The sequence below is a fragment of the Lygodium microphyllum genome, chromosome 30 (assembly GCF_053477565.2).
Source record: "Lygodium microphyllum isolate KBCC chromosome 30, Lygodium_microphyllum_v1.1.10, whole genome shotgun sequence".
NCBI classification, from domain to species: Eukaryota; Viridiplantae; Streptophyta; class Polypodiopsida; order Schizaeales; family Lygodiaceae; genus Lygodium; species Lygodium microphyllum.
Window position 1 is genome coordinate 37,988,597 of NC_141164.1, and position 72,089 is coordinate 38,060,685.

A 72,089-nucleotide genomic window follows, 5' to 3' on the forward strand; every position below is an offset into this window, starting at 1 on the left:
TTGCAATTGTATTAGTTGCAAAACGTTTCAAATCCTATTTGTTTGGTTGCAAGGTAAGCATTCATTATCTATAATTTGTAGCAATCACTAACATTATTTCAAAAATGGAGAGTTGTCAAACATTGTTGTAGGTTGCATGACGATCTATCATGGCTTTACAAAGCGTCACTTGTAAAGACATGTAGCAAACCAAAATATCACAAGAGCATGTACAAAGTGTTGAGAATTGTGACCATATATCTTGGAAAATTCAATCCATAGAGTTGTCATGTTGATTTAACTGTTTGAAGTGAAGTCTCTGTCAAAACAGGCATTGACTTCATGTTGCACGATGCATGTTGTATTTGTAGTCTTAGTTTATTTCTCTCATATTTTTTAGGAATTTCATGTAGCAATGCAAATAAATAGTACGCAATATATGCAATCCTTTCACATTTGCATAAGACAACATGAACAGTGATATTCTGGTATTTCATTTTGCATTGTTCATAGTGCAAATGTCCCCCAATGCATCTATACAGTTTATTTGCAGTTGTCAATGGACCTTTTGCCGAAGGGTGGAAATGTTTTTTAATTTTTGTTATCATTTTTTGGGAATTTGCGTTATATTTGCTCATCACACAATACAATGGCTCATGATTGCTGTATAATATGATTGCATAATGAATGTTTTGAAGAGCGCCAATTGCTACAACTATGTTTTTCATGTGTTTGCACAGACAAAGGGCTGACCCGTGGCACTATTTATTTGTAATCATGTATTGACCTGTGCATGTAGGTTTTCTTGAACTTCTTTTTATTTGTGTTCTCATGTTCCTAGGATTCGCAACCACAAAGCACATTTGCTTCATCATTGCTGTCCAACATCATAGTAGGCAGCGTACGTTCCAAAGATAGGTATCACAACTACAACAGTGTTTCAAATGTGTCTACATAAAGAAAGAGTTGACCTAAGCCACTGTTTATTCCTAAACACTTCTGAGTGCTACCAGCAGGTAGGGTATGTTGAATTGTTGTAGGCAGCTAGAGCGCATTGAATGTGGTGTTGGAAGGGGCATGATGGTAGACTAGTGCTAACAAAGGCTCACTGTTGGAGGCTTAAGAGGAGGTAGGAGTACTCCATAGATAGCCTTGTTGCTGTTAAGTTGAGAAATGCCAATCTTGGAAGGTGTGTCTCAAATCCATGTCTAAATTATTTATAAATGTTTAATTAAGAGATAGTAAAAAAACCCCACGTGAGCGTAAAATTTTTTAGGGAACCATTTTTATATTGAAGACGATTTTCCCATAGGATACCCTTGTGGGAATAGCTACAAAGAAGAATAAAATATTGGACAGAAGAAAATTAAAAGGAGAGAGAAGAAGAAGAGGAGAGATCGCACAACTTCTCTTCCCTTGGGTAGATCGCTTTGCACGATAGTCCATACTACATAGTTGCTGTGAAACAGTCCCGCGAGCTTTTATGGAGGTGTCATGTGGCGGCCCGTGAATTATCATCTCCACACTCCCACCCGTGAATTGTTCCCGTTCGCCCGATCTTTCGCAAAATGCTACCCGCTCACCACTCACCCACCCGCCCATGTCAAAGGTGGCCTGCGCCCACCACCATCTCTCTCTCTCTCTCTCTCTCTCTCTCTCTCTCTCTGTGATCTGTGCAGGCTGCGGCGCTGCAGCGATAGCTACCACCTCCTCCGCAGCCCCTTCACCTCTGCTGAGCATGGCCTCATCACCAATGCCCACGCCAACGGCCAGCCATCATGGCACGTAAGGCTCAGATTATCATCATCTGGCAATTGGCCATCATCATCGCCCACCCCGTCTACCGCCATTGAAGATTGAATTCAAAGAGGAATAAATGAAGGCAAGTGCGAGGGGGGATCATGAGGATATGAAGAGTGTCGTTTTTCACTCGGCCCTGGCACCCCTTGCAATTTGCAAAGACTCTCTCTCTCTCTCTCTCTCTCTCTCTCTCTCTCTCTCATGTGTTAGCTAATTGTCAAATGTGATACTCTAAATCACCGTGCTGTGGGTTCCAAATGCTCCTAAAACTTTTAATTCGTGTAAGTTTATAGGTGGATACGATCACAACCAAGACGCTCTCATATATTAGGATACCTAAGTTGTGAAAAGATACTATCTTCATCCATACTTGTTTATATATAGTAGCCAAACTGCAAAACAATGTGAGAGAGAGCACCATTAGAAGCAAATCAGGCTATTCTACCTTCTTATATTCAAAGGCTAGAGATTCAAGACGATATGGGCTCAGTACGTCGTGTAGTGAAAGAGAAATTAGCTTTAAAAATTAAATAAGTAGAACAATTTGAGAAATTGTAGCCAATGAGAATTAATACCTAGGCATAGTTCTAGCTTAACCTTGTTACTAAATGTTATATGTATTAATGCTCCTTTAACAATTGGTTGTTATTTTCTATATAAAATAGTCACTACACATGCTGTGTAGATCAATAATATGAGCATCGAACTTATTTTCTAGTAATTGCTAATGTTGATGCTAGTTGGATGAGCAAGCAATAGTTGGTGATCCCTAATTAGCATGATTATTAACTTTTATTGAGGGATCACATGTTATAAACCCTAATATCATAAAATCATAATATTGAGCATTTTTCCACTACACATATGATAAGATTATGCTAAAATAATAATTATATTAAGCTTAATATAAAATCATAATATTGCATTTATGCCTAAAAATGCATAATGATTTTGAGCTAGTTATTAATACTTCAAATGAATCAAAATTCATTCAGATGCCATTTATGGTACTTTTCCTCCATTCTTCACGAGAACTTGCTTCCAAATAGCTTGAAGTAGATGTATAGATATCTATAGATGACCTCTAGCCATAGAATTGGTTTCCTTTTTTGCAAAAGTTAGCATTTGAGGTGAAAATGGAAGGATAGGATTTTTCCTATGACTATTAAAAAGGTTGTGATGCTTGTTAATGAATGGGAAAGCTTACTAAATCCAACACCATGTTACTGCAACCCATCCTTCCCCTAAAACCGTTCGAGAAGTGGGGAATCGACTTCGTGGGGCCCTATTGATATGCCAACCACAAGGAAACAAAACATATACATCTTGGTCTGTATGGACTATGTGACAAAGTGGTGTGACCCAAAGCTCTCAAGCGGGATGATGGTAACATCGTGGCCCTGTTCCTGTATGAGAACATCATCACCTGTTTTGGCAGTCCCCTAGAGCTCGTAAGCGACAGAGGTACTCACTTCCTTAACAAGATTATGAAAGAATTGATAGAGTTGTACAAGATACACTATCATAAGTCCACACCCTATTACCTAAGAGCCAACAACCAAGTCAAAGTTACCAATTGTATCCTTTGCTCGATCCTAACAAGGACGATTGCTGCACATCATCGTGATTGGGTCGATCAACTTACAAAGTCCCTTTGGGCATATAGAACCTCCCATAAGGCTGCTACGTGACATACCCCTTTCTAGTTAGTGTATGGTACATAAGTTGTCTTCCTTGATGAACTCGAGCTACCCTCTTTGTGCATGGCTATCAAAGAACGCTTGGGAGGACGAGTCCCTGCAATGCCGTCTCTTGCATCTAGAATGTCTAGATGAGACTTGTAGGCCCTATAGTGCATGGAAGCCACACAAGCTTGTAGAAAGGCCTATCATAATAGCTTCATCAAGCTAGAAGGAGTTCAAGGAAGGAGACTTCGTTCTTACTTATGATTCCTAATTTGGCAAGTTTCCAGGCAAGCTTCAACATTGATGGATGGGCCTTTGTAAGGTACTTGCTATCAACCCTAATGGCTTTGTCTAAGTCTAGACAGTCGATGCTTCTGATGATCCCTTCTTGATTAATGGCTATTCCCTAAAGACGTATTATCCTCCTTGGGGATCCTAACAATCACCACCAATAGCTCCCTCATTCCTTGCACGACGATCAGTACGGCTTTACCTATTGCTCCTGATAAACCTTTTGTTGATCCTGATGAGGTGGTCTCGTTCTCCTAACCCCTCACAGCCACCTTTCACTCCTCTTTGGATCCCTTTCCATTTGATCTAGTAGAGGTGGTGAGGATGGTTTTGATACATGGTGTTCCTGCCATTCTCCTCTTTCATAAGAAGACAAAAATAAATAAATAAATAAATAAATAATAGTCATGGAAGAAAATGACATCGGTCCCTATCATGCCTACCTATTCTTTGAGAAAAGGTGGAAATACCCTCAGGAGTAGGGCAAAAGAAAAGAGAAAAAAAGAAAATAATTAAAATCCAAAATGTTATGAGAGAAAATGAATAAATTCCTTGTCATAATAGGCCTCGTTCTAAGAAAAGATAGCTGTGGGAGTTTTCACTCAACCGCCAAGACCCATGGGATCGCTTATTGTTTCAAGCATTCCAAGCCGAGCACTAATGGCTACCTCTCACATAGCCGACACGCCATTTATATCTACGGGTGTAGTGAGCTTTGATCGAGTTACCTCCTCTCCCGTGCACTTCAAAAGCTCCATGATCCAAGTGTAAGCTTCAAGCAAGCTTCATCCTCAAGCTCCAAGCTCCAAGCTCCATTGCCGCGAGTAAGACAAGAGAGGAGAAGAGAAGAGAAGAAGAGAGGAGAAGATGGAGAGCTTCTCCTCCCCGGTCCCTCACCCTCACGCACTCACGTACTCACTCCCTCACATTCTCATTCTCCCTCTCTCAAGCACAAGCTCAAGCAAGCAAGAAGAAGAAGAAGAAGAAGAAGAAGAGAGCCACTTTTGGCCACACACAAGAATGAGCTTCTCATTCACTTTTCAACTTTATATACAAAACCCTAAATCCCTTTTAAGCAGTTATCCCCTTATCCTTTTTTTAACATGGCCGGTTGTGGCCTAGGCCCTTTTTCCCATTGTCCTTCTATCTTCCTAGCTTTCTTTCCACCGCTGTCTACATTTACAAATTGCACAGGTGAGAGCCCGACGCTCCTTAAATTAAATCATGATGCGCTTGCGCTCTTTTACAAAAGTATTGACTTGTGCTTTTCCTTGTGCACCTTTTTCCCTTATTTAGGACTTTTCTGCGCTTCTTGTGTTTCCAGATTTTTTCTTGACATGCCTTCGTCTTTCGTTTCACTTTGCCTTGGCCTTTGTCTTCTGCTTTAGTATTTCCAGATTTTTTTCCTTGTTCGTTTGACGATTAACATTACCCCCTCCTAGACGAGTGCCAGTCCCATGGCACTCACCGTCGTAGAGCTTTGGCATGCATTAAAGACATGGGTGGAAGGGACATCTGTGGTTCCCATGGCAAAGTGTTGGTGGTGGTGTGGAGGAAGGTCATTGGGGGCACATTGGTGGCCTAGGTGGCTAGTGGTAGGGTTGTTGGAGTTGATGGTAGGGCTGTTCTTTGTTGTGGATTGCACTGATGGCCAGCATAAGTGTTGGTTTGTTTGGGATTCTACACATGACGATTCTTGGTGGGCTTGCAGGATGATAAAGGATAAGCATTCAGAGTTGGGTGTCGATGAAGAGTGAACGACACTTTCGTTGGAGTCTTTAATACTACTTGCAATTGAAAACCTCTCATATGTGGGCTCTCCCTAGGGGTAGTGCTAGTCTTCTTGATCATGCACAAGACGTAGTTCAATTAGGTTAGGAGATAGGTCAAACTCTAAGCAAGCTGAGAGTATTGTCCTGCACTTGAGGACCCAACCTATGTATATATTTCGGTGTAGATATTATGTGAGTGCTCGTGCATACTTAGATATTACTTAGTTAGAAAACCGTGGGCTAGTTTCTCGTAAAAACGTGTGGATGAAGCAAAGTTGTCCATGTTGAGAAGTACACGTGAAGGTGTATGAGACATCCTTTGCACTGTGACTGCATGACGTAACATAATTGAACACCGAGACACCGCACTTGCGGTAGCTAGTAGCTACTTGTATTGCTTGACGAGTACGGTGTACTTTTCATGGCCATTCGTGCAGTGCTTACCACGATTGATTACAATGGTATTAAGGCAGAGTGCAAGAGGAAATTATGCGAATGGGTTAGGGTGACAGGTCTAACCATAGGCGAGACAAGCTCCCCAGATATGTCCTACACTTGATGTGCCATGAACGACTGTGGGTAATGCTAAAGGGCTAGGGGACTAGGGACGGAGCCAGCTGACCAAGGTCGCTGGACATACCTAATTTGAGGACCCCTAGGTGATGTGCTGTGATCGTGGGTGCTTCTTTTTCTTTCTTTCTTTTTTTTTCTTGTGTTTTTTTTTAAGACTTGCCTGAGTACAACCATTGCAATATGTTGAGGCTATCAGCCTTTCAATGGGTTGGGAGATGTCAAGCTTCGAAGGCTCAGGAAATGGATATTATAGTGACGATTGTGCCCTAGCCTTGTTGTTAGAGAAGCACTTGTTGAGATGGGGAGATACACTTGAGATATTGCAACCCTCTTTGGAACGTGCAATGTTGGTACAATTGGGATAACAACTGCCATGAGTGCCCGGCGTAGAGTGTAACCCAGAAAGAGAAAGTGGTTAAGATCATGCTTTGGGCTATGCGGCATGGGCACTCACAAGGGTGACTTTTGCTTTCGGCAGCGTGGCTTTGTCGCGACTCTTTGTGAGTTTGGTGGTATTACGGTGACTTGGGCATTGAACATGTTCGCACGAAGACCTACGTCGTCCTACATCCACTTGTCACTTCATGAGAGTATATGCAAGTCGCATGCATCAAGTACAACAAATAGATGCAATCATGTCAAGATATTACTTTATCAAAATCCTATGATGCTGATTTCAATGCATATTCCGGTGCTTGTTAAAGACGTGTCATATATTAGCAACAGGTAAGGAAAGTGTATATAGGTGGGGAGCCTGCCTCTTTAACCATTTAAAGACAAAAAGTTGTGGCAGGATGGCCTTTGTTAAGCTGCTTATATATCATAGGGGCTACTCTATTTGCATTAGGCGGGGCGAGTCCGGGTGGTTGGGCGAGTGAGACTGTGCCGATGAGGGGCTCCTGTGAGATTGGGCAGGGAAGATCTTGGTCGGGACTCGGATGGTGTAGTCCTTGGCCGTAGCTGTTTCTAGAATGCTTTTAAACAATGCATCAAATTCGTGCTTGTCTCTAGCTGCCCTCTCCTCTTTCGAGCACCTAGTGCCCGAGCATTTGGTGGGAGCTTGCATGACTGGTGTTGCCACACCTCGTGTGCTCCATTTAGCCCTCGTCCTCTTGGCTTGGGGGGTTTTTGGCCTACGTCCTGCTTGTCTCTAGCTGCCCTCTCCTCTTTCAAGCACCTGGTGCCCGAGCGTTTGGTGGGAGCCTGCACAGTTGGTGTTGCCACACCTCGTGTGCTCCCTTTAGCCCTCGTCCTCTTGGCTTGGGGGGTTTTTGGCCTGCATCCTGGGCGGTGTCATTTGGGGCCTCTTTTCGGAAAGTACCTCTTTAGAGTAGGCATGTAGCGTTCTGGTGGGGATGCTAGTGCCTTATGCTCTTTCTGACAGTAGAGAGCTTCCTTGCATGCCAGCTGCACTACATGGTCCATGATTGCTACTGTAGGGGGACTTGCAAAATGTGAACCAAGGATTAGGCCTTGAGATAGGATAAAACTATTCGTATGGAAGGGATTATACAGTGGGTTATCAAGCGCATATGACAAGGAGGGGAGAGGTGAGGCATGTAGTGTTTGTCGTAGAGGGATGGCCCCCATGATGATGTTCATTTTGCCTCTAGCCATTAGCAAAACTTGGCTTATGCTAAGTTGCATGGACTGGTTGTCATGGAGTGGGGCAAGGCTCATCGTCGGAAGGATAGACCGGATAGGGGGAAAGGTGTATAAAGGGACAGTACCCCATCTACACCATCAGAGATGTTGCTCAAGGCTTCCTATGGCAGCAATGAGGGTTGCATGCCCTCCACCTAGAGGCGGGAATGGTCACATGACTTCTAAATGTGTGGTGAGAAGAGGACCTGAGGAGCTTAGCCTGTCAAACCCAACTCTTCTCCCTGTGCTTGACTATCATTGCTTATGTGTGTTGATATTGTCTATACATGGTCACAAAATTCATTGTTTATTTATATACATATTTACAAATCCATGTCACTTCATGAGGATAAAAGCCAATTATAGAACTCTAGATTGTGCTGGAGTGTGGCACACGCATCCAGTACTCGTGGCAGCTTACTCAATAACGATAGATATTTTGCAACATGGAGTAGCATGGAACCTTGTCCGAGTCTACTGGCAACATGTAACTCCTCCTCAGTAAGAACCTTATCAGCTAGAGAGTTCTCTTGGCTAGTTCCAGCTACATCCGTACCCCGAATGGCAGTCAGCACTCAAAAGGAAGTTGGTGCCACATAGGTTGGGTCTCTTTGAGACCTCCATTTGGCCAATTGCTCCTTTGAGACTCTGTCATAATCTGGGCTTCTAGTTTGACCATTGAAATGTAGCTTTCAAACCAACATTTTTCAAATTGACTTTGACCCTCTGATTGTCGCTTTAGTTGCTCTATCTCTAAGAGATTTGGTTGGCAAAGCACATCATTGAATGTTACAGTTAAGCGTAGTTCATCGGCTTCCTCGTCAGAGATGAGTCACATGCGTTCATGTAGGAGCTTGTCATAGTGCTTGTCAAGATGTTCTTGCTCTTCCCAGGATAGGGGAAACTGTAGGTATTCTTCAAGCTGCTCCTTAGGGAATGCGCCCATGTCTTCCAAGACATAGACATGTGCGAACACCTTGAGCTTAGCATCCAACTCAGTTAAGAATTCTACGACAATTCTATGTTCAACGAGGGCTTGCTTGGTTGCTATCTCATGCAAGGTTCTAGGAGTTTCCCTAGGCTTTAGCATAGCTGGGGGCTCAGGCCTAGATGAGCAAGGTTGGTCAATGCTAGGGTTGCTTATGCTCTCGGGGTTTCCATGCTTCCCCTGAGGCTTTGTTGTTGCATCATGGTTCTTCTTAGATGTGATTGGTATAAATTTGTCTCGCTGTTGTGATAGTGTTATATCCACTCTTGATTGGTCAATGCGAGTTCTGTTGTCGGTGGATTGAGTGTTGCAAGCAACCATTGATGGTAACGACTACATTGATTTTTTAGAACACACGGATGTGTATGAGGTTTCATCGCTATTAGGAGAGACATCAATGGTTTCATTGGTGGATGGTCTCAGTGCTTTATTCCTCAGCTCTTCGGCACTCTTGGTTTCAATCTTCTTGGGGTCTACAACTACTTGTAACTGCCGTTGTTATTTTCGTTCTTTTCTCTTCTTTTTCTTAGGCAATTGAGGTGTATCCCTTGAAGACTCGAGACCTTGAACTAGGTCAGTCTCGTCGATGTGCTTGGCTGGGCCTCAGCATTCTCTTTCTCTAGTGTGTCCTCATGGGACGTAGCTGCAACTTGCTGGACAACCTTGCTAGGTTGATTGGTCAGATGTGCCATCTCCTTGGCCACATCTTTGAGAGATTTCTCCTCAGGCCTAGGATTTAGGTGCTTTGGAAGTGTTGGAGTTGTCAAGGATGCTAGTTGTGGCACCTCCTTCATAGGTGAACTGCTAAGGACACATTCTGCAAGGGTCATTGTCAACGCCAAGGGCTGTGACTGCTGTGATCCCTAATTGGAAGTAGTAGCAGCTATTTCAGTGGACTGGCTACTGCTAGTAGATTGCACTGTCAAGTCCCTAGGGCGATCGGAAGTGGTCATGTCTTTTGTTGCACTTTGAGCATTCACTTGTATAGATCGAGCATTAGTTGATCTAGTCACATTAGGTTGCACAGGCATATCCTTGGGTTGAGAGCTACAAATGGTGTCATGTCCCACTTCTTGGACATTTGGAAGCTTCCTGTGTCCGTTTAGGGAAAGAGGGTGTAGGAGACTTGGGACTCCTAAGTGGCTCCGACACTAACTGGAAGATTTGCTCGTGGCTATTAGATGATTTTACCATTTGGTTTGTTGAGCATTTAACCTTGACATGAGCAATGTTGTGCATATGATGCCTGTTATCCTCTTGGGGAATCAAAGGCTTCTTGGGCACTAGTGGCTTTTGCGTATCCTCAATTATTATATTTGATATCTACTTGTCAAGCATGCTAGGCTGAGGATCTACCCTCCGATTAGTCCCGTTTGGTTTCTTGATTTCGACCGTGAGGGGCTTGGTCACTCCAATGTTTTTGACTCGAGACTTAGTTTTTTGTTTAGGTCTCCTCCTACGCTTCTTTGCTCTTGATATGATTTGGCCTCAGTCGACAGAGGGCGTTTAGCAGGGGGTTTTGGCACCCAAATCCATAGGTTACCTACGTAACACCCTTGAGTACATAGCAACGCTTTGGATATCCATTGCGGCATTGTGCTGACCCTCCATCGATGCCTTCGTCTATAAGGCTTGGGCTTCTTTTGGGGTCTTTTATGATATTTGTAAGTCCAAAGGCCGTCCTTGGCATTGTCTCCTGACCTTCTTGTTTTAGGCGTGGCCTCACTCACTGGTTCTCGCTGTTTGACCTGTGCTTGTATCAACTCTTCCAACAAGTCCTTGCTCTTGTTAGCAGGCTTGACTGTACCTTCCATTCCTTTCCCTCGAGGTTTGATGAGGTCACCCTTGCTAAAGGTTGTGACTATCCTCACACTCGGTAGTGTCAGGTGTATCCTCTGTGGTACATAGTCAGCCTCACACTTGGTCGCCCTTTTGAAGGGTCTTCCTAGGAGGGTTTCCTTCCCGCAATTAGTACTATTTGGAGGAACATGAAATAGGATAGACAAACTTTTAGTTTCAATTGTCGCAAGGATTTTGCACTTCCCTATGAGTGCTTGTGGGTGTCCCCCATAAGAGCTAAGAGTTGCATTAGTCGGTGTGAGATCTGGTTGGCCTAGTAGGGTCCATGCTTCATAGGTCAAGATATTAAAATGTGCTCCTTCATCAATCAGAGCATCGATAGTGTGCTCTCTTTTTGCGGTGAGTTTGACCCTAAGATAAGCAGGCAGTACCATGTCTTCATCTTCTGGGGTCTTGGCTTATAAATTTTAGCCTTCTAACAAATGCCCTTGATTCCCCAACTAAACGACCAGATGTGGATGCTCCACTGATGTCTTGCATCGCGTGTGCAGTGCTATTCAAGGTGTATCTATCATTAGGACTGTCATATCTAGTCATCCTCGTTGTTGTAGCTTGATGTTGTCGCTTTCCACTTTGACCAAATGCAATCCAAATGCAACACACACGTGTTTTTGTAGTGTGGCCTTTTTGCCCTTGTTGGCTAGATTGGCCCATTGAGGTTCTAGGGTCTTTGTTTGTCTCTATTCAGGTATGGGCTTTTGGTTGCTCTTTTTCAAGTGAGAATCCATGCTCGTGTAGAGCCATTACTATACTAGGATCCAATTTGGAGGATCTGTCATGGCACGCGTTTTCTCTCCAACCTACTTGGGGGAGGTACAGAGGGGGCAAAGTCCCCCTCTGTGGGGGTTCGAGGGGGGCAGTGCCCCCCGGCCCATAGGGCCGTTACGGTAAACACAATGCATGATTTGAAGGACCGTTTATAGCCAAATTTTAAACTACTTACTCTAATTTTCAGCCCCGTGATCGATTTATAATATGGTTTCGGCTCTATATGGTCTCTCGATTAGTTTCAGGGTCTACAGGTTAAATTTTGAAAAAATCAAAATTCGGCCCAATAGGTCCGAATTGCAAGGGCCGAATGCCCGATTCGGCCCATCCGAGGGCTGAGGGCTGAATGAGAAAGGGCCGAATGTAATTGGTCCAAATGTCAAATTCAACCAGTCTGAGTGCGGTTGTCCAAGGGCCGAGTGTCCGAGTGGGCCGAGGGCCGAGTGGTGAGTTCGGTCAGGCCGAATGACAACTTGTCCGAGTGGGGTTGGGCCGAGTCGGCAAGGTCGAGGGTCGAATTTCAAAGTTGGTCCGAATGGTCAATTCAGACGGGCCGAGCGGTGGGTATCCAAGTTGAGTGGGCCAAGGGCCGATTCTAGGACTCGGCCCAGAATCATCGTCACTCGGACGGGCGGAGCGTGACACGATTTTTACCGGCGCAACGATAAATCACTCGAATCCCATGGTTCAGGTCATGGCCTATTATACACACCTCCAGATCAAAGCTATGGATGGAGGGGAAGAGTTGTATATACCTGGAATAGCCAATAAACTCCAAAATGCAAATCGGTAACCGAATCAAACCCTCATGCCCTGTTATGATAGCAAAAACCCTGATGGTTGTTTTTCTTCTCTTTCTTTTTTTTTTCCTACCCTAATGCATCCAAATCACAAGGCAAATACCTACAGTACTCCAACATGCTTTTCCAAATCCAAAAAATCAAAAACCTACTTGCTAAGGAGATCGAATACCTCTTCAAACTCCTCGCTTCCTACCTATCTATCTCAAGCACTGGTTCGGGGAAAAACCCCACTTCCATGCTTGATTCGAAGTGCGCAAGCACTCAAGGCTTGAATCCGTTGGTCCCGACAACGGAACCAAAATGTGGGAGCTTTCACTCAACCGCCAAGACCCACGGACCGCTTATTGTTTCAAACGTTCCAAGCTGAGCACTAACGGCTACCTCTCACATAGCCGACACTCCATTCATATCTACGAGTGTCACAGTGAGCTTACCTCCATGCCGATCAAGTTACCTCCTCTCCCACACACTCTGGTATAGCTCCACGATCCAAGTGTAAGCTTCAAGCAAGATCCATCCTCAAGCTCCAAGCTCCAAGCTCCAAGCTCCATTGCCACACGAGTAAGACAAGAGAAGACAAGAGAAGAGAAGAAGAGAGGAGAAGATGAAGAGCTTCTTCTCCCCGGTCCCTCACCCTCACGCACTCACGTACTCACTCCCTCACACTCTCACTCTCCCTCTCTCAAGCACAAGCTCAAGCAAGCAAGAAGAAGAAGAAGAAGAGAGCCACTTTTGGCCGCACACAAGAATGAGCTTCTCATTCACTTTTCAACTTTATATACAAAACCCTAAATCTCTTTTGGGCGATCATCCCTTTATCCCCTTTTTTACATGGCCGACCATGGCCTAGGCCCTTTTTCCCATTGTCCTTCTATCTTCAAAGCTTCCTTTCCACCACTCGTCTACATTTACAAATCGCATAGGCGAGAGCCCAGCGCTCCTCAAATTAAATCATGATGATGCACTTGCACTCTTTTACAAAAGTATTGACTTGCACTTTTCCTTGTGTGCCTTTTCCCCTTATTTAGGACTTTTCTGCACTTCTTGTGTTTCTAGAGTTTTCTTGGTGCGCCTTCGTCTTCCATTTCACTTTGCCTTGGCCTTTGTCTTTTGCTTTAGCTTTTCCACCTTGCTCGTTTGATGGTTAACAATAGCACACACCCTTGGACGGTAGAAAGTTGGCTGTGGAAAGGGTGGTAACACTCTGCAGTCTCTAGGATAGTTGAATTACTAGCAAAACTCTTGCAATAGAAGTTCCAAAGCCACCTCCCTTGGTATGCTGAATCTTGTAACCCCATCAGTTCTTATGCTTCCTCCAACAAACGATATTTTCAATATACAATCCAAGTACCAGACTTGTTGGCTACCTCCCTAGGTACGCCTCTTCATCAACCAATACAAGTTGACATATCAACCAAATAAAGTTGATCTCCATTGACAAACCTAGAGCAATCTACTGAGCTTTCATCCTAACCAAATGGGGATGTGAGTATGGGTTGTCCTCTGTAATCATCAACAGAGCGTGAGACAGAGGGTGGGGTGAGTGACCAACCCTTGCCTTTTATATCCAACAAAGAGGTCAGATGTGTGAATGGAGTGTTGCATATATGAGATGGGCCTCTCAATACACAAAGCACAAAGTTTTTTCTATGAGGATTCAATCAACGGGATGCGAGGAACTCGGTTACCCTCTTGTAATCATCAACAGAGCATGAGATAGAGGGGGGGCTGAGCATGATTGATTTCCCTTTCTAAGGGAGAGGTGAGGATTCATGGACATTCCAATACTTGGAGACATGTACGTTCTTGTTTCCCTATGTACACGCAGGATAGGTCTCCTCCACCATCACTCTACACCTCATTCTGTTTGGTGCACTACACGATAAGGCTCCTTGGCCTTCCTTCTTATACCTTTGCCAAATGGATTGGGACACACTGATGCACCATCAACTGTGTACATTGTCATACTCCCTTTTAACCATTCCCTTTGTCGATTTCTAAACTGGATGTGAGATATGGGTTTCAATCATTATTATTCGAGTGATGTCCACCATGGAGTGAGCCACTGGTCTATCATTTCAACATAAGTGATTGTCGAGATTGAGTGTTGTATACCTTGCCATCGATAGCCTAACCAACGCTTCATCAACAAAGCTACCTCCCTAGGTAGTTCTATTGTCCATTCAGCTCAAATGAATTTAGTTGATGGCCTGAAGACTTATCATCAAGCAAACACATTGTGGTGTAAAGGCTATGCTTGGCATCCTCCTTTGGAGGATAATGTCCTAGAGACTCGCCATCAATGGAGTGTATTTCACAAGTCAGATGTTTAGCCCTTGAGATCCTAACTATTAAACCATATTGCTAACAACCCTTTATTCAATGAAGATTTCTTCTCAGCCGTTGATTTTCATTGTTCCATCTATCCTTATGATCCTCATGATATCCTATCGTATTTCTTAATCTCCTATCGATCACCATTGTATATTTCCATTCTCCAATCTAATCTAGATAGTATCCCTCTTTTATCTTTTACCCCTGTTGTTTCTCCTCACATTCCCATTTTTACTACATGCTGTCCTATATCCTTGCCTACTCCTATCTACTTCTGTTGTTCAACCTATTTCTTTTGTTTTTCTAGTAGAATTTCTTCAAAAAATCCTACTTTCTTTCCCTTCTCTTCCACCCTCATTATCCCTTCAGATATCTTCATTCTATGATTTATCTTAGCCATCTCTTTACTATTCTCCTATTATCCCTCTACCATCTCCTTCAAATTATATTAATCTTCCTCCCCAATCAGCTATGCATACTCTTGGGTATAACACTGATATCCTTCGTTGATGGAAATGGACATTCACTACAAGGATATGGAGGTATAGTGACAATGGTTTTCGACGCAAAATAGCGGCCTTGCTATTTGCGTCGCTATTAGCGTTGCAAATACGACACTAATAACGACACAAATAACAACGGTACTCAGACAAAAAACGCGGGCTAAAATCTAAGTGCGTTATTTTGCGCACATAAACGAAAGAGAGAGTGAAAGGGAGAGAGAAAGGGAGAGTGAACATCTTGCATTTGAGAGGGAGAGGAGAGAAAGAGAGAAAGAGGGAGAAAGAAAGCTTCTCACCGCTGCTGCCACCGTTCGCAAAGAAGAGGAGGAAGTGTACAAGGGCGAAGAGGAGCCGCCGTCGTGAAGAGGAGCTGCCAAACCCTTCTTCGAATCTTTACGGTGAGTGCTTTGTTCCTTCTTGCTTTGTTTTTTTGTTTTCTCTTTCTATTTTACTTGTTTTTGTTAAAATTCATGTGTATTGAGAGAGGGAGAGGAAATGAGAGAGAAAGAGAGGGACAGGGACAGGGAGGGAGAGGAAATGAGAGAGGGAGAGGGAGAGGGAGAGGGAGAGGGAGGGAGAGGAAGAGAGGGAAACATTAAACATAATAGGGAAAGAGAGAAAGAGAGGGAGAGGGAGAGGGAGGGAGAGGAAATGAGAGAGGGAGGAAGAGGAAGAGGGAGAGAAAAGAGAGGGAAACAATAAACATAATAGGGAAAGAGAGAAAAAGAGAGAGAGGGAGAGGAAGAGAGAAAAGGAAATGAGAGAGGGAGAGGAAGAGAGAAAAACATTAAACATAATAGGGAAAGGGAGAAAGAGAGGGAGAGGGAGGGAGAGGAAATGAGAGAGGGAGATGAAGAGAGAAAAAACATTAAACATAATAGGGAAAGAGAGAAAGAGAGTGAGAGGAAGAGGGAGAGGGAGGGAGAGGAAAGAGAGGGAAACATTAAACATAATAGGGAAAGAGAGAAAGAGAGGGTGAGGGTGAGGGGGGAGGGAGAAGAAATGAGAGAGGGAGAGGAGAGAGAAAAAACATTAAACATAATAGGAAAAGAGAGAAAGAAAGGGAGAGGGTGAGAGAGGGAGAGGAAATGAGAGAGGGAGGGAGATGAAAGAGAGGGAAACATTAAACATAATAGGGAAAGAGAGAAGGAGAGGAAGAGAGAAAAAACATTAAACATAATAGGGAAAGAGAGAAAGAGAGGGAGAGGAAATGAGAGAGGGAGAGGAGAGAGAAAAAACATTAAACATAATAGGGAAAGAGAGAAAGAGAGGGAGAGGGTGAAGGAGGGAGAGGGAATGAGAGAGGGAGAGGAAGAGAGAAAAGGAAAGAAAGAACGAGAGAGAGAGGGAGAAAACATTAAACATAATAGGGAAAGAGAGAAAGAGAGGGAGAGGGAGAGGGAGGGAGGGAGAGGAGGGAGAGGTTGTTTTCTTGTTTGTTGTAGTAGTAGTTTTTTTTTTCTTTTCTTGTTTATTGTTGTTTAGTTTTCTTGTTTTTTGTAGTAGTAGTAGCAATGGTTTTTTCCTATTTTCTTGTTTTTTTTGTAGTAGTAGTAGTTTTTTTTTTTCTTCTTCTTCTTCTTTTCTTGTTTATTATAGTGGTAGTGGTAGTGGTAGTGGTAGTGGTAGTGGTAGTTGTGGTCGTGGTCGTGGTCGTGGTAGTGGTAGTAGTAGTAGTTGTTGTTGTTGTTTTTTTTTTTTTTTCCCTTCTTTTCTTGTTTACTATAGTGATAGTAGTAGTGGTAGTGGTAGTGGTAGTGGTAGTGGTAGTGGTCGTCGTCGTCGTCGTCATCGTCATCATCATAGTCGTGGTCGTGGTCATGGTTGTGGTGGTGGTCATGGTCATGGTCATGGTCGTAGTCGTAGTCGTAGTCGTAGTCGTAGTCGTGGTTGTGGTCGTGGTCATAGTCATAGTCGTAGTCGTGGTCATAGTTGTAGTCCTAGTCGTGGTCGTGGTCGTGGTCGTGGTTGTGGTCGTGGTTGTGGTCGTGGTCGTAGTCATAGTCGTAGTCATAGTCGTAGTCATAGTCGTAGTTGTAGTAGTAGTAGTGGTTTTCTTGTTTGTTGCTATTGTAGTAGTAGTAGTAGTAGTAGTAGTAGTAGTAGTAGTAGTAGTAGTAGTAGTAATGGTTTTTTTTGTTTTCTTGTTTATTGTTGTCTAGTTTTCTTATTTGTTATTGTTGTTTTAGTAATGGTAGTAATAGTAGTTTTTTTTTCTTTTCTTGTTTGTTGTTGTTGTAGTAGTAGTAGTAGTAGTAGTGGTAGTAGTGGTAGTAGTGGTAGTAGTAGTAGTAGTTGTTGTTGTTGTTGTTGTTGTTGTTGTTGTTGTAGTAGTAGAGAGAGATATATGTTTTGTAGTAGTAGTAGTTGTTGTTGTTGTTGTAGTAGAGAGAGATATATGTTTTGTTAAAGAAAATGAGAGAGGGGGAGGAAGAGAAAAAAGAAGAAGGAATGAGAGAGAGGGAATAAACATACAACATAATAAAAAAAGAGAAAAAAAGAGAGACATGGAAGGAGAGGAGATAATGAATGGATAAAAAACAAAGAGAGAGTGGTGGTGAGGTCCGGTGCAACACCACGGGACGGGAAACACTCTAATATACGTTAATTTGTGGGTGGGTCGGTGGAGACTTTACATACGTTAATTTTTGCTGAGTTACAAGAGAAGAAATCCCTTCTCAAACAATTTAAGAAAGAAAAAAGAATGATAACAAAAACAAATTGTTTGTCATAATGTAGACAAAATGGAAAACGATGAAGGTCCTAATGTTCAAGATCATGAGGCATATCTTAATCAGTGTGTCCCATGTCCTTGATCTCAATGCAAGCTAGAAATTCGACGAAAACATCGATTGTCTATAGAACACATACGATGCTTCGGCGAGTTTCAATTTGAGATCATTGATCATACGATCTTGGATTTTCAGCAAACAGTAAGAAAAGTTAATAGCAATCATGCTTTGTACTCGCAAGCTAATTGAATACCATATACAAAAAGATTGGGTGTGGCTGGCAAATTTTCTATCGAGGGAGGTGACGTCTCATCCCAAGGAGGAGTACACCCTTTGTGGCCAATTAGAAGAGTTCGTGGGCATGCGATGGATGGAGTGCCTGAGCCAATCTACCACTTGAAAGGTACTACTCAATCTATACTATCAATACCAAAGGAGACAGACAGCCTTCCAGACTTACCTATAAACTTGGAGCCTGAGATGGAGGCAATGATTGATGCATTGATTCCCATGGATGTCGAGACTTCTGATCCACTTAGAGAGAAAGCATTCATACCATTATGTAATGGGTGCCGAGTATCTCGCCTGAAGACACTGCTTGCACTCCTAAGTGTGCAAGCAAAATACGGGTGGAGCGATGTGAGTGTGACAGAGTTGTTCAGGTACCTTGTACGTACGCTTCATTGATTTCTTTTCAGCACTATCATTAAAAACATTTGTGCTTTTTCAAGGTGTTTTATGGTTTTTTGTAGGTTACTAAAGTATCATATATTACCACCTGCAAATACCATGCCGGAGTCTTGTGATGATGCACGATATGTTTTACGAAAGCTTGGCATGGACTACAACAGCATCCATGCATATATCAACGATTGCATACTATTTCGAGGAGAATATGAGACTATGGAGACATGTCCAAAGTGTGGTTCTCATAGTTATCGATAGGACTTGCAAGGGTAAACCATCCCTCAAAAAGTTCTTAGACACTTTTCCCTTATCCCTCACATAAACCACATGTTTCGTATGTCCAGCATGGCGAGCTTGACAACGTGACATGCACAAAATAGGTCCACAAATGGAGCTCAAAGAATATTAGCGGATTCACACGTATGGAGCCACATTGACTCTACCTTCCTAGGCTTTTCTTGAGAGCCAAGGAATCTTCGACTCGGTCTTGCAATGGATGGAGTGAACCTATTCGGTCTGTGCTCAACTTCTTACAGTGTGTGGCTTATAGTCCTTGTCAACTGCAATATCCTCCATGGATTTCTACGAAACAAAGTAAAAAATATGGGCGTGTATCTCCATCCATTAGTCGATGAGCTTAAGATTTTGTGGGAGGAGGGGGTCACCGTGCAAGATATGAGCAAGCACGATGGTCGACGGTCCACAAATATTCAAGCCATTCTCATGTGGACGATGCATGACTTTCTGGGATTCGGAGAGTGCTCACGTAAATAGGCTTCCATTCTCGTTGGTAATATCTATCATAGCTCGTTCAAGTTTGTATTCACTAGATAGAGGTGTTGGGACAGGTCTGGTTACTTCAGGTTATCATGCATGTCCATTGTGCGGGCCGTAGTTAGACTCCTGAAGCTCATGGACCATGAGGAAGATGGTATATCAAGGACACGCCGCTTTCTTGCCCCAGAGGGTCATGAACTCAGGGAAGGTTTTCTTGGACGACCTCCAACACATATGAATGCTCAAAGATGGTACGAGATGAAAATGGTCCACGTAGAGTCACATCCAAACGGAATGCGACGGTTCTCAGTTTTCTACGAGTTGCCATATTGGAGCCACTTATAGATTAACCACTTGTTGGATCCCATGCATATTTTCAAGAACGTGGGTAGCTTGCTATGGGACCACATCACAGGAAAGAGAGACACTATAAGGGCAGGAATGGATTTGAAGGAGGTAGGCAAGATGGAGGCGCTTTGGCTGCAATCGAGTATTGATGGTCGCGTGCAACTACCTCACGCTCCTTGGGTTTTTTCCACTAAAGAAGAGCGCATTGTGAACCAAATAGTCAAGTCTATCCGTACTCTGACGGGTATGATGCATTCTCTCACGTCTGCGTTTTCTAAAGACAAACAATTATTAGGGCTAAAATCCCATGATTGGCATAAGATATGCCAGGTTTGTACTACGAATGGATTGTAAGTGCCCTTTTCATTTTGCTATTTGGAGTGTAGTCATTGTTCATAATGCATTCTCATTTGTGGCAGTTTGTACTACCGATCATGATCGCAGGATGTCTTACTCTAGAAATACGTGGGGCCATTTATAGGTTGTCAACTTTAGTGCAATGGATCTCACAGAAGGAGATTAAGACATCCTCTATTGAATCCACGAGGCGGGGAGCAGTGGAGATGGTCTGTCTCTTTGAGAAATACCTACCTACCAGCATGCTCAAGATACAAATCCACCTTCTTATGCATCTTGTAGATGAAGTGGAGATTGCCGGACCTGCCCATACGCAATGAATGTTCTTCTTGGAGCGCTTCATGAAAACCCTGAAAGGCTTTGTACGACAATGAGCTTGGCCATAAGGTAGCATGGCTAAAGGTTGGTTGGTGTCTGAGGCGCTAGTGCATATTTCACAATGGCTACCGACGGTGGATCCAGACAATAATATGCTATGGTTGCTGAAGGACGATGATAGACTGATAGGAGATATGGTGGTTGAAAATGGGATAGAAAAAATAATGGATGCTCTAATGGAGGAGAAAGTGAATCGCTTTTGTATGTTGCACCATGCCTCTATGGAGACGTGACTCGACAGGTACCAGCAAGCTAGGCAAGATTGAGAGGAAGCGCAATCTGAATTTAGACGTAGTATGTGCCATCGACCGATTCGATATTCTGAGGGCATGGAGGAGATGCCACGGTTTGTGTCAACGCGATGGTTGGATGGAGCTTTGACCGTTGCAGCTTCTTGCGAAGGGGCGGAGGTCTCAACCAAGGAGTGGAAATTCTCGAGGGGATGTAGTCCAAAGGTGATGACATGTTTAGGATTTGTCGTATCTATATTTTATATGCGACAAATAATTGAGTGTTTCAATTTACAGTAAAAAATATAAGGCCATATCGTATCAAGAGCAAAGAAGTGTAGGAGGAGATCTAAACAAAAAACCAATGAGTCAAAAACACTGGAGTGACGGAGCCCCTCACGATTGAAATCAAGAAACCAAATGGAACTAATCGGAGGGTAGATCCTTAGCCTAGCGTGCTTGACAAGCAGATATCAGATGTAATCGTTGAGGATATGCAAAGGCCACTAGTGCCCAAGAAGCCTTTGATTCCCCACCAAGAGGATAACATGCATCATAGGCACAACATTGCTCATGATAAGGTTAAATGCTCAACAAATTAAATGGTAAAATCATCTAACAACCACGAGCAAATATTCCAACTAGTGTCGGAGCCACTTAGGAGTCCCAAGTCTCCTACACCCTCTTTTCCTAAATGGACATATGAAAGCACAACAATAGTCATCAAGTGCAACTTCTCAATCCCAATCTCTATCTCCATCTAAGCTTCCAAATGTCCAAGAGGTGGGACATGACATCATCCGTAGCTCTCGGACCAAGGATATGCATGTGCAACCTAATGTGACTAGATCAACTTATGCTCTCGATCTACACAAGTGAATGCTCAAAGGGCAACAAAAGACACGACCACTTCTGATCGCCCTAAGGACTTGACACTGCAATCCGTGAAGAGTAGCCAGCCCCTTGGACTAGCCGCTACTACTTCCAATCAGGGATCACAGCAGTCACAACCCTTGGCCATGACAACAACCCTTGCGAAACGTGTCCTCGGTAGTTCACCTGTGGAGGAGGTGCTGCAACCAGAATCCTTGACAACTCCAACACTTCCAAAGCACCTTAAGCCTAGGATTAAGGAGAAACCTCTCAAAGATGTGACCAAGGAGATGGCGCATTTGACCAATCAACCTAGCAAGGCTGTCCAGCAGGTCGCAGCTATGTCCCATGAGAACACACCAGAGAAGGGAAAAGTTGAAGCCCAACCAAGCACATCAACGACTGACCTAGTTCAGGGTCCTGAGTCGTTAAGTTATGCACCTTTAGTGACTAAGAAAAAGAGGAGAAAACAATAGCAGTTACAGGTGGTTGTGAACCCCAAGAACATTGAGACCAAGAGCGTTGAAGAGCTGAGGAATAAAGCATCAAGTCCATCCACCAAGGAACCCATTGATGTCTCTCCTAATAGCAGTGAAACCTTAGACACATTCGTGTGTCCTAAAAAATCAAAGCAACCATTACCATCAACGGTTGCTTGCAATACTCAATCCATCGACAATAGAACTCACATTGACCAATCAAGAGTGGATACAGCACTGTCACAATAGGGTGACAAATCTGTACCAGTCACATCTGAGGAGAACCATGACAAAATAGCATTAAAACCTCAGGAAAAAAGCACAAACTTCGAGAGCATAAGCAATCCTAGTGTTGACCAATCTTGCTCATCTAGGTCTGAGCCCCCAGCTATGCTAAAGCCTAGGGAAACTCCTAGAACCTTGCATGAGATAGCAATCGAGCAAGCCCTCGTTGAACATAGAAGTGTCATTGAATGCTTAATTGATTTGGATGCTAAACTCAAAGTATTCGCACATGTCTACGTCCTTGTGGACATGGGTGCATTCCCTAAGGAGCAGCTTGAAGAATACTTGCCATTTTCCCTATCGTGGGAAGAGCAAGAACATCTTGACAAGCACTATGACAGGCTCTTGCATGAATGCATGTGACTCACCTCTAACGAGGAAGCCAACAAACTATGCTTAACTGTAACATTCAATGATGTGATCTGCCAACCAAATCTCTTAGAGATAGAGAAACTAAAGTGACAATCAGAGGGTTGAAGTCAATTCAAAAAACATGTTACAATGGCCAAACTAGGAGCCCAAATTATGACAGTCTCAGAGGAGCGATTGGCCAAATGGCGGTCTCAAAGAGACCCAACCTATGTGGCACCAACTTCCTTTTGAGTGCTGACTGCCATTCGAGGCATGGACTTAGCTATAACTAGCCAAGAGAACTCTTTGGCTGATAAGGTTCTCACTGAGGAAGAGTTACATGTTGCCAGTAGAATCGGACAAGGTACCATGCTACTCCATGTTGCAAAATATCTATTGTTATTGAGTATGCTACCACGAGTACTGGATGCATGTGCCACACTCCAGTGCAATTCGGATTTCTACAATTGGTTTTTATCCTCATGAAGTGACATGGATTCATAAATATGTAGATAAATAAACAATGAATTTTGCGACCCTGTATAGATGACATTAACACACATAGGCAATGATAGTCAAGCGCAGGGAGAAGAGTTGGGTTTGACACGCTGAGCTCCTCAGGTTCTCCTCTCACCACACATTTAGAAGTTTCGTGACCATTCCCACCTCCAGGGGGAGGACATGCAACCCTCATTACCGCCATAGGAAGCCCTGGCCAACATCTCTAATGGTGTAGATGGGGCATGGTCCCTTTCTATACACCTTTTCCCTTTTCGGTCTATCCTTCCTGGGATGAGCCCTGCCCCACTCCATGACAACCAGTCCACGCAACTTAGCATAAGCCAAGATCTGCTAATGGTTGGAGGCAAAACGAACATCATCATGGGGGCTATCCCTCTATAACAAACACTACATGCCTCACCTCTCCCCTCATCGTTATATGCACTTGATAACCCACTGTATAATTCCTTCCATGTGAATAGTTTTATCCTGCTCAGGGCCTAATCCTTGGTTCGAATTTTGTAGGTCCCCCTACAGTAGCAGTCATGGACCACATAATGTAGCTAACATGCAAGGAAGCTCTTTGCCGTCGGAAAGAGCATAAGGCATTAGCGCCCCCACCAGAATACTATATGCCTACTCTAAAGAGGTACGTGTCGAAAAGAGGCCCCAAATGACACCGCCCAGGACGCAGGCCGAAAACCCCCAATCCAAGAGGACGAGGGCTCAAGGGAGCACACGGGGTGGCAACACCACCCGTGTAGGCTCCCACCAGACGCTCGGGCACCAGGTGCTCGAAAGAGGAGAGGGCAGCTCAAGACAAGTAGGAATTTGATGCATTGTTTAAAAGCATTCTAGAAACAGTTGCAGCCAGGGACTACACCATCCGAGTCCCAGTCGGCATCTTCCCTGCCCAACCTCACAGGAGCCCCTCACCGGCACAGCCTCAATCGCCCGACCACCCGAACTCACCCTGCCTTGTACAAATAGAGTAGCCCCTATGATATATAAGCTAATTAACAAAGGCCATCTTACCATAACTTTTTGTCTTTAAATGGTTAAAGGGGCAGGCTCCCCACATGTATACACTTTCCTTACCCTGCTAATATATGCCACATCTTTAACAAGCATCGGAATATACATCGCTGTCAGCATCATAGGATTTTGATAAAGTAATATCTTGACATGATTGCATCTGTTCGTTATACTTGATGCATGCAACTTGCATATACTCTCATGAAGTGACAAGTGGATGCAGGACGACATAGGTCTTCATGCGAACGTGTTCAATGTCCAAGTCACTGCAAGTCCACCAACCTTACAAAGAGCTGTGAAAAAGCCACGTTGCCAAAAGGGAAAATCACCCTTACCAATTTCCCATGTCGCATGGCCCAAAGCATGATCTTAACCACTTTCTCTTTCTGGGTTACATTCTACACCAGGCATTCATGGCAGGTGTTACCTCAATTGTACCAACATTGCACGTTCCAAGGAGGGTTACAAAATCTCAAGTGTATCTCCTCATCTCAAACAATTGCTTCTCTAACAACAAGGCTAGGGTACAATCATCACTTTAATATCCATTTCTTGAGCCTTCGAAGCTCGATATCTCCCAACCCATTGAAAAGCTAATAGCCTCAACATATTGCAATGGTTGTACTCACGCTAGTCCCAAAAAAAAAAGAGAGAGAGAGAAGAAAAAAAAAAGAAAAAGAGAAAGAAAAAGGAAAAAAAAGAAAAGACAAGAAACGAAAAGCTAAAGTAGCACCCATGATCACAGCACATCACCTAGGGGTCCTCAAATTAGGTACATCCAGTAACCTTGGTCGGCTTTTTCCATCCCTAGTCCCCTAGCTCTCTAGCATCACCCACAATTGCTCAAGGCACATCAAGGGCAAGACATACCTAGGGAGCTTGTCTCACCTATGAACCTGTCACCCTGACCCATTCGCATGATTCCCTCTTGCACTCTACCTTAATACCATTGCAATGAATCATGGTAAGCACCACACGAATGGCCATGAAAAGTACACCGTCCTTATCATGCAAGTCTAATAGCTGTCAGCTACTACCGAAAGTGTGGTATCCTTGTGTTCAATTATGCTACATCGTGTAGTCACAACGCAAAGAATGTCTCATACACCTTCACGTGTACTTCTTCTCAACATGGACAACTTTGCTTCATCCACACGTGGTTTTGAGAAGCTAGCCCGTGGTCTTCTAACTATGTAATATCTAAGTATACATGAGCACTCACATAATATCTGCACTGAAACATATACACAGTTTGGGTCCTCAAGTGCAGGACAATACTCTCAGCTTGCTTAGAGTTTGACCTGTCTCCCAAAATAATTGAACTACATCTTGTGCACGATAAACAAGACTAGCACTACCCCTAGGGAGAGACCACATATGAGAGCTTTTCAATTGCAGGTATTGAATACTCCAATGAAAGTGTCGTTTGCTCTTCCTCGACACTCAACTCTGGATTCTTATCCTTTATCATCTTGCAAGCCTGCCAATTGTCATGTGCAAAATCCCCAACCAACCAACACTTGTGCTGGCCATCAATGCGATCCCCAACAAAGAACAACCCTAGTACCAGCCGCCTAGGCCACCAACGTGCACCCAATTACCTTCCTCCACACCACCACCAATACTCCTCCATGGCAACCACAGATGTTCCTTCCACCCATGTCTTCAGTGTGCATGCCAAAGCATACTACCTACGACGGTGAGTGCCATGGAACTAGCACTCGTCTAGGAGGGGGTAATGTTAACCGTCAGATGAACAAGGTGAAAAATCTAAAGAAGAAGACAAAGGCCAAGGAAAAAGTGAAATGGAAGACGAAGGCACGCCAAGAAAAATAGGGAAGCACAAGAAGTGCAGAAAAGTCATAAATAAAGGAAAAATGTGCACAAGAAAAAGCACAAATCAATACTTTTGTAAAAGAGCGCAAGCGCATCATGATTTAATTTAAAGAGTGTCGGGCTCTCACCCGTGCAATTTGTAAAGGTAGATGGGCGGTAGGAAGGAAGCTAGGAAGATAGGAGGACAATGGGAAAAAGGGCCTAGACCACGGCCGGCCATGTAAAAAAGGGGATAATGGGATGACCGCCCAAAAGATATTTAGGGTTTTGTATATAAAGTTGAAAAGTGAATGAGAAGCTCATTCTTGTGTGTGGCCAAAAGTGGCTCTCTTCTTCTTCTTCTTCTTCTTCTTCTTCTTCTTCTTCTTCTTCTTCTTCTTGAGCTTGTGCTTGAGAGAGGGAGTGTGAGAGTGTGAGGGAGTGAGTGTGTGAGTGTGAGGGACCGGGGAGGAGAAGCTCTCCATCTTCTCCTCTCTTCTTCTCTTCTCTTGCCTTGCCTTGCTCGCGGCAATGGAACTTGGAGCATGGAGCTTGAGGATGGAGCTTGCTTGAAGCTTGCACTTGGATCGTGGAGCTACCAGATTGTGCGGGAGAGGAGGTAACTCGATCGGCATGGAGGGAAGCTCACTACACCCGTAGATATGGATGGCGCATAGGCTATGTGAGAGGTAGCCATTAGTGCTTGGCTTGGAACGCTTGAAACAATAAGCAGTCCGTGGGTCTTGGCGGTTGAGCGAAAGCTCCCATACTCTCAAACAAAGGAATTCTGATTCTCATCTTGTTATAGAGACATTTGTACAACATTTATTCATGCAAAAACAAATATATATTATGCCCAATGTGCCCTTTTAATGAAACATTGCAAAGAGTAAGTATTTGCAACTCATTGAGAATGAGAAATTTCATGATACCTATGTAACAACTTGTCCCATATTTACAGAAGTATACCCTTTGGATTGTTGTGAGTGGCAAAAAGTTGAGAGTTTCACTGGTTCTTTTAAGTGTTACCACCTCGAAATTGGTAGAGTGCTCTTTGAGGGGCGTACAACTAAGCAACTTGCAGAAGACCTTGTTTTTTTCTATGACTCCAAGTACATATTGCCCAAGGGGAGTCGAGAATATGGAACCCTTGAGTCTATGCACATATCAAATCTCAATAGCATAGAATGGCCATTGTGTAATAGTGACATTTTACACATGTATAGCACAAAAATTTTAGTAGACATTGAATTCTATGAAGCCAAGCACAGGCTCAAAGAATGTACATTTAAGCTTGTTCATACCAATTGTAAATTTTTCACACATATTCAAGGAATGTAAGGGTTTGAGATGTACCAAAAGCACGTACGTCATAAAAAATACATCAGAGGATGATGTAACAAAGATTCTAGGAAAAAATTGGACATAAAAAATAACTCACAATCCTGACACAGTGGGGTGTCGAGTCACAACAAGGGACATGGCTTTCAGGTAAGATTTTTCTCTCTTAGTTGACTCTTATCTTACGGCTAACTTTCCTTTCCAACTACATGTACTTTGTCGCATGACAGACTTTATGCATAGTGTTCAAGTATCATAGATGGAGGATGCTCAAGGGTAAATGGTTGTGCCTTGATCAAGACATGGGTGAAAGTGCAGCTCTGGATGTTACTGTCATTTGTGAGGGCCGCGAGCCCCAAGTGTTGCAAATGGAGGACGATTGGCCCTTGAGTATAATGCGCCAGGAAATTACAATGTTAATGCAAAATCCACCTATTAGCTTCTATTTTAAACTAGATGGTAGGTAAATTCAAAGCCAAGCTGAGGATACTATTACCAGCGGAAAGTATGTGGCTCCACATTGTAGAGTCTCCCTAAAAATTCCAACACCACAAGTTGTAATATCCAACACCTATAAATTTTTGAATTTTTTTGGCCAGTAGAATATTGTTGCTTACAAACTTACAATATTTAAAAATTATGGTATTTATGCAAAATCATACACTTGTTATACACTTTTTATATATCAATACATTTACATATGCATGTAAACTTTACAAAGACTTAAGTAAAGCTATTACTAAATATCGTATGTGAACAACCCTTAATGGTTTAAAACTTAAGGTTTCTAAGGTAGAACTACTTTAGTTCTTGTTTCATTTCACACTTTCTCTCTTCATCTCTTTATATCCACCACATCCCTCCTACTTGCTACGATGGATGCTCGCACACACTTTGATGAGTGGATCCACAAGACTATCTTTGCCAACTAGGGTGATGAGATATTCCAAGTTTTCTCTAAGAACTTCAACCTTGAAAGTGTGGTCTCATTGCTGGATCCCTCCCTTTAGGTTTTGGAAGACTTTGTGAGTACCATTGCTACATGCACATACTCCATCGAGGGATCTGACATGACTTGGGTGCCTCTGGAACAACTCATGGTATTTCAGGCAGGGAAGAATCACCAAAAAGTGGTGAATAGGTGACTCGCCCATGTGGATCCTTCACATAGAGTATGCAATGTTCCCATGGAAAGTGCACCAGGTACATTACCTTTGGATCTCCTAGAGTGTGATTGCACATTGAAAATTTACCTCCTTGCATTGGATACACCCCTAGAGGAGGAGAGCGATGAAGATACAACTCCACAGGTTGTTTCTATCACATACATGGGAGAAGAACCGATTGAAGAGCTCATAAATGTTTAAGAGGAACATTGAGTGGTGGTAGAGTGAGGGTTGGCTCTCATGGTGCCATCTTCTTCAGAACAGCCACAAGTCGACAAACCCAACCTTGCCTCCTTGACACCCATTGAAGTAGCTCTGGTGTACAATACTTGCTTCTATTAGATGTACCGCAATACTTGGAAATGAAGGAAGCAGAGTTGTTTTCTATCCTAGTCAGGGATTCAATGGAAGACTTGATCGATTATGATTACATGGATGTGCATCCGACAATGGAAGAGATTGGAAGATATGATGGCACAAGCTTAGATACTGTGAGTGCCATCATAGCACCACATGAGCATATTACCTCAGTTGAAGAAGATTACCTTGTGCCAGATGCTGAATTTGAAGCACTACATCATGATTTGTTCGGACCAAGGGCCCAACTTCCTACCAAGGAGTTTGTAGATCCCTTTGTCCAAAGAGGTGCCTCCCTGACACACGAGGAAAATGATGCCTGTAGTTGCCCTATCCGAAGTCTGGCATCTGTTGGAGCCTCTGTCCAAAGAGTTTGATAGTAGGGTGCGTCAGGTCCCCAAAGTCCACCAATGAAATCTTGGCAAAAAATGATGCCTGCAGTTTCCCTGTCCGAAGGTTGGCATCTGGGGCCACTTTTTGGCAAGAAAGTAGCCCCAAATGCCAGACGTCCACTAGTGAAACCTTGGCAAAAAATGATGCATGTAGCTGCCTTGTTCGAAGTTTGGCGTCTGCCAAAAAGTGGCCCCAGATGCCAGACTTTGGACAAGGCAGCTGTATGCATCATTTTTTGCCAAGATTTCACCGGTGGACTCTAGGGGACCGATGCACCCTATCATCAAGTTTCATCGCTTTTTGATAACTCTAGGTTAGTTGCTAAATATATTGTTTGATTTGACTTTGTCATTCGGGACATATTGTATATAGATGAGTTTGCGTCAAGGCAAGGAGGAGCTTGACATGCAGATCGACGAAAGGATTCAGCTCTGAAGGAGTATATTGGTAACCTTGTTGCAAATTTGGTGGTCTTCCATAAGAACTGCTCACTAGGAGGGCAATAAATAATCATGAAAATTTGAGATTTGACCAAGTTTGAACCTTTTTTAGCAATATCTGTGACATCTAGCTTGGAGAAGGTGGTGCTAATCAAGCGGTCAAAGCTTCTTTACCAAATGCGTGGTGGAGCAATGTGTGTGCTTGCTACATTAGGTGACCTCACTAAAGTGTCAGATCTGCTTCTCCTGGAGAAAGAGTTGAAGGGAGAGTGCATCATTTTTGAAGCAAAGAAGGAACTTATATTTTTATCGGAAGCTGGCCCCTCCTCTCCACTAATGAAAAAGCCAAGGAACAATTGAGAGTTCTTTTTGTATCTACCATCACTAACAGCCATCACATGTATTTTTCTTGATGAATATAAGACACTTTACTTTGTCCCTACAAATAAATATTTATTAAATAAATGTGTGATTCGTATAAGTGTGACGATAATGTGTGGTACATGAATGATGCATTTGCATACGTTAATATAACTCAACGTGTAGTATTACACTTGCGAATGTGTAAGTGTGACGATAATGTGTGGTACGTGAATGATGCATCCGCATACATTAACATAATTCAACACGTAGTACTGCACTTGCGATTGTGCATAAGTAATAACGTAACTTGTATCTGTACGTATTATTACTTTTGATGCGTTCGTGCGTTAAACAAAAATTAAGAGTCATGCATTTCAAGAAACAAAAAAAAAACTTTACTCAATTATTTGAATTTAGTACACATCGCATGAGATATTATGTATATATAAATAAATATTCCAATGTGGCAGAGTATACAAAATTTTTGGCCTTCCAAGATGTTATGGCGCTATAACACTCATTACAAACCTTGCATCATTAATCTAGTAAACTATGGCAGAGTCCCCTTGTTGTGTCGAAGCCGAATGATAAAGTTCATGTCTTTATATGTGATTGTGACATGCTTTGCATGGATGGCGGCAAGATGTGTATCATCGAACAAGTCGATGAGAAAACCCTCTGTAGCTATTTGTAGGGCCTCCATAGTTGCATCATTCCACTTTCTTGTTGCTGGTGGGCCATCCCGCACTCATGCCAAAATCTTCCCATCCCTTTCAGCTCCAAGTCTTGCATGGCTTCTCGAACAACCTTATGAAAAGAACTTTTCGGGATGAGAAGCTCGTATCCACGTTGGATTCTCCTTATCTCTCGAAGGGTGACAATGCACGGTTTCCATCTCCTCTTCTTCTCTGGTGGTCCCTTTGCTCAATGGGGAGCACCTGTTGCTGCACTAGAGGAGGCTCCACCTTGTGCTCCGGGTGGTGGGCCTTGGCGTGATGTCTTTCCAGGGCCAAAACGACTACATCTTGCTTGGTGCGTGCCATGCAAGCTCGAGGAGGGCAAGTCAGAGAAGAGATAGAGATTGGGGATGTGAAAATGGAGGAAGCAAGGAAAGAAAGATGTGAAAATGAGAAGAAGAATGAACTTTTAACCCATTTAAACCCAAAACCGGGTTAATGTACCTTCATATACGCACTATCTATCCTGTGATCGTAAAGCCATAACCTTTTATCATAATGCAACCAAAATTTACAGCGCACTCGTTAGGTGGCCAAGAGTCCTTTTCTTTTTTGAAAAAAAAGTGCATGTAGATCCCTGGTCCGAAGTCAAGCGTTTGAAGCCACTTTCTTTTTTTTTTTTGAAAAAAAAAAGCTTGCGGACCCCTGGTTTGAAGTCTGGCATCTGGAGCCACTTTCTTGTTCGAAGTTTGGCGTCTGGAGCCACTTCCTACCAAGAAAGTGGCTCAAGACACCAAACTTCGAACTAGGGTCTGCAGGTTTTAAAAATAAGTACTCTTGGCCAACTTAATAAGTGCATGTGTGAAGTTTGATCACATTCCAATACAGTTTAGTATTTTAAAAATTATCCCGCACCAAAATTATGGATGGATTGATAATTGAGAAATCAACATCGCGACTACTGGCCCTTAGAAACTTTGCACCACATAGACTATACAAAGGCATCATGAGTAAAGTCTGCAACAAGAAATGGAAAATTTTTACATGTTATTCCTATTGAAATTGACAGTGCTAACAAAACTGTAAGTAAGAATTGAAAATAAGTGAAGATACACAATCAAAGTTGAGAGCAAATGACAAGTGTAACATTTTAATTCATATTTTAAGGGCACATACAATAGTTTTGCACTGGGACATAGTCATATGTCCAATGCATGAGGATAACACTATGCCAAAAAGATAACATTACAAACTGTGTTCATTCCATTGGAATGAATGTATCATTCACTACTTGAAGATTTCTTACAAGTTGGAAGTCCTTGGGAGTTACAGTGATGCGCTTCGTATGTATTGCACAATGTTGAGCATCAGTCAAGTCAACTTAAAAGGCCTCTACAGCACACTGTAGAGCATGAAGACATTCTTTTGTGAAGCGATCAAGTCTATCCTGACCTTGTGCCAAAAACCACCTCCCGCTTTCTATGCGGTAGAGGTCTTGCACAATCTCATGAACAAGTCTCGAGAAGCTCACCTTCGGAATGATGAGATCAAAAGAGCGTTGATACCTCCTAATTTTTCTCAAGGCCACTGTACCTGGCTTCCACTTGCGTTTCTTGTGGGGATGCTGAGGAGGATCCTTGTGAGGGCAGCTTGGGGAAGGTGGATTAGGTTGAGAAGGGGGTGCATCTGAGCTAGTAGATGCTCCAAGGGGTTGCACACGATATGGGGCTTTGAGCAGAAGCTTATTTGCAACTAACTTAGACCTAGCCATATTTCTTGCACAAGAGATGTGAGAACTCAATGAATAAGATAGAAAGTGAAACCCTTTTTTATATAACCCTAAACTGAGACTCATTCACATAGATGCACACTCTCTCTTTCTCTCTTAAATTATGAATTGCATTCACACTGACTCACATTGTTCATGTTACTATCTTAGCTCTCTTCAAACCCATTTGTTGCTGCCTTGTTGAAGCCTTGTTTCTAGCCACTTGGCATGGTTTTCTTTGGCACTTGAGGCTTCATAACGTACTCTTTTAGTGACACGACGTGATTCCATCATGTCTGCAACCGATTCGTCAACACTTTCATGTGCTCTCTTTTGCGACAGCTTAGCTTCATCCGCTACTATAATCCTATACCACCAAGATAGCAATTGGATCATTGGATTGCTACCATTCACCCCTCCACCATGATCAGTTTTTCTTTGGTATGCACCACGTGCTATCTAATGTGAATTTTCCATCCCTTGTGTGGACCCAATTCCGATGCTTCCCTTTTTTGCAAGGTATGTCCCATGTGCCTCAAGGATATGCTACAAAGACACATATCGCACATGAGTAAAACTATACTCAATAGTTTATACACAATGCATACAATTTTAAAATATTAACTTAGTACGCACCATGTAACGTGTGATAGAGCTTTTGCCCCATGCTTCCACCATGTTTTCATAGAAGCTATGTACATCATTGATAAACTCTTGCTTATCTTCATTGTTAAACACCATCTTGCGAAGTAAGAGAGCCAATTTGTGAAGACTTATCCAAACCTTAGCTTTGACCAATCTTGTTTTTCCTCCATTACTTCGATCAGGAACTACAAAATGTAACTTTTTCCACCCATCGTAGTCCTACAGCCTACGAACCATGACATTCCCTTCCTCATTGATGGGTGCTGAGAGAAACTTCCTAGCCTTTGCTCCTCCAAAGCAAGGCTTTTTTGGCAAGTTACCAGATTTTCTTGATCTCTTATCATCTTTTTCAATCGTCACTTGATGCTTGTGTAGCCCAATTTCTTATAGCGCTCGCTCCACATCCCTACACGTTGCAATGGCTTCTTTTTCTGGTTGCATCCTATAAGCAAAGTAGCAAATGTATTCATATATAAGTTTCTCCATGATTCTGAAAAAAGCATACAATGAACAAATGTGAATACGATTCAAGGGAATGTTGAAGATGGGCTTCCAAGTGTGATCTTCTCTATTGAGCATCGGTGCAGCACTTGTCACCCTTCGCTAGTTCTTCTTTCCATCCTTTCCTTCCACCATCTCTGTCAAGCAATATAGGTATGGATTCTTTGTATTTGCACCATTGGAGATTCCACACATACATTTTAAAGTTTTCAAGTCTCCTGCAAGATGTCATTCAACCAAGTATTGACCATACCCTTCAACTGAAAGCATCTCACCATGTTCCTAACGATCGATGATGCTTGGAATACATGTGTACATAAAGAACACCTGCAACACCTCAAATGTTTCCTTAGGAACTTCAAATGCAGTGAGCCACCACAGATGGCACTCAGATTGAACACTAAAGTTCCCTGGGTTGTTCTTGTCGAATTGTAAAGTTCCATTCATTAGAGTTACACTAACTCTTTCAAGCTTTACTCCTTTGACGACCTCACTTTCATCTAATTTTATAACACACTGCAATTTACCATTACACTCCTCAACATACATATTGTAGTACATTACCATTGCCGACTGCACCTTGTTCAAATCTAAATAGTAATTGTTGAGTTCGATGAACTTCACCTCATATGCATTTTTGGTCCTAACCTTTAGTGTTTCCACACATTGAACATGTATGGGATTTCCTATCAACTCCAAAACATTTGTATTAAGTTTTCATCAGGCCTCTATTAACTTTGAAGATTGACAAAGAGGCACGATTCTATTTCTCTTCAGCACATGACCAAACCCAGCCTTCACACCTTTGAATATCTTTGAGTAAGTCGTTGTGCTAATACCGGCCTTGTCACAAATAGATTGTGCATCCATAGCTGAGAACTCATTTGACACATCTTTTAATGTGCACTCAATCACCTTTTCCTTCACAACCTTAAACTTAGGATTTCTCAAAGCGTTTTCCAATGTACTTGCCTTCAATAATCTACTAATACACAACCCAACCTCACCCTCACCTAGATTCACTTTCTGAGCTACCTTACATGCTTTGATACGTCGCTTCCACTGGCTGCTATTCACAATTAACTCATTGATTGGCTTCTTCTTTCATTTGCGCTCTTATGTTAGCTTGTTGTTGATCTTTCTCAAGTCGTCCAATTGTGCCTTTACCTCCTCATATGATATACCAATGTCATGGATAGTGTCATGCATTGAAATAATTTGATTGTTTTGTTGAATTATAGTGTCATTTAGTTGTACCACTTGTCCTATGAGCTGTTGTATATGAAGTTGATGTGCAGCGATCACATCATGGCAATTTTTTATGGTTGCTTGGCAAGTTGTAAATACTTTGAATGCCTGATCATTGAGCCGCCTAATATAATCAAGTAACCCATTTTCACCCTCGCACACATACTTCAACAAATTTGTGATTCCTGAGAAAGTTGGAAGTCTACTATTTAAGGTGTCAATTAGGTAGATTTCCCCATCAACCCACAAATCCACATGTTTCGATTCCATTTGTCTGTAACTCTACAAAACCTGAGGGTTGACACTGGTACGCTGGGTTCTTTTGAATAATGGGGCATATTCAATCTCTACCTCAATATGCAGATCCTTCTTTCCTGTATTCATTTTACTATTAATAAAAATGGGGAGCCTACTTGGTTGTCACAAGAGGTAGAGTGGAGATGCATAGAGAGGCACACAAAGATGCCAAGGGAAAGGAGGGTGTAAGTAATTCACTCTGTTAATGAAGGTTGAATAAACAAAGAGAAGAGGTCATAATAGAGCCATGAGAGAGTATAGATATGGGGGAAAATAGCTCAAGGGGTACGAATGTCCAAGAATTTTTGTATTTTAGATATTTCTATTTTGCCTAAAAAAACATCTCCAAAAAATCGAAATTGGATCAGTTGTTTTGTTTTTTGATCAAAAGCTAGAATATAGAAAATCCCCAAAATATCTTAAAAGGAACTTTCAAATTTTTATTTTCCTTGTTCTCGATTAAAACATCAATTACCTCGTATCTACTAATCATTTTGCATTGAAAACGAAGCACCACACTCCCGTAACTAACTCCTTTTTTAATATAAAATTTGATTGAAAAAGATTTCTTGAATGAGGAAAGAGAAGGAATCTGAGCATATCTTTGTAGATAATATAAAAAAGGAAAAATGAGATTGCAAAAGTGGAGAGAGAGGAGGATTATTTTACTATTCTTCTCTCCTCTTTTCCTTGTTTTAAGGAGGAGAGAGGGGGGGCTAAAAGGCCCATTTGTGAGTTTATTTTTTTCCTAATGAGAATCCCTATTTTCTTGGTATTCCTCTTGGGGCTCCAATGAGAAATCGCCAATGAAAAAAAGTCTTCAAAAAATGCAATTGTCTCAAAAAAGAGTATTACTTAGCTCTTTAAGTGCACATTTTATCTTTAAAAATATTCATGTATTTTATCATTTTCATGACTACTTAATTTTGTTAGATGTGTGGACTTAAAACAAATGACTACTCCTTATAATGATGACAAAATACGTAAGAAAATTATCCAATGCACAGCCAACTCTCTTATAGAAGAAACTGTAGGAAAAGTGAGGCAAAGTCCTTGGTTTGGGGTTATGATATATGAATTTACTGATATTTCCAGTCATTACTACATGCTCATTTATTTCCTTTACTAAAAAAAAATGGATATATGCCTTGTATAACATTTTATATGATGGTCTCAAATCTATTGATAGTATAGCCATTGGGGTTTTTAATACTATAATGTAAGAGTTAAATAGAGCAAAGTAGGATATATCTAGACTAATTACTTTTGGTTTAGATGTATGTGCTACAATGGTGCATAAGAAAAGGGGTTAGCTCCTCTTCCTAAATGTGAATCTAATATTAATATAGATTTTTTCAAATAACTCTCATTGAGGCAAATAACATGTGTGTATTTTTAAATGTATTAAAAAGTGTGCCGGATTATATGGCTGCAATGTTATAGTTCTAATATTCTTGCCACAACACTTCATATCAAGAAACAAATTCATGCTTGAGATATTTTTTAAAATTACTCGTCGAGATGTCACATAAGTGACCGCATGTAATTTTCTTGATATCGAGTCTCACATTAAATCAATTTCACAATCTGACACAAGAAGACGCCTCAATGTTCCCAACCAACAAAAAGCAAAGATGCTCGTAAATAATATTACGATGGCTTGATCATATAAATTTTTTCGCATTATATGTGATTTTTCATTCTCAATTCCATTTAATGCATCAAGGATCACATTGATTTTTTAACTGCAAGACAATTTGCAAAAGCCTCAATCGGTAGATGAAGAACGCACAAGAATGAGCATGATATTGAGTAAGTTAAGTATCAAGAGTATAACATGAATTTATATATTAGATAAGTCATGAATTAAGGAGGCCAAAAACCACGAGAATAAGACGCTTTTGAAAAAATATGCTAAAATACATGACGTTTTTATGCCTCGAGGGAGAGAAAGCATTAAGAAATCATCCCCATGCCACCATCCAACAGGTAAGAAATCAAAATGAATATTTAATAAAGCTCAATTTGCTCTTGACAAGTAGCCAAATGAATCAGCCGACTGCATATTCCCCCTCATCCCTATAAATACACCCCCTCTCCTTCACAAAAAAAGTAAGAAGGAAGATCTTTGATGATGGAAAAATTTCTCTACTTCTCTTATCCATTGAAGCTTGAGCGTTAAAAGAGAAAAATACCCCTCCTTCTACCTCATTGTCATTTTCTCTACCCCTTGCTACGCCTTCGCTCCATATGACCATACCACTAAGAAAATTTTTTCTAGACGACTATCAGCTCTCCTTGAACTACCATGTTGATTTTTTCTGACATCCGATGGCTGTGTGAGGTCGTAGAAATTCAAAAAACACATTTGAAGTAAGGGAAGCAAGGAACGCGATCAATGGAGAAAATGATGCAAGGGGAATTGGTGAGACCCCTATCATAGCAAACCTAAGAGAGGTAACATCTCGTAGGTTTGGAAAAAATTAATATTCTATAAGCTTATCACTTTATATGGCTTTAAACGATTACAAACACATTGTAATAAAAATACATATGAGCTACTTCGTAGGAAAATAACCTAAGTAATATAATAATTAAATATTCAATAAAAATACTCTTTCACTTCAAAAAGGATTATATATCTGTCATTAAGAAAATATTTTAATTATGGTTTATTTTGTGATATTTATTTTTATTTAATTAAAGACACATATAATCATAACAATAGAAAAATGGTAGATGTTATTAAGAGAATGAATATTTTATAATTTTTTCTTGAAAGTGATTATCTCTATTTCATTTTTATAATGATAAACATACACATATGAATTTTATAATAATTTATGGAAAATCACTTAGATAATATCATGAAATAATCAATGTATTAAATCGACAAAAAATTGTATAGGAAAATATATACTAGATGCACATAAATTAGGTGCGTGAAAATATAATTTGATGTCTGAAAGATAAAAGAAAAATTGCACTTATGATTTTTGCATTGTCTAGAATAAAATTTTTAGAAAAATAATCAGCATTGCACTTCAGACATAACTAAAAGAAATTTGATCTTTCTAACATTGAAAGTTTAACAGACATCATTGATTAAACCATAGAATATGAGTATAATTAAAATTTTTATTTTCTTACTCAAAACACATATAATGTAAATATTAATGATTATATTAGCAAGAGCGTCAATACCATGAGTTGACCCACGTATGAATCAGCGAGAAAACCTAACCTAAAATATCAAGAATGTTGAAGCGAAAACAACTATGAAATACTCAACAACCCTGAAACTATTAGTATCAAGAAATTAACTAAATATCAGAAGTCTATAGGACTTGTTGGACATTGATAAGAATTTTTCAATACAAATTCTGAAGTCTAAATAGACTTGGAAAAGCATTTGAAATCCTGCTAAGCGTGGGTTAGGGCAGGAGCGCATGAATTGCCTGCCATAGGCATAAATACCCATATTATCTTTTAGCGAAGAAATACCAAATTTTTCATAAGGATAAAATAGACTTCTCATAATTAATTAGATTCACGAAATAATTTGCAGATCGCGAAAAAGAGTTGCAAGTAGGAAGCGAAACCCTAAGAATAAGGTGGGACCTTAAAAGAGAAACCCTAGATTTGGGTGGGGTTGCTTTCTATGCTAAAAACACTTGTTGCTATTTCTTTTTTATTTGTGCACGCATTGATGGTTGCACATGAAAGATTGATTGTGCTTGTTGTAGTTAGATCTAATTGTAAATATATAATCTGGATAATAAGAGAAAAGATTGCACTATGCTTTATGCACATGAAAGATTGATTGTGCTTGCTGTAGTTAGATCTAATTGTAAATATATAATCTGGATAATAAGGGAAAAGATTGCACTATGCTTTCTGCATGGCTAGTAAATGCAAAACCCTACTCCAAGGGGGATTGTTTTGTACCACTGTGAGGAGCTTTGGATCAGCCCCGATGGCAGCAAGAGGTTGCTCGGTGAGGAATCCATTAGTCATGAGGAGGCAAGAGTGCTAGGGGGGCTTTAGCCGTAAACCTCTCAATCGCTCCTAGGAGGAACTGCCTAATTGTCACATGAATCAAGATAGGATCCTAGAGTCCTCAATACTAGTGAACAGATGGAAATCTTGGAGGGTTTCTTTTCTTCTGCACACACAAAAGGGATTTTCTGGTGAATGAAGGTTTATCTTCTGTGTAAGAAGAATGAAAAAATTATTGTAAATAACTTTGCAAAATAATAAATAAATATATTTTGCCAAAAGACTATTTTCTCTATCTTTGTGTTGTGTCGTAAAATTACGCAAAGGAACCTATGATAACCGATTAATTAATGTAGCTGCTTTTATATGAAATAACTTAATGTTATAGGTAATTAGAAAACTAAAGAAAACCATTTATGGGAAGTGGGTGGGTGAGATCCATGACAGATCTGTTCTACGGATGGGTGGTCCTGGTAAGCTGGGAGCTTCTCTCAAGAGATTGAACGAAATGTTGATTAGAAAAAATTAGGCAAAGTTGAGCGTTGACTTACCTATGGTTGGGTCTTAAAACCATGATAAAAAATTATCTTAGGAAAAAGATGCAGTAGTTGTGCCAAAACTTTGTTAGGATTCCCTGAATCCTAACTAGTTACTAGAAAAAAGCATTGCACTCCATGAACCAAGGGTAACTACGATCACTCCAATCAGACAAGAAGCCTTGTGGGACACCTTTGATGGAGCTAGCTGATGTATTGAGACCTCAGTTTGTAAATTAGGACCCCAAGCTTGCAGGTTGATCCTCGTGGGGACAACCAGTACCTTCCACTACAAGGTGGACTCTGGAAAACCTAGATGATCGACCCTATGCATTTTTGCGAGTACTGGGTAAAGCCATCTAAGATAGTTCCCTGATGAACCACTAAAACATGTTGCCATGGAATTTTTAGGTAGGCTCATGACATGTGGTATCATAGCATAATTGAAATTAAAAATATATATGGTTTTTAAGACAAATTTTTTTAAATAATAATTAGCCTATTAATTGTTAAGGGATAAACTTTTGCAGAATAATGAACGTTGGAACCATTTCCTTGTTTTTCGAGCAATGTACACATCTGCGTTGAACTCCACGAATGATGAGTGGAGAAGAGAAATGATGAGGATACTCGATCACATATAGGATCCATCCCCTATGAATTGAGAAAGAAGATGGTTTTGGGATGAGTGTTACTATTACATCGAGGTCGATCGATTCTTCAACATGGAGACTAATCTGAAACGCCTTGAATGGGTGGAAAAGTTAAAAGTAGTTGAGGCCTTTATTTTTTGTCTATCCAAAAGAAATCCACTTATGATTACCAATGGTCGGTAGATATGTCTAGACCATTATGTATATGACAAGGTACTAAAGGTAATCCCAGTCGATAGGATTATAATCCAAGGATGTCACAAGAATCGAGATTACCGTATCCATGGTTTTCCACATCTGCCATTTCCACAGTATAGGTTTTTGGACATAGGCCTACCTTCTTCTACATCAATGTAACGGATATCCATCCCTAAAAAAGAAAGATATAATGATATCCTATTTTGAAAATTGTACATAGTATCCAGCCTAACCTATCAATGTTGATGTATCTCTACTTGTAAATATCTACCATTGTGAATATCCCTTGTAAAAATCATAGCTTATGGCTACTGATAATAAAAGATAACAGTAGCTAGATTTTGTAAAAATATTGTGCTCTTTGGCCCATCATTAATTTACAAAACTAGTAAGATATGTTAATGTGGAAACAAAGTTGAAAAGTTTAAGCGTTAAACTAATTTGTGAAACTTATGATAACCCAGGGTAATACATCTATCACTAGTCCGATTGAAATTCAAGAGAAAAAGTATCTCCTTAAGCAGGTTAAGCCACTAGAATTAGATGGCAAGGGCAAAGACATTGAATTTGAGGCAAAGATTTGAATTGAGACCATGGAGAATTGCTTTACTGCCGTGGGAAATACCCCTGCTAATTAGTCTATGATCTCCAAGTTGAAATTGATTGGTGAGGCATCCCTATGGTGGAAAGAGTGGTGTAAAGACCAGGGACTTGCTAAGACAGCTATTACTTGGGAAAAGTTGAAATAAGCTGTGCATGGTCGATATTTACCACTAGCTTATCGCATGCTAAAAATGAATGATTTCTTTAACTTAAGACAACTGGGAATGAGCCTGGATGCATATTACTTAAAGTTCATCTCATTGCTTAAATATGTGCCTTCCATGACTATTTCTCAACGTGTGTCTAACTTTGGTCACGGATTGAATACTCCTCTAAATACATGTCTTGAATCTATGCACCCAACTGATCTGCAAGATGCTTTGATTCATGCATTACCTCTTGTTTAGGAGATTCAGTCAAAGCCTCAATCAAAGCCAAGGAATAATAGGCTTTGGAATCAAAACAAAGGGACTTCACGAGGTTGTGTTAAGCAAGCCCAAGGTTCGCGTCTACCTAGACAAGGAAAGAGGGCCAAAATAGATGTAGTCAGAAACTTTATATGTACAAGAAGTAATTCAGGAGTACCTAGATGTTTCCACTGTAATGAACTAGGACACTTTAAAAGATAGTGCCCAAAGCTTGGCCAAATTCCTCGCCAAGGACAGTATAGGGGTCAAAACCAAGCTTCAATTGCAAAAGAAAAAGCATATGTTGTAATCCTTAAAGAGCTTGAAAAAGAGGGAAACCCAACTATGGAAGCCAATATGGAGAGGGCATCAGTTCATGCCACCCTCCATAAGAAAGGCCCAAATCGCCAGTTTTCAGTGATTCAAACACCGGCAGAATATCAAGGTAAGTCCTTTAACATTATGATTGACTATGGAAGCACACACTCATTCATGTCACCAAAGTATAACAAGAAATTAGGTATAGACACAATACCTACATCTAGGTTGCTTGTGAAACTTGCCAATGGAAAATAAATCATGTCTACTCAGCAAACTTGCAAAGTGACATTTAGCTTGGGAAGCAATCTGTTTGAAATGGGATTTAGGATCATGAATTTAGGGGACTACGAATGTCTATTGGGTATGGACTAGCTAATCCCCAATGACGCACATATTCAGTGCAACAAAGGCTAGGTGACATTTCAAAACCTAAAGGGAGAAAAAGTGATGACCCAAGGTGAGGCAAGAAAACCCAAGGTTCAACTAGCCAAATCATATCACATAATAAAAGGTTTAAGAAAAGGATTACCCGTGTATCTCATAAAATTAAATAAGGTTGAGAAAAATAATCAAGATGAGGGAGAGCCATATTGGATGCTGAAGGAATATGATGACATCTTCCTAGAAGAGCTGACTGAATTACCACCTTGAAGAGAAGTCGATCACGAGATCAAACTTAAACCAGGAGCTGCTCCAATTGCTAAGAGTCCGTATATAATATATATCCCTGAAGCAATTGAGTTGAAAGAGCAACTCAAGCAGTGCAGTTATTGCGTCAAAGATACATTAGGTCGAGTAATTCGCCATGGGGAGCCCTAGTACTGTTTCAAAAGAAAAATGACAAAACTCTTCGCCTTTGCATTGATTACTGAGGACTAAACCAGGTAACAATCAAGAATAAGTATCTGATCCCAAGAATAGACGAGCTACTTGATAGGCTGCAAGGGACGAAAATCTTTTCCAAGATTGATCATTGATCTGGTTATTACCAAATAAGGATCAAGGAAGAAGATATTCCCAAAACTGCCTCTAGTACTAGATATGGTCATTTTGAATTACTTGTAATGTCTTTCAATCTAACTAATGCCCCTGCTACATTTAACAGATTAATGCAGGATATTTTTTGACCTTATCTTAATGAGTTTGTCCTAGTCTTCTTTGATGACATCCTAATATACTCCAAGAGAGACGAAGACCATGAGCTTCAATTACGCATTGTGCTGGACACAATGAGGATGCGCAAGCTCTATGTGAAGAAAAAGAAGTATGCATTTTTCAAAAGAAAGATGGAATATCTTGGACTCATAGTATCTGCTGAAGGAATCTCTCTAGACCTAGCCAAAGTTAGAGATGTTCAAGAGTGGCAACCACCAACGACAGTTAAGGAAGTGAGAAGTTTTTTTGGGCTGTTTGGATGGTATAGAATTTTCATCAAATATTACACCCTAATAGTTGCACCTCTCACTAATTTGCTATAAAAGTAAACTACTACTATGTGGACGTCCATTGAGCAAGCTAGTTTTGAGCAGCTCAAGAAAAGTTTGGTAACAACATCCATTTTAAAGCTACCTAACCTAAGTTAAGAGTTTGAGGTCTTAACAGATGCAAGTTCTCTTGCACTAGGTTGTGTGCTTATGCAACAAGGTCATTCGATAGCCTATTCCTCAAGGAAGTTAAAAATCCATGAGAGGAATTATGCCACCCATGATCTCAAGCTGTTAGTTGTGATCCATGCTCTCAAATTCTGGTGACACTATCTGCTTGGAAGCAAGTTTACTTTGGTCATTGACCACAAAAGTCTCAAATGGGTCTTTACTTAACCAGACCTCAACATGAGGCAACATCAGTGGATTGAAGTCTTGCAAGAATTTGATTTTGAAATCAAGTTTAGATTTGGAAAAGAGAATGTGATTGCTGATGCATTAAGTCGTAAATCTTTTCCGAATGCACTTATCATGGAAGAGCCATCTAAAGGAGAGATTTTAGCTACCATGATATTGATGCCTACTAATCCAATCATTGGGCTAGCCAAAGAAGAGGCAGACAAGGATCCTATGTATCAGCTAATGCTTAAAGAAATCCTAGTTAAGGACACTGATCCTAAGCTCAGAGTCAAATACCAAAATTTCACTGTGGATTATGTACTTTTCTATTTCAGAACAAGGCTCTGCATTCCTCTCAGTCAAGTGTTGAAAAAGAAGATATTATGGGAAGCCCATGACTCCCCGTTCTCAGGACACGCTGGCTATATGCAACGAATCTTAATGCAGTCAGGAAAAGTTACTACTGGGAAAGACTGAAGCATGATGTACTCAGATATATTACTGAATGTCTAAGTTGCCAACGGGTGAAAGTGGAGTGTGTCAAAATGCCAGGCAAGCTCCAACCACTTGACATTCCATAAATGAAATGGGAGTTCATCAGTATGGATTTTGTAGTTGGCTTACCTTCTGTTCAAGGAGGATATAATTCAATCATGGTGATTGTGGATATGCTCACAAAAGTCACTCATCTTATCCCAGTCAAGACCAACTACAAAGCTTCAGATATTGCACAACTGTTTGTGAAAGAAATCTTTAGGCTTCATGGATTTCCTAAATGGATCGTTAGTGATCGCGACTCTCTATTTACATCACATTTTTGGAGAAGCCTATGTGAAGTAATTGGAACCCAGCTTTGCTTTAGCATAGCTTACCATCCCCAAACTGATGGTCAAACAGAGCGGGTTAATCAAGTCATTGAAGATATACTAAGAGCTTACTATTTCAGAGAATCGACAAGGTGGATACAATATTCCCTTACTAGAATTTTCCTACAATGCGTCATATCACCAGAGTATTCAAATGACTCCATTTGAAGCATTGTATAGGCAAGATTATTTGATGCCACTGAAGTTCTCTAATCCAACCCTAAAGATTGAGGCTTCTAAGAAAATGCTAGAAGACATGGATGATCAGGTCAACACTATTAGGCAAGACATCCAAGCTGCCAAAGACCACCAGAAAGCTTATGTTGATCTAGGACAGCAAGAGCATATCTTCCAAGAGGAAGACATGGTTTTTATCCATGTATGGCCAAAGAAGAGTTATCTGTCATTAGGAAAGTTCAAAAAGTTGAGTCCAAGGTATTGTGGACCATATAAGGTTCTCAAATGCCTAGGAGCTAATGCCTACAAACTACAACTTCCTGATCATGTGAAAGTCCACAATGTATTTCATGTTAGTCTTCTAAAAGCTTATGTGGCAAATCAAGATTATATTCTTGATGAACAACAAATTGTAATGCCTAGTCAAGGAGCCCTTGAACTCTAGCTTGATAAGATTCTAGATGTAAAAGAGAAACCTCTAAGAAACAGAACCGTTAGAGAGTATCTTATCCAGTGGAAAGACTACCTTGAGGAGGATGCCACATGGATAGAAGAGACAACTCTAGAAAAACAATTTCCCCAGTTCTTTTCAAGATGAGGATATCTTGATCCCTCTAAGGAGAAGAGGATGTAATATTCCCGCCATAGTGCTTCATTTCAAGAAACGAATTCGGACTTGAGGCATTTTAAAAAAATACTCGTCGAGCTATCACATAAGTGACCACACATAATTTTCTTGATATCGAGTCTTGCATTAAATCAATTTTTCAATTAGACACAAGAAGATGCCTCAATGTTCCAAGCCAATAAAAAGCAAAGACGCCATATAAATAATATTACGATGGCTCGATTATATAAAATTTTTCGCATTATATTTGATTTGGCATTCCCGATTCCATTTAATGTATCGAGGATCACATTGATTTCATAACCATAAGACAAATTGCAAAAGTCTCAATGGGTAGATGAAGAACACGCAATAAAGAACATGATATTGAGTAAGTTAAGTATCAAGAGTATGACATAACTTTATATACTAGATCGGCCATGAAGTAACTAGGCCAAAAACCACTAGAAGAAGTCGTTTTGAAGAAAAAAAGACGTTTTTGAAAAAATAGGCCAAAATACATGACGTTTTTGGCACCTAAAGGGAGAGAAAGCTTTAAAAAATCATCCTCATGCCACCATCCAACATGTAAGCAATCAAAATGAATAAAGCTCAATTGGCTCTTGACAAGTAGCCAAATGAATTAGTCGACTGTATACTCTCCCTTATGCCTATAAATTCACCCCCTCTCCTTCACAAAAAAAAGCAAGAAGACCTCTTGATGATGGAAAAAATTCTCTACTTCTCTTATCCTTTGAAGCTTGAGTCTTGGAAGAGGAAAATACCCCCCCTTCTACCTCATTTTCATTTTCTCTACCCCTTGCTACGCCTTTGCCCCATATGACCATATTGCTAAGCGAAACATTGATAATTTTTTTTTGAAAAACCATCAACTCTCCATGAACTACCACGTCAATTTCACCTAACATCAGATGACTCCTCGAGGTCCTAAAAATTCAAAAAGCACATTTAAAGCAAGGGAAGCAAGGCACACGATCGATGGAGAAAATGACGTGGTAGGAATTGGCGAGACCCCTGTCACAACAAACTTGAGAGAGCTAACATCTCGTCGGTTTAGAAAAAATTAATATTCCATAAGCTTATCGCTTTATTTGGCTTTAAACGATTATAAGCACATTTTAATAAAAGTGCATATGAACTACATCGTAGAAAAATAACCTAAATAATAATTAAATATTCAGTGAAAATAATCTTTCACATGAAAAAGGATCATATGCCTATCATTAAAAAAATGTTTTAATTATGATTTATTTCATGATATTTATTGTTATTTAGTTAAAGATGTATGTGATCATAATAATAGAAAAATAGTAGACATTGTTAGAGAAGGGAATATTTTATAATTTTTCCTTGAAAGTAACTTCTCTATTTCATTTTGCTAAAGATAAATATATGTATATAAATTTTATAATAATTTATAAAAATTTATTTAGATAATACCATAAAATAATCAATGCATTAAATCAATGAAAAATTGTATAGGAGAATATATACTAGACATGCATAAATTAGGTGCATGGAAATATAATTTGATATCTGAAAGATGAAAGAAAAATTACACTTATCATTTTGGCATTGCTTGGAATAAATTTTTCACAAAAACAATCAGCATTGCACTTATGATATATCTAAAAGAAAATTAATATTTCTAGTGAACGTTGAAAGTTTCAGACATCGTCAATTAAACCATAGAATATGAGTAGAATAAAATAAAAATTATTTTCTTACTGAAAACACACGCAATGTTAATATTAATGATTATATTAGCAAGAGTGTCAATACCATGAGTTGACCCACGTATGAATCAATGAGAAAACCTAACCTAAAATATCGAGAATGTTGAAGTGACACTACAAGATATAGCTTATACCGACATTAAAAGTGACAAAAATGTAAATAACAAAATTTTTCCCCGTCGTCGCAAAAAGCGTCGTTATTGGCGACGCCATAGAACAATCGGTATCAGCGTCATTATTGGTGTCGGTATCAGCTGATACCGATGCCAATAACGACGTTGATACCGATTGTCTACGACGCTAATAATGACGCCAATAACAACAAGAGCAGTAAATTTGTGACGCTAATAGCGACGATAACAGGGAAAATAATTTTTTTGTGGAAGGGCAGCCATACAAAATAGTTTTTGCACTGTGTAAAATGCTCATGTAAACAAAAATAAAATATATTGAAATCATAACACTGATACATAAACAAATACATGATCGCATAATGAAAGCGATTGGTACAATCATGACAAGATATCACTACTACATAGAAAATGTCTACACAGATCAAGCGACCAAAAAAGAAAGGTGTGTGAGCTCTAGGGATCCAAGGGTGAGCTACATATCCTCGCCATCCGAAAGCTCATCCCGCCGCAAAGGAGCATTGAATGGACTCTGTAAAAAAAGAAACAACAACACATCAGTCCACCATACAATAATTCATTCTAATTAAACACGGTAAGTACGGACAAGAAAGATGAGTGACTTACAGGGCCACCGCATCTATACAATCAGTCAATCAATGCAGTGAAACCATGCCTCTCTGCATATCGAGTCTCAAGGCCGATCGGATCGCGATTTGTAATGGAGTGCTGCAAAGAAAACAAAATACTAACTATTAGAAATATGATTGTCAATACAAAGGATATTGCAAAAAAAAAAAAAAAAAAAAACTTACAAAGTTCTCCAAATATGTCCTGTGGCCACCACTCCCAAGATGATGGACCACTTCGGCCTCGAGTCGTGCCCTCACTGCCTCGTGCTGCTGACTCCAACGTCCTGGAGAATCTGTAGCCTCCTCCCTCAGTCGGCATGCCTCGTCCGCATCTAGCCACTCAGGCTTTGTAGCCCTACTCTTGAGTGCCTTGCGTGCATCCGATCGTTTGTGTGACATATATGCACGCATGCAGTCCATCATCCAGCCCGTAGAAAATCTATCTACTGAGGCTGGAACCAGAAACTCCTCATGCAAGGATGCTACTATGTAGTCCTTGCTCCCCTCCGGTATGTTCTTCTAATGATCTAAGATGTTGTGCCAAAAAACTTGTTGGCACAACTCTCTCATGTGAGCCATCACCCTCCTCCCCTCATCATTCATGATGATGGCTCCTGACCTATCATTGAGTAGATAGGCATATCCCCCTGGGGTATGCCTAAGATGGGTCCTCTCCCGCCTACGTCCATGCTCTTGGGCATATCTAGGAGACCCCTGTGCATCCGGTGTACCGACCGGCGTAATATCTATTGGAGTGGCACCCATAGGGGTACCACCTGTAGACAGTTGAGCAAAAGCTAGAGTAACTGGTGTAGACGTCCCCACAGGTGTGACAAATCTTGGAGGTGATGCAACTCCAACTGAACACGACGAGATGGAGACACCCCGTCCGTGCCTCCATAGCATCCACCTAAGCCTGAGCCACGCTCCCTGGAACTGCCACGAGAGTGAAAAGTCACACATGTATCACATTCCGACCGTGGGCTCACTGCCTATGTATCTTTGCAGCATCCCCCTGACCCACCCTGAAGCACTCCCTCCCTCTGGCCCAAGTCTGGAGCATCGACCTCGTCTGCTCAAAGCTGAAGCATCCGATCGTGTTGAAGTAGATCTAATAGAGTGGCCTGACGATGTCTGGGACAGCTCCTGGTCTACCATGTCTCTGAATCTCGCGATCTAGTCTAGAGACATGCGCGTGATGATATCCTGCAACTCCTCATCGCTCATCCCTTGACTCATCCTGAAAATGTCACCTGCATAGACAAAAAATGATGTTAGAATAATCAATTTAAATCATGCAAAGCACGATAATGTAAATCCTAGAAAAATGATCTCACTTAAAATGTATATCTTATGTACCCTTATAAGCGATTGGTCAACGAATTGAGTAAGTGGATGCTCCAAGTATGAAGTATCCTATGGTCCCATGTCAAAAAAAAAAACTTTGTGGCAGGGCAGAAAGTTGTCATGCCACATACAGCACGATGTGCTGTATAATATTTTGCAAAGCAATTACATGTTGGATACGCAATGGTCATCAAGACAAGCGCAAAAACTACTTAAACCCAGAAGATTGATAACTCATATAATAAGTACAAGACTAGTGATGACAACTCATAACATTACATGGAACCATGGAGAGAGAAGAGAGCAAAAAAAAAAACATGAAAATCTATATGTAAATATCGCAATATTCGATTTTATACAAAGGATATTAAGTACATCTAAGGAATACTACATGAAAGCGGCTTGCACAGATCACATGTCCAAAAAAGAAGAGGATGTGCACTCCATGAATCCAAGCACGCACTACAAATCCTCTCCATCTGAAAGCTTGTCCTGACGCAAAGGAGCATCAAACAACGAACTTTGCAAAATGAACAACTAGACATTAGTCAACCATACATAATGTATTTAAAAAAACTAGTGACTATAGACAAGAAAGATGATTGACTTATTGGGCCACCATGTGCGTATAATCTATTGATAAGTATAGTGAGACTGTATCTATCTGCATATCGAGTCTCCAAACCTATGGGATCGCAGTTTGTGATGGAGTATTGCAAAGCAAACATAATACAATTGTTAAAAACACGATTGTTAGTACAAGTGAGATTCCAAAAAAGAAAGTGAGAAGAGCCAAAAGAAGACTTACAAAGTCCTCCAGATAAGTCATGTGGCCACCACTCCCCAGATGATGCACGACCCCTACCTCCAATCGTGCCCTTGCTACCTCTCGCTACTGCTACTGCCATCCTCCTGGAGAATCTGTGGCCTCCTTCCTGAGTCTCCATCAATCCTCTACACCTAGCCATTTGGGCTTTGAGGTGCCACCCTTCAGTGCCTTGGGTACGTCTGATCGTCTATGTGACATATATGCATGCATACACTCCATATTCCACCCAGTGAAAAACCTCCCTGCAACCGTAGGTATTGGAAACTTCTCATGCAAAGATGCCACTATATAGTCATTGCTCCCCTCCGCTATATTCTTCCAATGGTCTAGAACATTGTGCCTAAGTACTTGTTGGCACAACTCTCTCATGCAAGACATCACCCTCCTCCCCTCATTGTTCACGATTACAACACATATCTTGTCATCTAGAGGTATCCATACTTTGCTAGGGTATGTCTAAGGTGTGTCCTCTCCCACCTACACCCATGCTCCTGGGCATAACCAAGATACCCTTATATATTTGGCGGCGTACCCATGGGGGGGTAGTATCTCTCGGAGTAGCACCCATAGGGATGCCACTTGTGGCGACTGAGAAAAACCTAAATTCACTAGAGTAGATGGGGAGTAGATGTCCCTACAGGTGTGACAAATCCTAGAGATGACACGTATCTACCAGATTGATGAGATGGAGACACTACATCGGTGCCTCCACAATACCCACTTGAGCCACCCTCTCTGGAACCTGTATGAGAGCAAGGAGTAGCACTCCTCTCTGGAATTGACTGCAGGCTCATAATATCCACATCTTTGCAACACTCCCCAGAACCACTCCCTTCATTTGAGCCAGTCTCTCTAGAGTGTCGACCTCATCTATTGGAAATCGAAGCATCAGAGTGTGCCAAAGTAGATCCCACAGAATGGTATGATGATGTCCATGACAGCTCCTGGTCTGCCATATCTTCAAATGGGCCATTTGATCTGGAGATATACGTGTGAATATCTCCTGCAACTCCTTATCGCCAATCCCTTGACTCATCCTACTCTCCAAGTATCATCAAAGGTAACTTGTACAAACAAAAAATGATGTGAGCATAATCAATATAAAGATTTAGATAAAGCATGACAATTAACTCTTTAAAAAATGATAATAATTAAAATACATAATCTAAAGTACTATTAAAAGTGAATCATCAATGAATTGAGCAGGTGGATGCAAATATGACCCAGCCTATGACCCAATGTCAATCTCTTGGCACAACTTCGCATAAACTGAAGGTCTATAGATAGGTCACCACAAAAGGAGTCCACTTCATTTCTAAAAAAATTCATGGCCTCCTGTATCTTCATCTACATTACCCATGCATGTCTCCTCTACATGTTCCAAGCCCTATTTGGCCTCCACCCTCCGTAATATCGATCCATCCACCTACATACTCTCCTCGTCTACACTAGGAACATTGCTTTCATCATACACTCTTGCACTCCGAGGAGCTGACAACACAATATACCACCATCGAGGTTGTCAGGGATTTTGATAGAAGATTGCCTATTCAATATCACATATAAGAGTGAATCAACATTTGTGATTGTTTTGTGTCGTGGAAATTTTTAAAAAAATAAATCATACACCTGTTCACAATGGGCTGGCACGACAAACATGTAACACAAATACATCTGTCTTTTCTCAGAATCTATTTCCAGAAATCCAAATGGACATCGCCAAATGATTGCCATGGTTCCTTCTAATACCACTTTAAACCACTGTTGTACATCAAATATGATCATGGAGAGGCTATGGTAATCCATTGAGATAACACTTTGTAAGTTCCCAAAATACTCCATCTCATCTACAATGGTGTTCAGATCCGTGGTCCGCCATTGGTTCTCTTGCTCGAACTTTGCCATGATACATTTTGTCGATGTGCTCAATACAAAAATGTCGCCCACATGAATACGCTGCACTATAGATTTTGTATTGTACAGTGAAACTATTAGACTAGTTGTTGCATATAAAATCTAGATACGATAGCTTATAAAATATGCGGTCACCTTTGGACTACATCTCCTCGAGAATTCCCACTCCTAGGTAGAGACCTCTACCCCTTCACGAGAAGTTGCAATCAAAGCTCCATGTAATTACTGCATAGATATAAACCACGACATCTCCTCCATGCCCTCAGGATATCAAATTGATCGATGGCATGTACTGCATCAAAATTCCAATCGCAATTCTATCCCATCTTTGTTTGTCTACTCGTATCTAGCGAGCCACTTCTCCATGGTGGATGCATGATGCAACATACAAAAACAATTCACATTCTCCTCCATGGCAATATTCATTCTTTTTTCTACTCCATTTCCAATCACCACATCTTCGGCCAGCCTATCATTGTCCTTTAGTGACCATACCATATTGTTGTCTAAATCCATCGTTGGTAGCCCCACTATGAAAAATGCACTAATGCCTCCGACACCAGCCAACCCTTCAGCCATGCTACCTTCTGGCTGAGCTCATTGTCACACAAAGCCCTTCAAGGTTTTCATGAAGCACTCCAAGAAGAACACTCATCATGTATGGGTAGGTTCTATAATCTCCACTTCATATACGAGATGCACTAGGAAGTGAGTTTGTATCATAAGCATGCTTGTGGGCTGGTACTTCTCAAAGAGACAGATAGTCTCCACCACTCCTCGCCTTGCGAATTCAATAGAGAATGTCTTGATCTCCTTCTATGAGATCCATTGCACTAAATTCAACAACCTGTAAATTGCCTTGCGTATTTCTGGAGCGAGGTATCCCCTGATTGCAATTGGTAGTACAAACTGTCACAAATGAAGAAGCATTACGAATATCGACTAGACACTGAATAGCAAAATATTGAGGCTACTTGCAACCAAAGTCAAGATAAACTTGAAATATCTTATACCAATCATGGGATTTCACTGAATATCTTATACCAATCGAATAGACACTGAATAGCAAAATATTGAGGCTACTTGCAACCAAGGTCAAGACAAACTTGACATATCTTATACCAATCATGGGATTTCAGCCCTGATAGTAGCTAGTTGTCTTTAGAGAGAGTAGACATGAGGGAACGCATCATACCTGCCGATCATACCCGCCGTCGAGGTGTGGATAGACCTGATAATTTACTTCACAATGCACTCTTTTTTAGTGGATAGGATCCAAGGAGCACCGAGGTAGCTACAAGCGACCATCACTGTGCTCGACAGTGCCTCCATCTTGCCTACCTCCTTCAAATTCATTCGTGCCCCTACAATATCTCTCATTCCTATGATGTGGTCCCAAAATAAGCTTTCAACATTCTTGAAAATATGCATGGGGTCTAACAAATGGTTGATCTGTAAGTGGGTCCAATACACCAACTCATAGAAAATCAAGAACCGTCCATTCCATTTGGATGTGACTTCTTACCATTTTCAACTCGTACAAGCTTTGGGCATTCATTTGTGTTGGAGGTTGTCAAAGAAAACCTTCCCTCAGTTCATGACCCTTCGACAAGAAAGTAGGTGTCCTTGATATACCATATTCTTCATGGTTCATGACCTTCAGGATTCTAATGGACATGCATGATAACCTAAGGTTATTAGACCTGTCACAACACCCCTATTTAGTCAACACAAACTTGAACGAGCAATGTCAGATATCACCTACGAGAATGGAAGTCCACTTACCCGAGCACTCCCTGAATCTCGAAAAGTCACACATGGTCCACATGAGAATGGCTTATATATTAGTGGACCGTCGACCATCATACTTGCTCATGTCTTCCATAGTGACCCCCTCCTCCCACAAAATCTTGAGCTTATCAACCAATGGACGGAGGTAGGTGTCCCTATTCTTAACTTTGTAGCACCTAGGAACGAGCAAGCTAAGGTTCAGGTGTCCTTTCTTTGTACAAATCCATGGCAGGATGTTGTAGTTAACAAGGACTACACGCCACACACTGTGAGAAGTTGAGCAGAGACCAAATGGATTCACACTATCCATAGCAAGACCGAGTTGAAGATTCCTTGACTCTCATGCAAAGCTTGAAAAGGTGGAGTCAATGTGGCTCTATGTGCATGAATATGTTGATATATCTTGGACTCCATCTATGGATCTATTTGTACATGTGATTTGTTAAGCTCGCCATGCCCGATGTATGAAACATGTGACATATACGAAGTATGAGTGGAAAGTGCCTCAGAACCTTCTAAGGGATGGTTTGCCCTTGCAAGTCCTATCAATACTTGTGAGTACCACACTTTGGACATGTCTCCATAGTCCTATAGTCTCCTTGAAATAACACACAATAGTTGACAAATGCATGGATGTTGTTGTAATCCATGCCAAGCTTTCATAACACCAATCGTGCATCATCACATGACTCAGGTATCATGTTTCTAGGTGGTAATATATGATACTTTAGCAGTTTGAAAAAAATTAGAAGATGCCTTGAAAACCACAATAATGGTTTTTTATAATAGGGTCAAAAAAATCAACGGATCATAGAATGTACTTGAACAACTCGGTCACACTCGCATCTCTCCACCCGCACTTTGCCTGCACACTTAAGAGTGCAAGCAACATCTTCAGGTAAGATACTAGGCACCCATCATAAAATGGTATGGATGCTTCCTCTCTCAGTGGATTAGATGACTTAGCATCCATAGGCATTAATGCATCAATCATTGCCTCTATCTTAGGCTCCAAGATCAGAGGAAGGTCTGAAAATCTAACTATCTCCTCCGATATCGAGGGTGTAGACTAATTCGTGCCCTCCAACTGGTGTATCAGCTCAAGCATGTCATCCACCTTCCTGTACAAATTTCACAAGCACGTCTAATATTTTTGTATATGATAATTAATTACTTTGTGAATTTAAAGCATGATGCATACACACTTTTCTTACTGTTCGCTCAAAGTATGAGATTGCCTAATCAATGATATCCAATTGAAATTCATCGAAGTGTCGTACATGTTCTATGGACAAGTAACACTTTCGTCTGATTTCTAGCTTGCATTGAGTGCAAGGATATGGGACATGCTGATTGAGATACGCCTCGCAATCTTGGACATCACGACCATCATCATTGTCCATTTGGTCTATATTCTGGTAAACAATAGGTTTTTTCCCCTCATTGATGATCTTCCTTCATTTAAATCTCTACTCCTCTTTCTCTCCCTTTCCCTTTATTTGTTTGCCTCCCTCCATCTCTCTTTGTCCTTTCCTTTTCTCTCCATGTCTCTCTATCTTTATCTACCCCTTCTTTATTTCTCTCCCCGCCCCTCTTTCTCTCTCTCTTTTTCTTTTTTTTATTTGCCTCCCTTCATCCTTCTTTATTTCTCTTCCCACCCCTCTTTTTCTCTCTTTCTCTTTTTTTATTTTCCTCCCTTCGTCCTTCTTTGTTTTTTTTCTCCCCCCCCCCCCCCTCTATCTCAATTTTTATTTCTCTCCCCAATCTTCCCTCCACACTCTCACTTCTTCTCTCTTTTCCTTTCCCTTCTTTCTTCTCTCTATGTCTTTCTCTCTTTTCCTCTCCACTCACACTTGACGTATCTCCTTACAATCAAAATCAAATATAAAAAACAAAAAACTCATAAAACAAGACATTGAAAGACTCATAAAAAATAACAAAACTCGTAAAACTCATTCAATTCTCTCTAATTCTCTCATTGTTTGTGTTTTTCTCTCTCCTTCTCTCTCGCTCTCTATTTGTTGTTCTTTCTATCTCTCTTTTTCTCCCTCTTTCCATCTCTTTTTCTCCCTCTCTCTTTCTAGCTCTCTCTCTTTTTTTTTCACTCTCCTTCCTGTCTTTACGTCACCCTTTTATCCACCTCTTCCTTCACTCTCTGTTTCTTTTTCTTGCCCCCCTCTCTTTCTTTCTCTCTCGCTCTTTCTTTGTTGCCTCTCTCTTTGTTTCTCTTCCCCCTTGTTGTTTCTTTCACTCATTCTCCTCTCTCCCTCCCTTCATGTCTCATTTCTCTCTTCCTCTCTCTTTCTTACCCTTCCCTTCTTTCTCTCTCTCTTTCTCTCTTCCTATCTTTCTTTGTTATGTTTCCTCTCTCTCTCTCTCTCTCTCTCTCTCTCTCTCTCTCTCTCTCTCTCTCTCTCTCTCTCTCTCTCTCTCTCTCTCTCTCTCTCTCTCTCTCTCTCTTCTTTTCTCTCATTCTCTCTCTCTTTCAATGCATCTCATTACAAAGAAAAGAAGAAGAAGAAAACACAAGAACAAAGCAAGAAGAGGCAATGCACCTACTTCAAAGGCCCAAGGATGGATTCCTTGCCTCCTCTTTGCAACATCCCTTCTTTCTCCCTTGCGGACTTCTCCCTCTTCTTCGCATATAATGGTGGCAATGTGATGAGAAGCTCTTATTCTCTCTCTTTCCCTCTTCCTCTCCCTCTCCCTCTCAAGGCAATGATCTCTCTCACTCTCTCTCAAAAATGTTTGTGTGGTAAATGCTGCAATGCTCAGGTTTTGGCCCTTTTAATTTCTCATATTAGTGTCACTATTTGCGTTGCAAATAGCATCACTAAATAGCGACACCGCTATTTTACATCGCAAACCCCCATCGCTATTTCCCCATTCTCTTGTAGTGTCCCCCACGACAACCTAGTGTGACATGGCCTTGGACTCCAGCCCCAAAAGAGGGATTTTACCCTATAAGGCATCTAAATTATATCCACAATTTTTCTTATAGGTAGAGTGCATAATAGTGACTACTTTCTCATTGAGTTTCAAGTAATATTTTTTATTATTTAAATTTATTTATAGTTTATCCTCTCTAAGACTCGAGGGTCAATTTTGGAGAATGTATATCTCAAAATCTAAATGTTAAAAAATCTATTAGGTATCCCATAAGGATCCCACTATTACTTTATTAGGACATATAATTTTCATAGTAAACCATGTGCATTATGTAGAGTTATTGGCTATACATGCAAAGTAATCATTTACGTAGAGAAATTGGTCCCACAAAATTAATTATAATTAGAAAATTATTTTTAAAGAAACTAATAAATCAAGTTTAGGACTTTGGAATGTGAAAAATACACATACAAAGTTTGAGGCTCATTGGTCATACTATTATTGGGAAAATAATAACTACAATATGTGCCTATCATTTGGGGTAGTTGCAAGACACAACAACAAATACATTAGTTAATCATGACATTTAAATAGAAAACATATATAAAATTTTGATCAAACCATATAGCAATGTAATACACAATGTGACTAATATTTTGTTAAGAGATAATCTCCAAATTATTTGTGGGTCTAGGTGAGATTGGCTATTTTATGCTCCAAAAGTTTTCAAAATTTAGGTTTGGGAGAAAAAAAAGGTTCAAAGTGGAGACCTTGATCCTACTACCACCTCTCTTTAATTACTTCTCCTCTCCCCTCCCTTTTCTCTCTCTTCTTTTCTATTTCTCTATCCTCTCTTCTTTTCTTTCTCTCTCTATCCTCTTTTCTCTCTCTCTTTTCTCTACCCTTACTCTCTTTTCTCTCTCTATCCTCTCTTTTCTCTCTCATTTCTGTAATGGAGGGGACTTGTCAGAGAGAGAACTAGGGAGAGAGAAAGAGGAGAGAGAAGACTGTAGAAGAGAGAGAAAGATTGCAGGAAGAGAGAGAAGAAGAGTGACGAGGAGAGAGAAAAACTAGATTTAGAGAGAGAAAGACAGGAAAGAGGGAGAAGCCATAGAAGCTATGAGCAAGATGGGAGAGAAAGACTGTAATTGTATTAATGTATCAAAAAGATGTGAAAAGTTACATGTCTTCTCCTTTTATACCAATGTAACTGTGACATGGCATAATATCAATGTTATTTACACTAATTCCTTATTCCTAGCTTCTTACAATCCATCCCTTCCCAAAAGTTTTTGTCCTAAAAAACAAACCTGAAAATAACTAGAAAAAGATGGATAGAACAGAGTACTACTCTGTTTTTACAGCTTTACAAATGGGAAATGAATGAAGTATGACCAACTATATGAGCTGAAATTGAAGAACGGAAGTAAGCCCCAGCTATATACATGATTTGGAGTACTTCAGAAGCATATGGAGCCATAAAGTCTTCAACAAATAATCTCAAAACAAAGTAGACAGCTTACTGTGTAAACAAACCCTGCTAGACCAAATCCGCCATAACTTCTAGTAGAAGTGTCCAAATGGGACATACCATATATCAAAACGAAGATCTTGAAGAGTACTTTAAGCCCATGTAGATAGCTTAATTCTAAAAATTAGGCACAATAAAAACTGTTTTAAAACAGCGTGTTGTCTTGAACTAGTCTGCATCGTTACTAGCTCCATAAGCAATAGGCTTCAGCCACCCACCAATGTATCCCTCAAGAAAGAATACTCATCCAATATAGAATCACGTCTCCAAGAAGCTTCTTCAGGTGGTAAGCCTCTCTATTTGATCAAATATTCCACAATAGAACGTGATCGAAGCTTCTTTTCACGCTGACCTATAACAACGGGTGGGATGTACTGAATAAGACCGTCTTCATCAATAGGTGGCATCTCATCAACTATATCCACTAGATCACCATAATAGGGCTTGAGCTGACTAACATGGAAGACATTATGAATCTTTGTAGAAGAGGGAAGCTCTAATCTGTATGCCAAATCTCCAATTCACTTAAGGATCCGGTAAGGGCCATAAAACCTGTGGGCAAGCTTATTACTAGATCCATCTTTTAATGTAGAGTACTTGGATTTGGGCACCTTCAATAAAACCAGCTCTCCTTCTTGGAACTCTAAGGGCCTCCTCTTCTCATCAACATACATCTTCATTTGATCTTGAGCCTTCCTTAGATTCACCTTACATTGCTGAAGAAGGGTCTGCATTCTTTCCAACTCTTCCTTCCATGAGGATTGATCTTTTCATTAAATATGACTATGGGTAAGGGCACCTTGTAACCATACAAAGCCTCAAAGGGTGAAACTCCTATACTCGCATGAGTAGAATTGTTATAAGCAAACTCAACCAAGTGTAACCAAGAATCCCATGAGGTTTGGATATCATAGCAAAAATGACAAAGATAAGTCTCCAACCATTTATTAACTCTCTCTCTCTGTCCATCAGATTGAGGATAATAAGCCGTACATGGAGCCAATTTAGTGCCCATAGATGTAAATACCGCCTGCCAAAAGTTATAAACTTTGAGTCTCTATCATGGACAATCACCTGCGGTAATCCTGTAGACTAAAAATTTGCCATAAACTGGCTGGCCACTTGAGAAGCAATAAACTGAATCTTGGTTGGAATAAAATGGGCTGCCTTGGTGAGTTTGTCTACCACCAGATAAATACTATTCCATCCCTTCTTGGTAGTAGATAAGCCAGTAATGAAATCCATAGTAATATGAGTCCATTTACTAGTAGGAATAGGCAGTGGCTGTAACAAACCTCCTAGCTTATGGGTGTTGTCCTTATTCTGTTGACAAGGCATACACTTCATAACAAAGTCCTTGACATCTTTCCACAGTCCTTTCCAATAAAAGCTTTTATTGATCCTGTCATAGGTCTTGAAAACTCCTAAATGTCTAACTAGAGGCAAAGAATGTAGCTCCTCCATAATTTTTCGCTTAAAAGAAGAAGTAGAGGGAATAACAATCTTGCATTTCAACCAAATAAGACCATTTTTAAGCTAGTAATGCGAGTTTTCTTCCATAAGACCTTGCTGTAATTTTTGAAAAATATGGCTGAATTCCTCATCTAGAAGATAGGCCTCCTGTAATTCTTCAATCTAGTCATTATGTAATTCTGTCATAGCTAAAACTTTGCAGGCCCACATATGAGAAAGAGAATCAGCCACTATGTTATCTTTGCCCCTTGTATGAGTGATGTCAAAATCATAATTCTGTAATGTAGCTACCCAACGATGTTACTTTGGAGTAAGATTGGACTAAGTAAGGAAGTACTTAAGTACCCTGTGATCACTATGTACTCTGAATCAGCTGCCATATAAGTAATGGTGCCACTTTTTGATTGCATGCAAGATAGCTAGCATCTCCTAGTCATAAACATTCATGGCCATTTCTTTATATGTAAGCTTACGGCTCTCAAATGCAATTACTCCATGCTCCTGAAGCAAAACAGCCCCAATGCCACGGCCACTAGCATCACATTGTATAGTAAATTCTTTGGAGAAGTTCCGGCATACTAAGATAGGAGCAAAGGTAAGGAGTTCCTTTAACTGGTTGAAGCTGCTATCCGCAAGAGCATCCCAAAAGAAAGCCTCCTTCTTCAACCTATCAGTCAAAGGAGCTGCAATTGCTGCATAATGCTTAATAAATCGGCGATAGAATGAAGATAAACCAAGGAATCCTCTAAGAGAGGTAGTAGTAGTAGGCGTTGGCCAATCTTTTATGCATTGTACCTTCTTGGGATCAGCCTATATCCCTTTTTCACTGAAATATGTCCCAATTATTCCACTTCAGTCTGCATGAAAGAATACTTCTTCTTCTTAGCAAAAAGCCTATGATGTCTCAATACATAAAAAACCCTCCTCATATGTGCCAAGTGATCCTGTAAAGTCTTGCTATAGATCAAAATGTTGTCAAAGAACACCAAGAAAAACTGAAAGAGGAAAGGTTGTAAAATCTTATTCATCAGGCTTTGGAAGGTAGCTGGAGCGTTTGTAAGCCCAAATGGCATCACTAAGAAATGATAGAGCTCATGATCAGCCCTAAAAGCAGTCTTGACTTCATCACCCTCTCGCATGTGAATCTGATGATACCCTGACCTCAAATCAATCTTTGTAAAAAATCGAGCCCCCTTAAGCTCATCAAGAAAATCATCAATCATGGGTATAGGATACCTGTTCTTCACTGTGATTTTATTGAGATCCCTATAGTCAATGCACATTCTGAAAGATCCATCTTTCTTTTTGACTAACAGGACTGGGGATGCATAAGGTGAAGAACTTGGCTCAATGAATCCCATTTCAAGAAGTTCCTTGATTTTCTTGGCTACTTCTTCTCGTTCACACTTTGATAATCTGTAAGGTGGCTTATTGATTATCTTTGAGTTGGGCTCCAAATCAATTGGGTGATCCACTGCTCTCTTAGGAGGCAATGAAGTAGGTACTTCAAACAGATCTCTATACTCCTCAAGAAGAGCTGTCAAGGTTGGATGGTTTGCTGAATTATTGGGCTGATCTTGTATTTCTTTATTCAGATGCAAAACAAATATTTGTGAGCGCTTCTTGTACTCTCTTTTGAGTTGTTGAATGGTGATAAGCTGAAAATCTGATCTACTAGGAATTCCCTGTAAATGGATAAGCTATCCATTGGAGATAAACTCCATATACAACTGTGAGAAATCCATAGTGATCCTGCCTAGTGTCATCAACCAAGTACAATATCTATAGGCCCCATTTCCAGAGTGATCTAGCTTACCTTGGCTTCAAAATTTTCAGCCAACTATAAAGAAACCTGTGGGCATATCTGTGTACTGATTTCCTCTTCACCATTAGTCACTTGAACTCTAATGGGCTGCTGTAAATCTGTGGGAACACAATTTAGCTTGTCCATGATGGACTTATTCACAAAACTATGAGTACTGCTACTGTTTATCAGGATGAACACTGGCTTTCCACATATGCTTCCCTTTACACGGAGTGTATTAGGGCTCTTAGATCCTGTCCAAGCATCCATAGAGATGGAACAATTAGTGGCAGCAAGCGACTCATCACAAGTCCCACCTGGATCAAACGGAATACTTCCACCTAGATCAAAAGGAAAAGAGTCAACTGGATCATAAAAATACTCCTGCCTAACTTCCTCCTCAAGATCTTCATTTTCAGCATTAAGTGTCATTGCTTCATCTATGTCATCTTCAAAATCCTCAAAAACCAACATACTTTGAAGCTTGGGTTTGACATTTTTGTATATACACTTTGAGGCATGATCAGGTGTATACTTTTTCCCATACTTGAAACATAAGCCTTTGTCCTTCCTTTCTTTATAAAGATCCATAGGAATAGATTTAGGATTTGTATTGGCTGAGATGGACTTAGGTTTGTTGTCCCCCTGTTTGAAATCAACTCTTGGACTGTTTGATGTCCTGAAATTACTTTGAGGTCTAGAAGCATTGAATGGAGGATAAGTTGGTACCCGTAAGCTCCCATTTGGCACATGATTACTGCCATAAGTGTTACTAAGTTGCCCCTGCTTTAAAACAGTCCTTCGCTGTCCAAAACCAGGCTGAAATGAAGATTCTTTTCTATACTTTCTTCCATAGTGCTCCGCAAGCTCAATAGCCTTAAAGAGTGAAGTAGGATTTTGTGCCATAACATCAGCTGATAAAGATGGCTCCAAACCATACATAAACTTGTGAAGCTTAGCCTCATCACTGATGCTTTCCACATACATGGTCAGGTTGAGGAATTGGTTAGTGTACTCTCTTACACTTAGGCCCCTTTGTTCCAAACCATACCATCTCTGTGCTAATTTCTCTTTCTCAAGAGGAGAAACAAATACTTCAGTCATAAGTGCCTTGAAAGCTTCCCAATTCTCTACAAGTACATTTCTTTTTTAATATACCTCCACCAAGTATGGGCAAATCCCTCCAAATGCAAGGAAGCAAAGTGAATCTTCATGTCATCAGTTTTAGGGAATATGTCAAAGTAGGACTCCATCTTAGAGGTCCACTCCTCTAAATCAGATGGTGAAGATGACTGACCATTAAATTTGGCTAGAACAATTTTATCCTTAAGGTCTCTTTCATGAAAGGGTTGATGTCCCAAAATAGGCTGATCATGATTACCATGTATGGAACCTTCAAATTGAGACGAAAATCTTCCAACAAGTGGTTGAGAATTACTATGCAATCTTCATGTTGGTAGAGCACCCCTAGAATTTTGAGTATTCAGTCCAAAAGCTTGAGAATTGGCTCCATTCAAACTGCCCAAATAGTCATCATGCCTCTATGAAGCCTCTCCTACTTCATATTGACTATTTGGAATGCTCCTTCTTCCAATAATCCCATATCCATGACCATTTTGGTTAGATGGCTGAAGTGGGACTGAAGAGCCACTGTTTGAACAAGCTTTCTCATTAGCTTCTCTTGATCCCATTTGCACTTGCATCAATTGAGAAAATTGTGCCATAAGTTGAGCTTTAGATTCCACCAACTTATCAATAGAAGCCTTGGTTTGAGTAGTTGGATCCACCAACTTATCAATGGAAGATTTCATTTGATCCGTAGATAAAACCATTTGCTCCATTCTTGACAAGATGGCCTCATGTCGTTCCCTATGTCTTTGTTCATGGGCACACAAAGTATTATTAAGTATACTAACTTCTCCTTGTTGTTGAAGCTCTTCAAGGCTCTCTTGAAGTGTATTATCTAGCATGGAATCCCTGATTTGCTGAGCATAATCTTCCTGGACCTTATTTTTACCTTTATGTCCTGCCATAATAGTGCAGTCCTGCAGTACCCCCTGTCAGAAAAACGGCTATAACTTTTGCTAGGGAACTCCGATTTTAGAACTTTTTAGGTCAAATCAAAGCTAAGAATTCTCTCTTCAAGATGAGCTATAGCACGCTATAACAAGTTTAGGACAGAAAATTCTGTAGCTAGATTTCTGAGTCTGAACTATCCAGCCCTGCACCCTGTCTAGACTTGTAAGTGTCATGTTTTGACCCTGTAGTGAAAAATAGTAACCCCAAATGGTTAGCAAACCCTGTAAAAGGATGTGTAGGACCTGTGGGTACCCTGTAGTACCTGCACCTGTACTTCAATAATAAAGGGTGTACCTGTAACCACCTGTAAGTACCCTATAAAGTGCCCTGTAAATTCCCTGTTTTACCTTGTTTGGGACCTATAGGTACTTGAGCCTTTGGAAATTAAGGAGAGAGAAGACTACATAAGAGAGAGAAAGGCAAGAAGAGAAGAGAGAAATGGCTGGTAGCCATGGAAGGATAGGGAAGAAGGTGAAGAAGGTGAAAGAACAAATGTGTATTCTTCAAATGATGCCTATGCAGTGTCCCTTACACCTTGTATACTTAGGTCAACTTAACCTAAGTATTTTCCCTCTATTACAATCCATCCCCACTCAAAATGAAGTTTTTGTCCTAAAAAAAAAATATCAGACTTATTGATATAGCCAAGTATTGGGTTGCAGAGTACTACTCTGTACAGCATTACAAGTGGCAAAAAAGGTAGTGTGTGTGTGTGGGGGGGGGGGGGGGGGGGGAGGTGTTCTTGGCATAGACCCAATAAAAGATTGCCTAATATTCAAGAGTAGTACTAGTCTATGCAGAGGGTCAAGGTCAGCCTGTAGCCACCCGGATCAAAAGGGAAAGTGGTATCGCTACCATGCATTGGATCAGCTTTCATAAGGTCAAAGTCAAGTACAACTGGAAGCATGATCAGCATGGTGGTATTCTCTAGCTCTTCCATAAGCCTCGCATGCATCACCATGCTCTGTATGACTGAAGCATATGAGGCTAAAGTCACCATTACATGGACTACATCAACCCCTAAGTGCTACATATTCATGGACCCTGCATTCTTAGTGATATCCAAGCATTTAAACTGCAGGTCTGTGGACTGATGGGGCTCCCGCATGGGGTCATGATCATCCAAATCCACATGCTGCCCATGATCTGCTTTCTTAAACTGAGGTTCTTGTTGTGGATCCATACCAAAATGGTCTTCAACAAGATCTAATCCATCCTTTGCATCATAATATTCTAATACCAAGAGTATTTTGGCAGTCTTTGCCCTGCATGTGGCTTGATGATTACAAGATATTGGCTTAGCACATCGATAGCATAAGCTCGCAGCATGCAATTCCCATGTCGTATCACTAGTAATGTGTCTAATGCATTTAGCCTTAGATAGCAATTTACACACCTACTCATCACCATTGGTCAGCTCAGTAATAGTTCTGACATGCTGCTCATAGTCATCTTGCTACTCATATACAACAGATGGCTGTCCATGCTCATGACCATAATACTCATGCTATCCATATGGATGGTCACACCAATGTGGCTGTTGATCACAATGATATTCATGCTACCCATACTGCATATGGTGATAATAGCCCTACTGCGCATCACACGCATAACCGTCATAAGCATGTTGCATTTGATCATTGATCCCACAGCATTGTTCATGCTGTCCATAATCTCTATGAGAATGCATGTCACAAAAATGTTCATGCTGCTATCCAAATACATCTATTTGTTGTTGCCTACTACCAAGACTTTGGTCATATTGTTGCCCATAAACATGCTGCCCAAGATTGCATGATGAATGTCCAACATGATTACAATGGTGTCCTTGCATCCTAGGCTGACCATAAGTATGATGATTGGCAAGTCCATGAGCATAGGTATTGGCATGATGTCGGCGGTCATAATCACTTGCTTGCTGCTGATCAAAGCTAGAAGGGTACTGATAAGCATAACCATTACTGTCACATCCATAAGAACTGGGCTGCTCAACTAAGAGAGCTTCACAAGTATAATCATGACTATGTTGCTGAAGAGGTGGATGCTCATAAGCATAAGCATGTTGTCCATAATACCCATTCTGCTGCCAAGGTTCAATGGAATGATACTCTGCATTATGATATGGTACATCATATTTATAAGCATTAACGTGCTGTCCAGATGTACTTGCATACTGCTCATGTTCATTTGCATGTTGTTGTTATTCATATTCATAAGATGCATGCAGATCATAGTGTGTACCATCAGCATATACATATTCGCCATAAGCATAAGCATTTGATTCAAGTCTTGCCCCTTTTTCTCTGTCTGCCTTCATAAGAGCAATATACCGATCAATCAAAGCTCCAAGTTTGTCAATATTAGCCTATGTTTGAAGCCAACCTTGCTCACTAGAGCTGCAACTGTTTATCTCCGTTGCCATTGTAATCAAGTTGCTTTTCAGAATATTCTTGTTTGATGAGCATCAGCAAAGTTGCATGACTTCTCTACTTCTGTTCTTATCTTCTGGTTCATCTCTATCAAGTACCAAGATCATCCCCACTATCAACCAAGTTGAATGTCATCCAGTATGGTAATAGAAGAAGCTTAGACTCATTCAATAGAAGGGCATTTTTACAGACTCCACCTCAAAGAATTATACATATGCATATCTCTTAGGCTGCCCAAATTTGTCCGTTAGAGTCATAACTTGATTGACTATGCCACAAGACTGAAAATGTTGTTGTACCTCCTCTCTCTCCTATTTGAACAACCACCTAGCTCTGTGAGAAAGCACACCAGATTTTTCTTTCAACCACCTCTAGACACTATATATTGCTTCTCATTCCTGTACAGCACTGTGTGTATGTCTGAAACTGTATATTTCTTTTGAGAGAAAGCCCATCACTCTAACAGCAGCCACACTAGTGAAGCACTCTCCGGAAGTGGTATGTGCACTATATGGATTCTGATTCTGAACCATCCACACTTGGAATAGGTATCAAGGTCATGTTTGACACTGAGAAGGAATACGACATATTGAAATTTCTAGAAGTCTAGATTCAAGCAGGGTAGACAAGACAATTGATATGTCTAAGACAACTCCAAGCAACAGCCTGATTCCCATTACCTTATATGAAAGCTCACTATTGCTCCTAACTCCCCCACCGCCTTATATGGAAGCTCACTGTTGCTCATAAGGCCATTGTTAGTAGAGATCCAACTTTTAGCAGTTACAATAAACACTCTCTAAGAAGAGGAAAGGATGCACGGGCAAGATTTGTTGTTTCCATGGGTACTGCAACTGTTCCAACAATCAATTTTGGTTACCTTTGGAGCCTATTGTTATCAATGAAGTGTGCACTGGTTCTGTAGCACTTATAGACAACTCTTCATTCAGAATAGTTGATTAAGAGCAAGGAAGATGCTATTAACAACTTGCCTGCAAGATAACAAAAGTCCTCTACAAAAATCCAGGCACAAATAGGCTACCAAAAGCTTGACCTCAGACCAAAGCAAGTCTTTGTCGTGTTCAATAGCCCACCTAATGCTTGCTTCTGGCCTTCTGAATGCTTGCATCAATGAAGATCACCTATAGATAATATGACTTCTTCAACATATACAGATTCTATTTCAGTAGTTATTCCTCCTTTGCAAAGGAAATTTCAACATTTCCTCTGTGTCTATATGCAATACCAGCCCTATACAATTCCTTAAAGTTGAGTTTAAGGGGATGGATGATCACTTTTTTTTTCCCCTAAGCTTTACTCCAAGTATCCTCTCAAGTTTTGGTGATGATCTGTTGTCTTGAAGAATTCTTACATCGAACTTCAATTCAGATGGGTTTAATGTGGAGAGAGTAGATCGTGATCAGGAGGTCATTCTTCTGCACACCCCTCCATCTATTGAGTAGCCATCTGTATCACCAACTTCCACTATGGGTGTTAAGGAGGTTGAGAATGGAGCAAAGCTTTCACTCAACCAAGATTCTTACACATAAGTCAGACTTGAGGCAGCCTTATAATCGAATAAGCAATTGTGATTTTTTGAATACCTATGCAAGGAACAAATACGTCACCACAATGACATTTGAATCCCAAGAGACCAACACGCATGCAGCATGCAAAGCATTTGTTGGTTGTTTTCCTATCAGCCTATGATTCCATTGTCCAAAACACTGCCATATTGCCAAAACCAAATTCTGTGTATACGGCAGAACCACGAAGCAATTTTTCCGAGTTGTTATCTTTAGATGATCGGACCATTGAATCTTCTCCCTCTACATCTTTGGGAGCTCAGTTTGAAGATACTGACAAAGTCTAGTCGCAGGATGTCCCATGGACCACCTCAACAGGTGCCAGCTTCGGCCATGAATAAGAGCCAAGGGCAACAACAGGTTCGCAGTAATCCACAAGGGGTGCCATCCGTAGCTACACCTCCTCGGGTGCTGCCTTCTAGTTCAGCACCTGTAATGCCATCAAGAACCTTTTCTAATCCCACTTCTAATGCATCATCTGTCACAAAAGTTGTTGTAGCCCCTACACCTGCATCAAAAGTCCTTCAAATGGAAAGGGAAGTGTTTCCATCTCAAAGCCAAGGCTTGGTCCAGCCAAAAACCATCATTAGTCAGTGGCCCAACCATGGCTTTTGTAATGAGTTCTGAGCAAAAAATCCCATTGAAAATTTTTGGGTAGCAAAAAGTGTCAGAGAGAGAACCACAGAGAAAGAAAGAGGAGAGCGAAAGACTGCAGAGGAGAGAGAAAGACTGCAAGGAGAGAGAGAATAAGAGTGACGAGGAGAGAGAAATACTAGAATTGGAGAGAGAAAGACAGGAAAGATGAAGAAGCCATGGAAGCTTAGAGCAAGATGGGAGAGAAAGATTGTAAATGTATTGATTTGTCAAAAGATATGAAAATTTACAACTTCTCTCCTTATATACCAATGTCAGTGTGACATGGCATATTATCAACATTTTAACTATTTCCAATTTCTTACAATCCATCCCTTTCCAAAAGTTTTTGTCCTCAAAAACAAACCTAAAAGACTAGAAAAGGATAGATGAAACAGAGTACTACTCTGATACAAGGGCTACAAAAATAGGAAAAACACTAGTTTGTACTAAGTAATGGAGAGGATCGTAAGTGGGAAATGAAGGTGCAAAATCCTGCTCAAAACCTCCTGGATCAAAAGGTATTCCATCATAATGATTGTCCAAGAGAATAGAATGCCTCTCAACCACATACTCCAATCCACCCGGATCAAATGGATACGATGAAGTATCCCCATAATCAAATCCATGATCACATCCAAAATCCCCTGGATCATAGGGAAGCACAATGCCATCTTCATATTCATGTATGCCCAAATCATATATTATATCATCATCAAACATGTGCCGGTCATCATAACCGTGATCAAGGTACTCATTATCAAATGCGTTCAATGGCTGTTGTAGACCTTGATTAAGTGTAAACTGATGCCCAAAAATATCATCATGAGATTTCTCTAAGAGTCTAAAACCTTCAACATGACCATCTACATCTGCAAGTGTTTCATGTGATTCATCAACGAAGATACCATCAGCTTGTACATCTTGCTCTTCATTGTTCACTTCTTGTACATCTTCTTGGACTCGTACATCTTCTTGGTCTTCTTCTTGCTCATCCTCTTGTTGATCATGTTGTTCATTATCCAAATCTTGTTGTTGAAGAAATGGATGCTCATAAGCATAAGCATGTTGACCATAGTAACCATTCTGCTGCCAAGGTTCAATGGGATGATACTCTGCATTATGATATGGTACATCATACCACTTGTCAGAGAGAGAACCAGGGAGAAAGAAAGAGGAAAGCGAAAGACTGCAGAGGAGAGAGAAAGATTGCAGGGAGAGAGAGAATAAGAGTGATGAGGAGAGAGAAAGACTAGAATTGGAGAGAGAAAGACAGGAAAGATGAAGAAGCCATGGAAGCTTAGAGCAAGATGGGAGAGAAAGATTGTAAATGTATTGATTTGTCAAAAGATGTGAAAATTTACAACTTCTCTCCTTATATACCAATGTCAGTGTGACATGGCATATTATCAACATTTTAACTATTTCCAATTTCTTACAAAAAGGTGCCACAACTTCATCCATCACCATACACATAGTAGCAGGCCAATCTTGCAACTCAGCAGCAACGGTTGGGCCCAAAATCCAGTTGTATGCTCCCCAACAAACACCACAACAACTGCCACAATAATAGGGAAGCCAATACAAGCAGCTTGCTCAACAACAATCAACGTACAGGCCCCAGATGTTTCTTTAGCATCATCAACAACAGTACGTGCAACAATCTTCACCACACGCCGTCATCTGCGCTTCCTTCAAGGAAAGATCTGCAAGCCTAAAAGGGAAAGGCAGCAGACCTTCTGCAAGTCCCCTTCTGGTTCAATGCAAGGTGATCTAAGAACTGCAGGAGCAGATAAAATGATAAAATGATGGTCTATGAGCCATAAGAGTACTCTGTGAAAAGCCTAGAGCATGGAGACTTAAGCTCTCATGTCCCTGGGAGGCTCTGGTAGAAGCTTTTGATCAATGAAGATGGGAGAGAAGAGATCCTGACTGGTTTTCCTCCATGGAAGCTTGGCTGAAGCTTGAAAATGAAGAGAGAGAAGACTCTTGCTGAAAAGTAACTAGAACTTTACCATCTTCTACTCCATTTACCACTGTCTTTTATAAAAAACCCTTCGAAATTGGCCAAAAATGACCCACGACCTGCTAAATGTGGTGTTCCAGCCTCCAATCTTGGTCCAAGGACTCCATTAATGCTCCTAACTACTGTTCTCTTGGTCCTTGACCTATAGCTCTTCAGTGCTCCTCCATTTTTGTGCCTGTCACTATGTACCTGAAGCCTCTTGGATTTTAAAACTGAAAATGATGGTAATTGAGCATGTAAAGTAACTAAATGGATCAGAACTAGAGATCTAATACCACTTGTAATGAAGGAGACAGGAGAGAGAAGAGGAAGGAGAGAGAGAGAGTGTGCAGAAGAGAGAGAAAGGCAAGAAGAGGAGAGAGAAATGGATGGCAGCCATGGAAGGACAGGGAAGAAGGTGAAGAAGGTGAAAGGACAAATGTGTTTTCATCAAATGGTGCCTATGCAGTGTCCCTTACACCTTTTATACTTAGGTCAACTTGACCTAAGTATTTCCCCTCCATTACAATTTCTCTACCCTTACTCTCTCTCTCTCTCTCTCTCTCTCTCTCTCTCTCTCTCTCTCTCTCTCTCTCTCTCTCTCTCTCTCTCTCTCTCTCTCTCTCTCTCTCTCTCTCTCTCTCTCTCTCTCTCTCTCTCTCTCTCTCTCTCTCTCTCTCATCTTTTTCTTTTTTCTTATTAAAGATGACTTTTCTCGCTCCTCTCTCTACTCATAATCTCTCTATTGTTATCATAATTCAATAAATAATTAATTATTTTATTTATTAAACTAATAAAACTCAAATCATATTGAGCAAGTTATTTCAAAAGTAAAATTTAATATATTTTTGTATTAAAATATCTATATCTAATTTAATATATTAATATTTAAATTATGTAATATAAATAAATATTAATCTTAAAATATTTAATGTATATATTGGAATAGGTTCGATGATATGGATGTCAACACGATGATAAGGCTCGCTCAAAACACTCTCCTAAGTAACTTGACTACCCTCTTATAAACCCATGCCAAAACAATTTATATTTTTCTCACTTCTCTCTCTAAATATTCTCTCTCATCTTCCTCTCTTGATTCTCTCTCTACTTTTTCTTCTCTTAATCCCTCTCCCTCTTCTCCCTCCCTCCCTCCCTCACCCCTCTTTCTCTCTCACACACAATCTAAAGAAAATGTTTTAAAAAAACATAAATTTCTACTACCTTAAAGCTACATTGCATCTTTTACATAGAAACAACTCAAAAAAACATGTAAGTTAAAAAGAAAAACAACAATAGGGTATTGTTGCCACTAACCTCTTACTAAATCATGCTAAGATGAAAAAAAACAAGAAAGAAGACAATTTAAACTAGTGACAATATATTCCTCAATATGTATACCAATATGCACATCAACAAATTCTTAAATTGTGCCAATATATGCATCACAATGAGCTATAGTAGTTTCAGAATAATTTTCAATGCAAATTATGACGCATATCGGTGGTCTTTCCAATGTCAACATTTTTCTTAGCATGTGCATCAAAAGCTTTCATCAATATATCCCCTCATCCCTTGTAGTGTAAAGTGACATTTCATGTGGACATTAGGCTCTCGTATATTTGATTAAGAAGCCATGTTTAATAGATTGCCTTGTACAATGGATGTAGTTATTGCAATAGTTTGACAATTCAATGATGCATACACAAGGAAAGGAGCATGCGGTTGCTTATTTTTCCCAGTTAGCTATATGTAGTAGTCTCATTCACAACTATCAAATAGACAAATTTTTCCAAGTGCAATCTAATAGTGGATTTAGCCATGCATCAAGCTTTGACCAATCATCTTTAGACATGTTTGTTGGTTTCCCATCTATGCCTCTTGTGGACCTTAATTACTTCTTCTAAAGGATTTACTCCTTCATAAAATTGAAGTTGGTATGATCAAACTTCATGATGTTGTACAATCCCCTATACATTGCAAATGATGAAGCCATTTATGCAAAACAATAATCAACTGTCAAGT